Here is a 72089-nt window from a genome sequence, read left to right on the forward strand (position 1 = left end):
GATCAAGTGTCTTGTCCAGGATCACACAGGTAAGCAAGTAAAGAAACAGAGATTTTAATGCCCATACCTTCTAACTCTTTAATTCTGTCTTATTTCCTACGTACTACATGTCTAGCATACTACATATAGCAAATGGACATAGAAGCCTTGCCTGGTTGATAGCAGGGGTGGGCACTGATGTAGGCACTGCTTCTTCCCTTTCTATAATTGCTGGGGCAACCAGATTCCTACCTTGTTCAATTTTCATCAACACTTCTACTCCTTTCCAACAATTTCATCACTTACACTGTCAGCCTACCACAATTTCAGCTTATTTTAAACCTAAAAGCATAGAATTCTGGATAGAGCTGGAAGGCACTTTAAAGACTATTTTAAAGACTATTTAATATAACCCCTTCTTTTTTTTCACATGAATGAACTGTTAAAATCCATCCAAATCATTTTGCCTTAAGGTATTATCAATGGAATTCATTTAAAAAACACTTTTACATATAACAGGCAAAACTCTTTACTGACATTTCTGATTAATACGGTTATACAATGATACTCATGCAATAATGGAATAGGAAGGGACCAGAAGCTTTATTTGGTGCAATTCACTCCCTTCACAGATTAGGAAATTGATTTTGTAAATGAAATCAGTTACATTGGAAGTTGGATCAGAGCAGGACTGGCTTCTCTTCCCTCATTCTTTCTATTTCTTCAACAACCATGTCATATATATCTGTGATATACCAGATGTTGCATTCAATTCTAGGGGTATAAGTGAAAAAGAAGATAAGGTCCCTGAATTTTGTAGCCTTCCAGGCTACAAAGTTGTAGGTTTATTCTTTACGGTAGATAGTCAGATAATCATAGATCAAGACTTAGAAGGGATCTCAAAGTTTAACTGTCTATTTCAACAGTGTCCTTTTACAGTTGAAGAAACTGGGGGCACAGGAGGCTAGGACTCTTTTGGCAGTATCCTTTGTATTCATTTGTAATAATCATCATGTCTTTTGATGATTTCATGCTGAAGAAAGACAGCAGCTCTCTTTAAAGTTACTATTGGTTCAATAAATATCATTCATCAGCAGTGAATCTCCAACATTGCTATCCATGTCGTTATCTTAATGAAAAATTTTGATCATTAATAAATATCTCAAATGACAGCATCTGTGTATCCACATTGTTATTCCTTGAAGGACAAGCTACTGCTTCCTCTTTAGATTTCATTTCTTCCTTCACTCCAGATGTTTCGTTTTCCTTCTTCTTTTCTTCCTTCTATGAGTGCTATTCTTTCACTTGCCATCTTCCTAAAATAAGTCAGGATTCACCTCTGCATTATAAAAAAATAATTATTAATAACTAAATCTAACCTGGAAAAATTATATATATAATTGGATTTATGAAAAACTATATGTTTAGAGAAATTATAATTGGGCCGTAAGTCCTGCCACAGTCACCATTCAAATGTAAAAATATTTTATTAACTAGGGCTAATTTGGGGGGCTAATCTGACTGGGGTACTTAATCTAGGACTGTTGACTAACTGGCTATCTGACTGCTATTAACTTAGCATGGGCCGTTTATAAAGTTCCACCACACTGCTATACTCCCAAATTGGTAAACTAAAGATTAAGAAGGCTCTTAACTAAATAATCAAAGCAGAGTTTATTTATGAGATACTATTTAAAATTAAGAATACAGGGAAATAAAATGTACAACCTGACTGCTTTCCTGTGGTAGTTTTCTTTGGAACTTCTTGAATACAATAAGGGGCTTAGCCACCTCTTGCCTCAAGGTATTTTCACTTGCTCAGCTACTTTCACTAACTCTGCCTGTACCCTTTCACTTTGTAAATCCCCCTGCTTCTAACTTTCTTCTCCTTACTACCACCGCTGAACCCCTGTGTTTCTCTCTCACAGTCCTTCTGTCTGTCTGCTCCGTCAGTCTGCCCTTCGGCCTCTCTTTTCTCTGCTCCTAGTCCTTCTCGTCTTCTCCTGTGTCCTTGTAGCCCCGTCTCTGGTCCAATCCCTTAAGTCTAACTCCCAGGTCTATATATACCTTTTCTTCTCTCCACTCAAATCTTGGGGCTTCCTGCACCCCCACAGACCAAACTAATCCACCAGCCAGAGCTGCGGCTGGTGGTGGGGGGGTGCGCTCCAGCCTCACGGGATCTTTCGGATAGCTCCGCTCAGGTTGGAGGGCGCTGGGGGCATTTTTTCCCCCCAGCTGTCTGACCTGGCATCTTGTACAGCCCATGGGGCTTTTGGACTCAGCTGAAGCAGAGCGGGAGGGGCACCAGCCCCTCCCACACAGAAGAGACCCTGAGGGCCTAAGGCTTTCCAATCTCAGCCCAAAGGTAGGGTCCCCAAATCAAAATAAATTTCCACAGCATGTCTAGATCCCTTTTCTTCTTGATCACCAATATAAATTATTGCCTTCCCAAAACTTCCCTTGCATTGTTTGTTCTTTTATTTGTTTCATTGTTTTACCCACAATTAATATTTGGTTGTGCCCAGAGAACTTGGCATGTGAAGCATCCCTTGATTCTCTTTATCTTTTTTTCATGGAGGAATACTAACATATTTTGAGCATCAATAACAATCTCATGGCCATTATAAAAATATAAACATCAAACATTTCATTCAGGTTACCACAATTTTCATTCCATTCTCCAAACTTACCAAAAATGAGATTCCTGAGTCGTATTTCTTTCTAGTTGCCTCCTTCTATTACATTGCAAAAGATGTCAAAGTTCTTCTTGTTTTTTAAGTACCATTATAAAGTAACACTGTATAAAGTCATACCTAACTTTAATTACCTACTCCTACTAATCTTTTCAATTTATTTTACTTCCCTCGTTTTACCATTCCAAATATTTTTTCTCATTTTTGATACTTCCTCCTTTTTAATCTTCCTCTTCTTCTACTTCTGTACCTTCAAATCCCTCTCTTCTGTTTTTTATTCTCTTTTATTTTCCTTATCCTCTTCCTCCTCATACCCTTCTCAAAAGTTTTATCATATTTAATTATTTTCCTCCTTAATTGCTTCTTATGATACTTCTTTTAATACTGAGATCAACTTATCTTTCCATTCAAGCCTTTCACCTTCAGTTGGCCTTCACTATTTCAGATTCTACCAAATTGACTTCACAGTTTCTGTCAATTAAAGGTTTTTGTTTTTTTTTTTTCCATTCCCTGTACTTTAATCCACATGGTATGCACATCACTATTAGAAATGAGAGGCAGCAAGGACATCAAGGGAATAAATGGGTAAAAGGGCAAAAGAAGGTGGTCTATCAATACCGGATCTCAAACTGTACTATAAAGTAATAATTATCAAAACAATCTAGTACTGGCTAGAAAACAGAGAGGTAGATTAGTGAAATAGTTTACATAAAAATTACACTATAGTAAATGATTTTAGTACTTTAGTATATGAACAAAAACTCACTATTTGACAAAAATTGCTAGGAAAACTGGAAGACTGTATGGCAGAAATTAGGTATAGACCAATATCTCACACTGTATACTAAAATAAGTTCTAAATGGTTACATGATTTACACATAAAGGGTGATCCCATAAACAAATTAAAAGAGCATGGAATCATTTATCTGTCATATTTCAGGACAGAGGAAGAATTTAGGACTAAAGAAGATATAGAGAGCAATGAAAATGTAAAATAGATCATTTTGATTATATAAAATGCAAAAATTTTTTGCACAAACAAAACCAATGTAACCAAGATTACAAGGGAAGCAGAAAACTGGGAAAGAATTTTTGAAACAAATATCTCTGATAAAGGCCTCATTTATCAATTATATAGAAAACAGTCACATTTTTAAAAATATAAGTCATTCACCAATTAATAAATGATCAAAGGATATGAACAGGCAGTTTTCAGACAAGAAATCAAAGCTATTTATGGACATATGAAAAAATGCTCTATATAACTATTGATCAGAGAAATGCAAATTAAAACAACTCTGAGGTATCACCTCATATCTATCAGAATGGCAAATATAACAACAACAAAAAAGGAAAATATTGGATGTTGGAGTAGATGTGGGAAAATTGGTACACTACTCCACTCTTTGTGGAGTTGTGAACAGATACAACCATTCTGGAGACCAATTTGAAACTATGCTCAAAGGGCTATAAAACTCTGCATACCCTTTGATCCAGCAATACTAGTGCTAGATTTATATCCCCCAAAAATTCCTAAAAAGATAAAAAGACCTATTTGTACCAAAATATTTATAGTGGCTCTTTTTTTATGGTGGCTAAGAGTTGGAAATCAAAGGAGTGCCCATCAATTAGGAATGGCTAAACAAGCTGTTGTATATGATTGCAATGGAATATAATTGTGATATAAGAAATGACAAACAGAATGATTTCAGAATGGCCTGGAAAGACTTGTATGAACTGATGTATAGTGAAATGAGAAGGACCAGGAGAACATTTTTCACAGTGACAACAATTTTTTGATGAAGAACTGTGAATGACTTTACTATTCTCTGCAAGACAATGATATAAGAGTATGCCAAAGGACAAATGATGAATCATACTATCTACCTCCAAAGAAAGAACTGATATTGATTGAACACAGATGGAAACATGATATTTTTCACCCTTTCATTTTTTTCTTTTATTTTAGTTTTCTTATACAAAATGACTAATATGTTAATGTTTTGCATATTTGTACATGTATAACCTATATCTGGTTGCTTACAACTTCAGGGAGGGGGATGTGGGAGGTAGGGAAGGAGTAAGAAAATTGGGAACTCAAAACTTAAAATATTTCTTATTTTAAAAAATGACAGGCAGGGTCTCAATACGATATTGATTCTCAAAATTGATCTATGCAATGCTTATCCTTTTTATAAATCAGGAATAACATATTATATAATAGCATATCCTCTCTCCCACACCACTCCTCAGTACACACACATACCCACCAATGCCCTTATCAATTCTGTTCTTTCAGAACAATGTATTGTCCTTCCAGAGGCATAGGTCCTCCTACCATGTTTCAGGGATGGCTAATCATGTAAGTTTTGCTTCTTTGTCATAATATACATAATTTTCCTTATTTGATACTTATGTTTTGACCATTTATCTAGATATCTAAAGTTATTCATTTTCTATTTGGCTTTTTTTCTTTGATTTTGTATCTTGAACAATATTGGACATCTTTATATAATTTTTCTTTGTATTACCTTACTTTCTCTGGTATCTACGTAGGCAGGGTCCTCCCTCTTCTATTTTCTTTTTCACTTTTTAAATAGAAATGTATATTAGATTAGCAAAACTCCAGGCAAATATTTTCACTATTCCTCATTGAGAATATTCCACATATGATCAAGAGCTGGACACTTCTATATTTTAAGGCATGCCTTAAATTTCCAAATCTTATTAATATGATCATAGGATTATAGAGTTAAATATAGAAGGATCACCAAATTGATCTTTTTGATTGTTTTACAAATGAAGAAACTGGAGGACAGATATTTTTGGGCACCATATTCTAAACCAGCTCTTTTCTTCCAAATGTGGCTCTTGCGTCAAAAGTTATCTTAGATTGATAGTAGTGCTGAAAACAAAAGCTACATCTCTAAGGTATTTTGTTTATTTTCTAGTACTTAATAATTCTAAGCATAATATTTATGTGTTATATTAATGCCATTTATATATTCAATATAATAATTGAAATATTAGTTTTTTGTATAATTTAATATTTGACCCAAACATTATTAAGCCATTCATTTAACTCAATCTAGAGCTTAAATTTTTTGGTTATATTTCTTTTCTTAATTATAACATTTCTTGATTTAAGGTTTATGAATTGGTCCTAAAATCCAATTCAGATGGATCATCATTGACTGATAGTAATCAAGAGTATGTAAAGATTATCCCACAATGTCACATGCTCTAGCAAACTTTACCATTCCATAAAGATTTTGGATAGGAGCTCAGCAATGTAACACAGTTTTCATTTTGCCTGAGGCCCTGTTTCCTAAGTTCAGAAAGAACTATAACAAATTTGCCCATAGGGGATGATTTTTTAAAATCAATAGCAACTCTAAAAGATGGTCTGCTAAATTATAGAGGGGATTCTCACACTGATGAAATGTCATCTCCTTGAAGTAACAAAGCAAAAAACATAATATTTGAAATTTTTTACTTTTAAAATTTATCTATAAATTCTTTATGACTTAAAATGAATGTAATATTTATTGAATCCATTTTTCCCAAAATTCTTTCTTGTTTTTCTTTTTATGCTCTTCTAAATCACTATCTTCTGTTATGAATAATATTCTAAGGTTTGTTAGGTAGTTGATTTAGGGATGAGGGTCAATTTTCCATTATTTTCATGGAATTAGAGAATTGTAAAATTGAAAGAGACCTTAATGATTATCTAGTCAACTTATGCCTGAAATTAATTTCTCATTGTAACACCTCTAAAACAACGGCCCCATAACTTGAAAATATCCAAGGAAGAGGAATCTACCACTTCTTAAGGCAGACCATCCTAATTTTAGACAATTTGAATTGTTAGGAAGTTGGGGTTTTTTGTTTTATTTCAAGCCTGAATTTGTCTCTCTGTAATAGCACTGAATACTCACAATGCTACTCTTTGGGACCAAATAAAACAAGTCTAATCCCTCTTCTGTGTGACAATTCTTCACATATGCTTGACACCTATCATATGTTGCCTAAGATTTCTCTCCTCAAGGCAAAATATCCCCATTCCTTCAAAGATTCCTCATGTTACATACAGTGAATGCCCTTTGTCATACTTATTGCTTTCTCTGGATAGACTCAATATATGACATTATATTTTCAATTTATTTTGTATTATTTTCAAAATATATTTCATCTCATGTTGTTTCTTATGTGATTTAAAATATTATTGATTATATTTATATTTAATTTATTAAATCATCTTTATTTGTATTATTTCACTTTTATGGAAATGTATCTCAGTTAACTGAATTGGAGGTTTCTTCATGGTGTCCTATGGATTATTTCAATCTAAAACTGGTGCTTTGATTGGAGGAAATGAGTCTTAAAAATCTAATAAGTGTGTTGTATATCTTCTGATATATTTATTTCCTTTTTGGTTTGTTTCCTCATGTTTTCAAAAAATGCTTAGGCCATCTTTCCATCTCTGTCTTATAATTCACAACTGTGAACATTTAAACATTATTTTTATGCTGCTTCCTCAAATGATTCCCAAAGTATAATGTAGTTTTACCATCTTCTCTTATTACTTATTTAGGTATACCAATACTTGCTTTATTTCCTTCTTTATGTTTATTTTTTTCCTGTTATTATGGACAGTTGTGATAATGACATTTTGTTTTAGTAGTCATTATTGATATTGATTCATTCTTTTTTGTTTCCTTTTAAATGCCTCAATTTCATCCATGATACTTGTTTGTTGTATTGGACCTTTTCATTTGCTTTGTGACACATAGTATGACACATGACCAAAAAAAAACATAGTTTGTTTTCTGTCTCTGTCTGTCTGTCTCTATTCTTTTTGGGGGAATGGTGTTGATGTGCTGGGTTCTTTATTGAAATTTCACTTTGTTCTCTTGTAAGAAGTCTCTTACTATTAAATTTCTTCAAATGAGATCATGAGAGTAAAAGTACTTTTTTTCTTTTAAATACTTCAACATTGTACTGATCAATGAATGATATTATAGTAGTAATTATTAATTAAGGAGTTAATAAGAGGCTGTTTAGAATTGGGTAAACAGAAACATATAGCCCCTAAGTGTGTCAATACTAGGAAGTTCTTTTTTGAAAAGCAAAAGTATTTTTAGCAAAAATGTTTTGAATCTTAGAGTAGCATCACAATTACAAGAAAGGTGACTCTAGGAGAGATCTGTGGTTTGTAAGCAAATCCCCTACCTCAGTACAAGCAGAATCAGCATAAATGAGTGTCAATTCAGCTTGGTGGATAAAGATATCTGAGAGTACAGAAATTCATCTTTTAGATATATAATTTTGAAAGATGAGGGAGTATAAATATACTGTATATATGGGTATGGGTATGAACTTGAAGTGAAATGTTGATTTAAGAGCCACTTTTGAAAGATAATGGTGAGGGGCTGCTAGGTAGAACAGTGAATAAAGCACCAGCCCTGGATTCAGAAGGACCTGAGGTCAAATGCGGACTCAGACACTTGACACTTACTAGCTGTGTGATCCTGGGCACATCATTTACCCCTCACTGTCCCACAAAAAAACAAAACAAAACAAAACAAAAGGTAATGGTTTACAGGAGAACATTATACATATTAATATAGTAATCGCAATATTGTAATGATGATCAACTGTGAAAGACTTAGCTACTCTGATAAAGACAATGATCCAAGACAATTCCAAAGGATTAGTGAAGGAAAATTTTATCAATCTCTAGAAAGAGAATTAATAAATTCTGAGTGAAGATTGAGTATAGTGTTGGGTTTTTTTCCACTTTATTTTTCTTTCTTTGTTGGAACATGACTGATAAGTAAATATTGTTTGTATGACTTCACATGTATAATATATTGCTCATCTGAAAAGGGCAGGGAGGGGTGGGAGGAAGAGAGCTTAGAACTCAATTTAAAAAATTTAAAATTTTTAAAAAGTTTTTAAAAATGAATATTAATAACTTTAAAAATCCAATTAAGAGATTTAAGAAAATACATACAAATATATTTTAAAAGAAAATATTAATTTAAAAGTATAAATCTGAATGTATCAACCAAGGTGCCATAACTCACAATGATTAGCCATAAATGGCAGTTGTTAGAGGATTCTGTCCTAAAGCATAAGTTATTCAGAAAGGTATAAACAATGGGTACTATGCCTAATATGCTAAAAAGTCTTCATGGGCCTTTAAGTAGCCATTTGGGGGGAAGGAGAAATACAGCTGATAGGTACTTATCATAATCATTTAAATGGAAAAGTACTCACCTGTAGACTAATGTACTGGAACAGAGTTGAAAAATAATAAAGTGTGATGCATGCGTAAAAATAACTAAAAGCTTTTGGACTTATTATAAGACATCTACACCAATGACCAAAAGGGGGGAAATATCAGGAGATATACTATAGATATGCAGATATCAGAGTCTATATACACTATTATGGGTAAGTTTTGGAGGAAAAAATTTAAAGCCACTAAGCTGGGCAAGAGTCTTTTTTAAAGAGCAAGTCCAATTCTAAATTTTCCACAGATACTGTTTTTAAATTTTTTTGGGGGGGTGGGGCAATGAGGGTTAAGTGACTTGCCCAGGGTCACACAGCTAGTAAGTGTCAAGTGTCTGAGGCCTGATTTGAACTCAGGTCCTCCTGAATCCAAGGCTGGTGCTTTATCCACTGCACCACCTAGCTGCCCCCACAGATACTGTTTTAAGATACAAACAGGATAAAGCCATTTTATTTTTGTTTCTTCCACTATTTGTTACTCTTATGTGTTCCTGAGAGAAAAAAATGGCTTGGTAGATGTTTAAAGTTGCATCTATATTGTACTAGATTATAAGGTTATCCAGGAAACAGTTTCCTGGAATGCATAATTTACTCCAAGGGAGAATGGAAGGGGGAAAGGATTAGAATGCAAGAGACTGGAATTCTGTATTATAACTCTCCTCCTAACTGTCTGATTTTGAGGAAGGTCTTTCACTTCTCTGGTCTTTGTTTATCTGGTTTTTTTGTGTGTTTTTTGTTTTTTTTAATTAGGGTGTTGAGGTTTGCAGTCTCTTAACTTTTCAGATTCTTTAAAAGAAGGGAAGCAAAATTAGTAACAGTTTCCAATTCAGAATATAACTTCCAGGCTTTTGATGGGAACTTTAGATTCCATTTTTTGATAGTTTATGATGCTATCAGATTGCAAGTTTTAAATGGCTGCTTATTTCTGTGCTATAAATCTATTAGATTGGGCAGTGATGTTATCCTAAAGGTTATCAGCCCCTGCAGTGAAATATCTACATATGCCCATTCAAAGCCATTCAAAGTCAAAGTAAAACTGACAGTTTCCACTGGGATTTGAAATTAAGCTTTTAAAACATGAGATGCCCCAATAGAGTTTGTCAACCAGGGCAATTTCAAGAATAATCTGTCTCAGGGGTTAAGCAAAGACATAATGCTTTCAATTATTATTGAAATGACAGAAAAAGAGTGTGTTCTAAGACTAAAGGAAAAAAAAGAAAGAAAGAAAGATTAAGACTACAGAAACTAACAAGCAGGCATGAAAGAATCTCAATTGAGGCATTAGCTCTGGGGCTGATTTCCTTAAAGATAAAGATGCAGAGGGAACAGTGGTTACCACAACCATTTATTGGCTGAAAAATGCAACTACCAATTTCAGAAACATTGGGAAAGGATTTCTCAGGATCCAGATTCTGGAGAAGAACAGGAGCTACAAAGTGAGACTAAGTGGTAAAAGAGACACCATAATTCTAAATGTGCCATCTTTTTTTAAAGAAAATTCCAGAAAGTGGTTACTATAATTATTACAGAAAATAACTGCAGGGATTAGTTTGCAGATTGTGATATGGGACAAATTATATTTTTTAAAAATGTAAATGAAGGGAAGAATTCTTGACATGACTAGGTGATAGCAATGAAACATTATATAATCTAAAATATCATAAGTTACAATCATATTAAGTAATAATATAAAATAATAACATCTATACAAGATGTCCTCAAAGTCTTGGTGCCATCTTAAGATATAAAAGCTTAAAACATCAAAAGACTTTTGGGACACCCTATGTATCATTTTAAAGACATTATTTTACTTGATACTCACAATAACTAATGATGTACCATAGGTAAAATTATTTCCATTTCATAGATGAAGAAGCTGAGTTTCAGAAGGGTGCATCCAAAGGTGCATATAATCATGGAAAACACCAGAACTTGTCAAAGTCATATAGTGTCAGTGTCAGGGTCAGACCTAGATATTGCTCAATATTCTATCACTCTACCCATATCATTGCATTTTGAAGTATTCTAAGTCAAAATAAGATGATGAAAGATCTCTGGGACAGAAGAGAATACAACTGAATACCTTTAACAAAGATCCTAATTTTACTAGATGCTAAAATCATGATTGCTCTCCTCACATTGTTTAGGGACTAAAATGTAAAAGACAGGTTTACAAACAAGTGTCCAACAAATTAATACATGGTAACTCCTCAGTACCTACTGTCCCTCACTCACTCTGATTAGAAAAAATGGTGAGAGAACATCAAAGATCTTCCCAAGATCCTCCACCATTTAAAGAAGGTGTACAGAATACTCACCTCATCATTTTTATCCAGAAATAGGACTTTATCATGTCCCCATGTCAGTTAGCTCCCCCCCACACAAAGAATCTTTCCACCTTTTTATATGGTGTCTTCCCCTATTAGACTGTGAGGTCCCTGATAACAGACACTGTCCTTTGTCTTTCTTTGTATCCTCAGAGTTCAATAGTGCCTAGTACACATTAGGTACTTAACATATGCTTAGAGACTTTATTGACTACAGAAGTGCATATAAGGAATATGAACTAAGTATTACAACAGTTCAGAAGAAGTAAGCATTAATCTGATGGTATTTTATAAGTGCTTTACCACCCTTTGCATCTCTTGTCAGGATCTCAGCTTCATCCAGTATAAATGGAGTATACAATTTAAACTCTTAATTTAAATCCTCCAAAAATTATATGATCCTTTAATACTACAATTTAATGCTTTTGGAACTGGATATGTTTATGGTATAATGAAAACAACTGTGATCCTACCAAAAGACCAGAAGACTTGAAGATAAGAGACCTAAATGCATACTTACTTTGAAATTTATTTGCCACTCTTAAGTTATGTTTCTTTGGACTAATTCCTCAATCAAATTGAATGTTAGTTTTCCCATCTCTAAAATGACAATAGTGACATTCGCACTAGCAATCTCACAGAGTTGTGTTGACAATAAGGTGAGGTGAGGATGTACCATGTGCTTTATAAATTTTAAAGTATATTTAAATAATTGTCATTTCTATAGGTTTTAAATTTTACAAAGGACAACATATACAATGTGTGTACATATGTATGTACATATGTATATTTGTATGTGTGAATGTAGATAGAGATTGGATAAACACACACACACACACATATATATATATACACACACACACATATATATATATATGTGTGTGTGTGTGTGTGTGTGTGTGTGTGTGTATAGAGAGAGAGAGAGAGAGAGAGAAATGGAGAAAAAACAGAACTCTGATAAGCAACATGTTCTTTTTCCAGGATTCAAAAACAGAAGGCAGTACTAATGTTGGAGGAAAGTATAGCTCTGAACTAAAAGAGCAGCTCAAGGCAACTCTAAGCTTCCCAAGTTATCAAAGTGCTATCTGCTTTGGAAGGTGGGGGTCTGAAAGGTAAATGAGTTCATGCAGTGAGGTAAATGGAGCATGCTTTGTTATTTTCACACACTCACACAGATGTAAAGAAATATAAGGAGAGAAGAGAGGACAAAATTAAACCTGCTACCATCTGAGACTCTCTAAAGACACTGCGATAGGAAGTGGGATGGAATAGAGAAACATTTAAATTGCTTTGCTTCGCAGATAGCATCTCCAAACTCAGAACAAAAGGATCACCTACTGAGTTAACAGATACAGTCTCATAAAAGGAAACAGTTCTTCCAAAATAAAATAAGGTAATCGGTCTATTAAAGTCTAGTTTTCTGAAGACAGTTGATATCTTCAAACAACAACAACAAGAAGACAATTTGCATTTGTAATACTGACATTGGTTAAAAAAAAAAAAACTTTTTGAACTCCAACAGATTACAACTGGTATTTACCTCAACATTTTCACAATCTGTAGTTCAAGAAAAATATATATATATATATATATATATATATAAATATATACCATTACTTTTGACATAAAATTCTCTCCCATCCTTTCTTCATTTCTCTTCCTTCCACAGGAAAGTACTCTCTTTAAATACATAAATATCCTCAGTTTCTTCAACTACTCATCAATGAGCATGATATGAAAAATTTTAACCAATCTGGTTGCCTTCTTTTATGTACTTTTTAGTTTATGTGTCAATCATACAATGTGACATCTCCCCCCCCCCCCCCCGTGCCAATAACTTAATACTCCAGATGTGATCTCTTCAGAGCTAGGCATTATGCCTCTCCAGGGACAGTCAAAGGTAACTCTTTTTTTTTTTTATTAGCTATAATATCCCAGCAAAAAGTGGCACAGAATGCTACTCCTCTTCCAAAATCCATTGCTATGGGACTCTTCTTATTGGTTTAAATGAAGGCTCTGGCCTGAATGAGGGTGAGTTAGTGAGTTAGTGAGGGGGAGTCATTCATAACTTCTTTTCCCTCTACCCTTTCCAGTCTTCCGGTGTCCTTCCATGCCCATGAATACTCTGTAATCCAATGACACTGGCTTTCTTGACTTTCCTCACAAAAGATACTATTTTCAAACTCAGTGAATTTTCACTGGCTGTATCCTATAACTTCCTAATAAACTCCAGCTACTATCTTCCCCCGGCTTCCTTCAAGTCAAAAGCCTTTTCCTTAACCTTAGTACATTCCTTAATTATTAAACCTTATTATATTTTCTTTTTTGACTATCTCCAATTTAGCCTATATATTTTGTTTGTTCATAGTTGTTTGCATGTGGTCTCCCCTTTTAGCCCATGAGTTCCTTGAGAGGGGGCTGTTTGGTCTTTTTATTGTATCCCCATCACTTAGCCCATGCCTTGCACATAGCAGACAATTTTTAAATGTTTGTGGCTTTATTTGATGTGACTTTTGTAGGTCAGGAAGAGCAAAATATCAGAATTCAGGTAAAAACATCATTTTACCCCAAAATAAAAATAAGAAAATAATGTGATGTCAATTGTCTTCCAAATAAGAGTTTCCTAAATGATGAGAGCATATTCAAACATTTATATTTTCAATTTTCTTATTAATGTTAATGTGACACATAAATGCACTAGCAAACCTCCAACAGCTTTCATTGTGATAAATACTACCTTTCATGTTGGATGTCTTTAAACACAACTTTTCTTACATGTATTTCACATACTATAGAATGTTTTTCAACAGGGATCACCCTGCCTTCTTTTACTCTACTTTATTTTTCTTTTTTTTCCTTAATAATAACACCCATTTTAAATCCCTTATAAAATTACTAAGTGTTTTCCTTGCAACAACTTTGTGAGTTAGGTAGTTTGCATATGATACACATTATAAAGGTGCATAAACTAAGCCTCAGACAACTAAAGTGAAAAGGGCCATATAGCTTTTCAGTATCAGAACTCAATTTCAATCCAGGCATCCTGATTTAAAATCCAAGATTCTTCAATTGCCACTTTTTTTTTTTCTTTTCACTCAACTGTGGATTCTTTTGTTTTGTTTTGTTTTTTGTTTTTGTGGGGCAATGAGGGTTAAGTGACTTGCCCAGGGACATACAGCTAGTAAGTGTCAAGTGTCTGAGGCTGGATTTGAACTCAGGTCCTCCTGAATCCAATACCAGAGCTTTATCCACTGCGCCACTTAGCTGCCCCCTCAACTGTGGATTCTTAAATTAAGACATAAGTAGGTAAGGCATTCCCTGACCCAAGTTACCTGATTCTTTTTGTTATTCATTTCTTTTTCCCTTCAGAACACACACACAAACATACAAATAACATACACACATACACGTGCATACATGTATGCACACACGCTTACATGTACAAAGATACCTGAACAGTTTGCCTCTTTTTTCAAGTTAATTGCACAAATTGAAGCCATTTAAACTAAAAAAAGTCTTATGAAATATAAAATCAAAGGTTATATTCATTTTGTTGAGCACCTATCAAGTTTTAAATCAAAATGCATTTGTAAATTATGCACAGAAGAAAGTTTCGGTGTTAGAAAATTGGCAAAAAACATTTTAAAAAGTGAAGAATATATGCTATCCTTTAAAACAAAAGAAAAGAACAGGGTCCTTGCCTTGAAAAGGTAGCAGGGAATAAAAGTAGACATAGTTTTAAGTAGTGCCACTAAACCAGTAATTATAGACACTTCATTAATAGTGCTTTCAAAAGTTCTCTTCCTTTTTCCACCTTCTGCTTCTTTTATTCCCCTTTCTCTATTTCTCTTTCTTCTTCTCTCTCTGTCTGTTTGTCTTTCTCTGTCTCTCTCCCCTTCATCTTCTCTCTTCCTATATATCTTCTCCTATCATCTGCCTTCTGTGTACTTTATGTTTCCAGCCACATTTATCAGTGATTGTGAAGACCATTTGATATTATTGCTGTCGTTGCTGTTGCTGCTGCTGTTGTTATAAAGCTGATGTCTTTCCTCCAATTTTTTTCAAACCTCAAAAAGAAAATTCTCCTAAGTCAGCACTGGTTTTATTTGTTAAAAAAAAAAACACTGAAGTCCCTTTTAACATGAATAATTGTAACAGATCAAAAACTTGTAGTATTTCTAATAATGCATTTATATGAACCAGATACTAGAAGATCAGAATTGATTTTGTTTCACTAGATAGGTTTTGAAGTTGAATAGTCTGAAGAATTTGTTGAGAAATTTGTGGGTTAGGTGAGAAGAAAGTAAATAATATAAATGAATATGACTAAGGAATCCTGTCATTTAGCTCATGGATAGATAAAGTGGCCAAGAGGACACTGAGGCCAGTCATAATTATAGTCATATTGTGCGTGCTTCTTTTTAAACCTATATTGATTATCTATTCCTTCATTCCTTCTTTCTTTCTTTTTCTTGGTTTTTCTCTGTCTCTTTCTATGTTTCTCTCTCTTTCTCTCTCTCAAATCATGGGTAGTATGAACTAATGCATAAGCTTTCATAACCAAATCCCCTCCTTCCTTTCCAGTCTTCTTACACCTTAGTCCCTTACACTTATGGGCACATTTTATTCAACTAAGTGACTCTGGCCTCCTGGCTGCTCTGGATGTCTCTTTCCCATCTCTCCCTTCATCCCCTCCTTTCTTCTTCCTTTACCTCCCTCCCTTTTACTTTTTGTTGTGGCATATGTATGCTGATGTTCAGCATCAATTACCTAGTGTAACATACAGAATCAAAAGAACCAAAATAGCCTTCTTAAAAACAAGTCATTAAGGTTAAAATGCATAGAGAAAACTTTTGAAAGGTTGGAATTTGTGAACTTGAGGAGAATGCCTGGATTATTTTTTTTCACTGAAAACTGCACCTGTGCTGTTGTTTTTTTCCTCCTATTCATATAACAAGGGAATTAAATGTGTATCCTCTTTGTATTGTCTTGCTCTGAGATCAGCACTGACAAAAGAAGGAAGAATCTTACAGTGGCCATACTAGGCTCTATAATTCCTATTCTCCTCATGTACTGCCTCTCACTTACAAAGAAAAACAGTTCTTACATAAGAAGGGAGGCACGCTGGTAGCCTCTCCATGGGCAGCATTGCTAATGACTAGCATGTAGTTCAAATATCTTTTAAATACTAATAATTATTGTCATTCCTTCACAAGAGTGCTGTTCTAATGTCTCATAATACACAAGAGGTGAACCTGGACTCCCAAAAACAATGCTAGTCTTCCAAGCTTCAAACCTTCAAGTTCATGCCCGACATTGGACTATGTACCTGTAGTCTAAGTGTAGAGAAGGCTGAAATAAGAGATTACGAGGTAATGGATTATGTAAAATACCCAGATCTCTAAGAAACAACAACAAGAAATCTGAAAAGGGGTCAAGCAAAAATGACATGAAAATCATTAGATTTCCTTAGAAACATGAATTTTTAAAAATCAGACCTAAACACTTTATTTCAAGAAATCATAAATGAATGAAAACTATGCAGATCTATTAGAACCAGATAATAATGTAATGATAGAAAGAATCCACCAATAACTTCCTAAAAGGAACCCTGAATGTCATGGACAAAATCCTTAGAGTATATGTCAAAGAAAAAAATGCTACAAGCATATAGAAAGCAGCAATGCTCATGTTGAAGAATCACATAAAGAATCATCACAAAAGACATACCAGGTCCTACTGAAGTCACCACAATTCCACAAATGATCATGAAATAGAATATTCCAAAAGACAAAGGAAAAGTCTTATGACCAATATAATACCCTGAAAAACTAAATATAATTCTACAGATGTAAAAATAGAGTTTTAATGGAACTAAGGATGTTCAAGGATTTCTGATAAAGAATCCGGAGATTTGTAAAGAATTAATTGTTATTTGAGGTTTTTATGCCTCTGCATGCACTGGCCTGGGGCTCTACAAACCTCACGGTGCTCCACCCACTGGCTGTACCAGTTGCCATGGCGCTGGCACCTCACTTCATCACCACTCACCGATGCCTACATGGGCCTGGCAAAATTATAATGATTGGAAGCCTAATGAGGGCAGTCATGTGACTGTCAGAGAGGCCATCCCATTGGCTGGGGCTATGTGGGGTTTTTCTGGGATTGGGGGAGGAGAACTGGGCATTGTAGGTGGATGCTGGAATGACAGGTATTCTGCTGCATATTCTCAGCTGATTCCAGGCAGTGGTATCTTTTCAGATTGTATAATTTCCCTTTCCCCATTTTATTTCCTTTCCCTTGATCCTACTGATCCTCTTTGTGTTGTTTTTTTTTTTTTTTTATGTTCGTTCTTGTTAAAATAAATACTGTTTTATTTTGAGGGAGGCTGCCAGTCTCCTTCCTTGCCCCAATATTGCAGCGAGTCACTTAGCTAACACTCCCCAATTAAAAATTGGTCCCCACAGATTAGTAGGAACTTTGAAATACAAACATGAGTCCATAGGGAGAAAGAAAGGTAAATTCATTTGAGTAATTGGAAGGAGTTGTGTAATGATGTACTAACACTATAATGTGTGAAGGCAAGGAAAGGGAGGAACAGACAAGTATTCGTAAAGAATCTTAATCATTCAAAGAGTATTGAAAGTGTTAAATTAAGAGAAAAGGGGGTTCTAGGGTGGAGAGTAGGTTATGTTCTGAGGGTCTTAAGAAGGGGAAAGAGAAGTGTGTAAAAATACACCACTACAGAAAGGATAACAAAGACATGTAATTTGCTACTTATTATAATTGTGTGTGAGAAAAGAATATACAAAAAATAGAGACAGCTACATGTCACAGTGGATATATCTAGAGTCAGGAAGATGAGTTAAAAACCTGTCTCAGACACCTTACTAGTGGCAAAACCCTGGTCAAATTATTTAACGTTTATCTTCCTCAGATTTTTTCATCTGTAAAATGGGGATAATTGTAGAATAAAGTCAGAAAATGTTTATAAAATCCTTTGCAAAACTCAAAGGGCAATATAAAATATGACTAAGAAATACTAACTATTGGAGGAATAGAGATAAAGTGGGAATCAAATCTCACTGTAATCTGAAACAGAAAAGGGCAAGTTAAATGTCCCCCTTCCCCACACAGACACCAGTTTCATGTAGAAATATATAAGACTCAACAACATAAAAAGAATAGATAGGGAATGGGGAGGTATTATTAACAAAGAAGATAAAACTAGGAAGGCAATAGTCCCATGAAAGACAAATTTTCTTATCCTAAAGGGATTGGAAGATGAAGGGTAATGGAAAAGAATATCAACCAAAAAAGAATGCCTTGGAGTACCTCTTAAATAATAGGGGAATGGCTAAATGAATTGTACATGAATATATAATATTATTTCAAAATGGGAATAATGAATGTAGAAATTTCATTGAATCCTAGGTAGTATGAACTGATGTATTACCCTTCATAACCAAATCCCCTCCTTTCTTTCCAGTCTTCTTACACCTTACTCCCCTACACTTATGGACACATTATTCAAATAAGTGACACTGGCCTTCTGGCTGCCCCTTGAAAAAAACACTACATCTCTCAGCTCCAGGAATTTTGTCTGTCTGTCTCTCATTCCTGGAATGTTTTCCCTCTTCACCTCTGACTTCTGACCTTCCTGTCTTCTTTTACATCCCAATGAAAATTATATCTTTTATTGGAAGCCTTCCCAAACCCCTCTAAATTCAAGTGAATGCCTGCTATTAATTTCCTATTTATCCTAATTAATTTCATATTCACCCTGTACATATATTAACTTTTTACATATTTGTTTGTGTGTTTGCCCCATTTGATTTTAAGTTCTTTGAGGGCAGAGACTTTGCTTCTTTTTTGGTTCCTCCACCACTTAGTACTATAGCTGACACATAGTGAGCACTTAATTGAATATTGATTGATTGATTGATTGATGCAGAGTGAAGTCGAACCAGGAATATAATACATATAATAACAATAGCATTTTATTTATTTATTTATTTGTTGGGGGGGGGGTTCTGGTCTGGTATTATTAGAATTAAGGAGCTTAAGAACTTGATGAGGCTGCAATAGGAACGGATAAAATGTGGGTAACTCTAGGACAGTGGGGTTCTTCAGAGGAGGAGAGGAAAAAGAAAGAAAAATGGGATGAGAGGCAGGCTAGTGGTCTGGACTCCAAGGGGATAGGTGTACCACAGAGAGCTAACAGGAGATGGCTCAGAAAGAAGCTTCCCTGGGAAGTGTGATCGGCCATCAGGGCCCGGGTTAAGTTGTTCTTGGTGAAAACATCTCTACATTCCAGGAGCCCAAGCAGAGGAAGGAAGGCATGAACTTTTTGTAGAAGGCTTGGGGTCCCTCCTTCCAGAGCATGGTGAGGGCACAGTGGCCAGCACTGGCATACTGGCCCAAAGCCAGCCCCAAAGGCTGATGTGAAGTGGCATGGAAGATAATCAGTCATGAAGTGGGCCATCAGGAGGGCATCTTTGATGAGATCGTATGTCACCAGCTCAGCACAGTTGACGATAGCATTGTGGGCAACAGTGAGTGAAGTTCCTTTTCATAGGCCCTGAAGCCCCTCCTCTGGGCAATATTCTTATAGGCATCCAGTGTACCCTGATATCTCTGGCTTCTACCTGCATGAGCCTAGACCTGGAAACGTACCTTCACCACATCTGTGGGTTGGGCTATGGCCACTGCCAGTGTCCTTGTGGTACAGCCTGCCAGGAGGTGGCTCCCAATGCCTGCATGCACAGATCCCTTGGTGTAGAACTGCTTGACAGAGTCATAGAGGCCAATGCAGACAGAGGCAAAACTCATCTGGTGTTGCAACTCAGCCACCAGCCCATTGTACAGGCTGCCAGGGCCCTCAGTATTCACCATGGTCAGAATGGTGCCTATGACACCCCAATACTGGGCAGTGGCAGAGGAAGCTCAGATGGCCTCCTAGCTCTCTCCTTGAATCTGCAGCCAGACTTTGGCTTTGTCTAGGGGGAAGGTGATGAGGTCAGCAATGCAGGCAGCAGTGCCAGCCCCAAGGAACTTGACAGTGACTGTTGGCGGTACATTTAAATCCAACCATGATTCGATGCTGGTTTTCTGCTAATTCCTAGGAGAAATGGTAAGATGACCTCTGATGATTAAGATGAAATAGAGGAACTCTTTCAGAGGCCTGACAAGAAGGGTCTCACAATGATGGTACCCTGATCAAGCTCCTCTAAAGGTGTCCCACTCTTCTAAGTTGCTCACAGCAACCATGGCCAACTTCCCTTGATTTTCCATGGAAAGTTGCTGGGAAATTGAACACCTAATGATCATACTGTGTGCCCGGGATTGTAAAGGAAAAGAAGAGGAGGAGGTGGTGGAGGTGACTGGAAACACCAGGCCTGAGGCGGAGTCCAGATTCAGGGAACTGGAGGGGCTGCCTGGCTCTCCGTTGGGTCGCTAAAACATCACAGTCTTGGAACAGGGAGATGCAGGCTTCCAACAGCATTTTAAAGAAAACTAATTTTGAAATATTTAAAAACTCTGATCAGCATGCTTAGCAAACATGTCACCATGTCACTTACAATGTATGATGAAGCATTTTACCCACCTCCTAATAGAGAGGTAAAGCATACCAGGTACAGAGTTAAATATTTGCCAGCATGGTCACATTATGAATTTGCTTTACTTTACCATACCTATATGTTACAAAGATTATTAGTTAATGGGGGAAGAGGTAAAAAGATTAGTATGTTTTTTATAGCGTGTTTTTTTTTTAATTTATGTAAGAGAAACGAAGAATGTTTGGAAGGAGGCACATACCAGCAGTTATTGTATACATAATACATATGTAAGTAAAAAATTAGTTTTGAAGATAACATGTAAAATTTATAATGTGCTTTTTAAAAACAGTGTGAAATGGAGATTTATAGCTTCATGAAGAATCTTTTTGTGTTCTGCTGTGTGTATGAAAATATAATGTCATTTTGGTGTTTGTGTGTAGAATAATAAAGAGGCATTTTTAAGGAGATAGTTGGGATGCCATGGACATTGTGAACACCAAATAACATCACACACAAAGATAAATAAAATTGATTTAATTTTAACCAACAGAAAATTATTGGTTATGAATGCAGGAATCATTTTAATCATCTTTCTATGTAAATGAAACTATTGACTTTTTCGAACAAAATCAATGTTCTAATCAATTAAAGGAAGAATCCATGTGAAAAATATATATGGCACACAATATATGCAAATACAACAAAACCTTTTTAAACAAAATGCTAATATTCAAGAAAAAGGAACAAAATAAGATGCCTATGGCAGGAGAAATATATAACATTTCTCAATGGAGTTTACCCAGTGAAAATCAATTGGCACAAAAAAAGAGACCAAAAGAGGCTAAAAAGCTTCTTAGTCAGAAAACACTTGATCTTTTTGTGAGGCAGAGAATTGTGGTAACCAAGGGGAACATCTGTAAGAAGACATTCCTAATCCCCCTTAATTCTATTGCCTCCTCTCTTTTGATTATATCCAATTTATCCTGTAAGTATTTTGTTTGTACATAATTGTTTGCATGCTATATTCTCCATTAGACTGAAAGACCCTTGAGAAGGGGGTTTGTCTTTTGGTTTTGTTTGTATCCCTAGCAAATTATAGGCTGGTTGATTTACTGACTGAAGACTTATTTAGAATATAAGCTAATTTTTAAAAGTTTACTGAGGTAAATGGTGGAAAACTATGAGTATTTTTGTTTCATAAAATGGTCAGAAATAAGGGAAGGAAAAACAAGTTTAAAAAACAGTGAGAGATCCAGATAATCCCAATACATTTTTTCCTGTATTTTTAAAATTTTTTCTAACAGACAATTCACATAAAATCCTCCTTTAATTTAGTGTGATAACTTCCCATGATAAACTACTTAAAGAGAAGTTTTGGTCAAGAATGGAATGAAAAAAGACATCACTGCTGATTCACCAATTATGTTCAAAACAAACAAACAAACAAAAACATCTGCAAGGGATATTTTCTCAGTTTTGTCTTGTGGTAGGGTCTTTCCCATCTTCATGCAAATGCTGGAACTGCAATCTGTCAAGTGTCTGTCATTTTAGAGAATGGAAATACAGCTTCACATGATCTGTAGCCCCTGGATCAAACACTCTAAAGTCTGGAAATCCCAAATTGTAATTGCTCTATCAATGCCAGTGGTGCAGAATTTGCGGCAGTCTTGCTCATCCACTTCATAAATAGATACTTGAGTTATACCATTTTGGTGTAGTGTGCCTAGAGCAGTGTTGCACTCTCCAGTTGGGACTCTCTTGTCCATGTTGCAGAAGCATTCCATAACAGAAATATTGTGATTGATGCTCTGTTTTGGAATGCCTAATTTGGAGATGAAGGTCAAGGAATCACTATCATCATAATTAAACAGCATTGGGCAGCAGTCAAAGCCAGCAGCCACATTATTCTCTAAGATACACTCAGGAGTGGGAGGAACTTTGTTTTCATCTGTGAAGCCATCATGTTTTTGGAGGCATCAGCAACTGATACAGTACTATCATGACTGAGCCAAGCAAGGCAGTTTCCACTGGCAGAGAAACTAACCCCATGGACCCAACCACCACTTCCAGTACCACCAAACTTCTGACATCAGCTGACCAAAAGGCATCTTGGTACCCCATGGAGTGCTGGCTGGCTTTTCATCAACTTCTTTAATGTAGGCAGAAAAAAACTCTGCATTTAAAGTTACAAGATCCAGCAGCCAGCAAAACATTGTTGGGTTGCCTGTCCAAACTAAGGAGAGTAGAACAAATTGTCTTTTTTATGTGGTTGCTCATCCACCAGTCATTTTCACACTCAAACTAGCACATGGAAATCATTTGAGCTCCACTACCTACAGCAAATTTATTCTCCAGGGGAGACCATTTAACAAAGGTAGTTGCACAATTAATCCTCAGGATCTCCAGAGTTGGTTTCCAGATGCCATCTTTCTGACTTTAGACATAGGTATTACGATCTGCAACACAAGTTATAATTCGATCACTCTTGGGAACCCAGTCAATGCCTGTGATGTGTCCATTGTGTTCCTTCAATTCATGGGATTTTACCCATTGGTTTCCATTCTTCTTGTAAATGTGGACTTCATGATTATTAGGGCTAAGGGCAATCTGAGTGTGGTCTCTATTCCAAGCATGGCATTTGATTGGCTCTAGTAAAAACTGATGTATTTTTAGTGTTTTCAAAAGGGAAAAAAGTTGGGGTGGGGAGCATGAGAATGAGCCCCAGAATGGAGGATTCAGAGACACTGGTCAGTCCACGTGAATAAGCTCTGGTGGGTGGCAGGAGGAAAATGGAAGACAGGAGGGAGAGGCTGACAGGGATTGATCCCAAGAAATTTAAAGATTAAATTGAAGGCTAATAAAGAGACAAAAATTAGAAAATATCTTTAAAGATGGATGATAATGGAGCCATAACAGTTGGAGTATAATATCACAGTCTCTGATGTACTTACTACATGAGGAAGTAGAAATGGCAATAAAAAAATAGAAATAAGGAAAACGGTGCGTTAGACCAAGTATGATCAGAGAAGATCCAAACTGGAGCCAATGCATTTAGAGGATGACGTTTAAATTTATTAATGTATCTGAAAGAAAGAAGAGTTCCCAAATATTTAGAGAAATATAATAATTCATTATTACTAAAAACAAAGATAATTGAGGACATAGCAATAACTAATTTTGCCTAGAACACATTTCCATATGTGTCTGCATGCACACACACAAACACACACACATATACATTCTTCCCTCTTTGAACCAATTTAGGCGAGCATGAATTTCAAACATTAGGTATTCTCCCATTTTTTCCTCCACAATAAAAGTAAATATTCTTGAAAAATATGAGAAAGTAACAGATAACCTTTCCAAATTTTGTTATAAGAACATATTATAATATCAAATATTTTATTTCATCCTACATTATAATTTTATTCAACATTAACAGTCAAAAACATGAGCTGAAAGGTAAAGGACATATAAGTTCCATTTTGTTAATTATTTACCTGCTACAAACATTCACCCACACTTTTGATTAGGTAGAATAAAAAAAAACTGTCATGAAGGCTCTCCATTACTGAAGTATCTCCCATACATAGATGAAAGTCATGCAAAGTTCTTTGAGATATAAAACAATAGTAACAAATTAGTCTAAAAACTCTCAGTATCAAAAGGATAAGTATTTTCACCAAATGTAGTTATCATTGTAATGGAGGATGTCCTATCCAAAGGCCAAATTGAAAAGGAATTCATTATAGATGATAAGGTCCTCAAATTGGTGATGTTTTCATTTGGCATTGGAATGATTCCTTCAAGCTCCCAAAATGTGTTAAGTAACTTAAGTGAAATACATAATTATTAAAAAAAAAAAAGTTGAGTCTAAGTATCCAAACAAGAAAAATGTGGATGAAATATCTCTATCACATATAATATGTAATTAAAAGCAAAATTATGATACTTTCACATACATTTAATTTACAAATGCTGCTTACAGACATTAAGTTGAACTCAGCATTAATTAGGAGGAAGGAAAAATTCTAGATTTCCTTTGGGAAAGAGTGCAATGCTTTTAATGATCTTAAGTTTCTTCTTAAATCTCAGGTCCAATACTTTAGCATGTTCATTCTGTATATGGCCATTAAGATAGAGGATTAAATATTTTTCCAGTTACCTTCCTCTCTCTGTCTTTGTCTTTGTCTTTGTCTCTGTCCCTGCCTCTACCTATGGCATCTGTGCTCAGCTAGAAAACTAAGTAATTGAGGGTAAGATAACAGAACAACAGCTAGAATTACTATATTAGGCTTGATGTAAAGGGAATTTTCACCCATCTTCACTCAATGCTGTCTCCAATTAATTACCTGAGGGATATACTGAGGCTGATGATAAAGAAATTTATCAATGTGGAAGAAGGTTGAGACATCTAGCTCCATTCTTTAGGAAGAAATCAGAAAGGGAAGAAAAAGAGCTTATAAAGAAAAAAAAGACAAAGAAAAGTCATCAGGAAGAAAAAAACTCGATTAAAATTTAGAGCATAAGGAGAAAAATAGAGAGAAAATACTAAAACTAGAAGGTAACTCTAAAAATATCTAAGAGATCATGAACTAAAAAAAAGTCATGATATAAAAAAATTTTTAAAGTAGAAAAATGTAAACTGATTTGAAAAAGAGTTTGAGAGAGTATTTTTTTTTTGCTTCATATTAATTTTTATTATCTTTTCCAGCTATATAAAATATATTGGGTAGTTTGGCAGGGCACTGAATGAGTAAATTAATTTAGATATAATTATACTTTTTTATATTGTCTTGACCTAGTAGTGAACAATTAATATTTCTCCACTTATTTAGGTTTAAATTTCTTCAAAGAGTGATTTATAGTTAGATTCATATAATTTCTGGATGTATCTGGCTAGATATATTCCTAAATATTTTATAGCTTTTGTAATTATTTTGTGTTTAAAATTACTTTAAATTATTTTGTTAAATATTTCCCAATTACATGTAATTTTTTAAACAATTGTTTTTTAAATTTGAATTCCAAGTCCTTTATCTTCCTCACACACACACTGAGAAGGCAAATAATATATCAATTATACATGTAAAATCATGCAGAACATATAAGTCATATTTCCAAAAAAGGCAAGAAAAATAAAAAAGTAAGAATCTATGCTTAAATTTGCACTCAGAGTTCATCAGTTCCCTCTCAGGCGGTGGATAGCATTTTTTCATCATGAAATTCATGAAATTATCTTGGATTATTGTATTGATCTTAGTAGCCAAATCTTTCATAGTTGATCATCATTACAATATTGTCATTAATGTGCACAATTATGTCCTAGTTCTTCTCCCTTCAGTTTGTATCAGTTCATATAGGTTTTGCCATGCCTTTCTGAAAACACCCCCTTCATTATTTCTTTTTTTAAATATAAAATTATTTTGTTATTTTCCAGTTACATGTAGAGATAGTTTTCAACATTTGTTTTTGCTTTTGTTTTTTGTTTTTGCAAGGCAATAAGGGGTTAAGTGACTTGCCCAGGGTCACACAGCTAGTAAGTGTCAAGTGTCTGAGGCCAGATTTGTACTCCTGAATTTAGGGCTGGTGCTTTATGCACTGTGCCACCTAGCTGCCCCTCAACATTTGTTTTTATAAGATTTCTAGTTTCAAAATTTTCCCTCCCTCCTTTCTCTCTCTTTCTTCCCAAGACAGCAAGTAATCTGATATAGATTATATATGTACAATAACATTAAATATATTTCTGTATTCACATGTTATAAGAGAAGTATTAGAGCAAAAAATTAAAAACCTCAAAAAAGAAAAACAACAGCACCAAAAACAGAAGAAATAGTATTTAAGAATTATTGGACTACCTGAAAGCCATGATTAAAAGAAGAAACTAGATATTATACTTCAAGAAGTTGTCAAGGAATACTTCCACAATATCTTACATCCAGAGCATAAAATAAAAATTTAAATAATCCACAGGTAATGTCCTGAAATAGATTCCAAAGTGAAAAACTCCCAGGAATATTTTATTCAAAACCTGAAAGTTTCCATGTCAAAGAGAAAATACTCCAAGTACCCTGAAAACAACAACAACAATAATAACAACAACAAAATTCAAATGTCATTGAACCACAGTAAGGATCACACAAAATTTAACAGTTCCTACTTTAAAGAAGCAGAGGACTTGAAATAAGATATTCTGGAAGACAAAGAAGCTGGAATTATAACAAAGAGTAGCCTACCCAGCTAAACTGAGTATAATGCTTCAGGGGATAAAATGGATATTTGATGAAACAGAGGAATTTCAAGCACTGCTGATAAAAAGACTGTAACTAAATAGAAAATTCAACCTTTAAATACAGGACTAAAAACAAGTACAAAAAGTATAAAAAGATTAACATGAAATGGAAAACATAAACTATTTGAATACTTATATAGCAAAATGATACATGTAATCCCTACTACCTTTATCATTATTAATATATTTATAAACAGTTTTCATAAACAGAGGGCATAGTTATGAGATAATTATGTTGAGATCTCAAAAATGAACAGATGAGAAAAGAATACAGTAGAAGAAGGGGAAAGGGAGAGGCAGAATGAAAAAAAGTATATCAACATAAGAGAGGCACCCATGAAAGAGCTTTTATAATGGAGGTGAAATAAGAGGGTGTAAAACACTTGAATCTTACTCTCATATAAATTTGTTCAAAGGGTAGGGGAAAAGAAAAAGGGGGATGGTAAAAGGAAGGGCTGCTTAAGGGAGGGAGTATTCAAAAGCAGAAAAAACTATATTTTGATAAAAGATACCATGGACAATGAAACAATATTAAAAAAATTATAACAGGTTTCTTAGATGAAGGCATCTTTTCTTAAATATATAAAGAAGAGAGTCAAATTTATAAAAATAAGAGCCATTCTCCAATTGATAAATGGTCAAAGAATATGAACAGGCAATTTTCAGAATAAGAAATTAAAGTTCTCTATAATCACATAAAAAGGCTCTAAATCACAATTGAATAGAGAAATGGAAATTAAAACAACTCTGAGGTACCTTACACCTTTCAGAAATAACAAAGGCTGGAGGGGATGAGGGAAAATAAGTAAACTAATGAAGTGTTGGTGGAGTTGTGAACTGATCCAATGATTCTGGAGAACAATTTGGCAGCTGTGTCCAAAAGATTATAAAACTGTGCATATCCTTTGGCCCAGAAATACTATTACTAGGTCTGTACCCCCAATGAGATCAAAGAAAAAGGAAAGGAGTCTATATACACAAAATAGTTGTATCAGCTCTTTTGTGTTAGTAAAGAATTAGGAAGTGAAGAAATGTTCATCAAATCAGAAATGTTGGGACAAAGTGGGGCACATTATTGTAAGGGGATACTATTGTACTACAGAAGTGATGAGGATGTTGGTTTCAGAAAAATCATGTGGGAAGACATATGAACTGATAGAAAGTAAAGTCATCAGAACTAAAAGATCATTGTGCACAGTAACAGGAATAGCGTAATGATGGTCAGTTAGGAAAGACTTAGTGACTGATCAATACAATCATCTAAGACAATTCCAAAGGACTCCTATTCATATGACCCTAAACCCTTCCATCTCAAAATACAAACCAACTCACTCCTTTCCTAATGCTCTCTAGAATAGCATAGGCAAAAATCCTACTTTTATCTTAAATCTTTTCCACTACCATGTCTATCATCTCCTGGCAATCATCAATACCTTGCTCCCCTCTGATGACGTAGCCTCCCTGGCCATCCTTTCTGTTAATGGCTGAACTTTTGCTCATTCTCCTCAGCTCACTGGTCAAGGTGAGGATATTGGAATACTTCTTGGTGCCCACTGACACTTACAGGTTCCCCCTCTATCTTTATCACTGAGTACTAACATTTCCTCCTTTGAGGTCCATACAATCCACATCTTCCATCCAATCTAAATCCTGATAGCCAGTGTCTATAAACCTCTAGGACACTACCTTTCTTTCCTCAAAGCTTTCATTACCTGGCTCATAACATTTCCTTCCCAACATTTTTCTTATAGTAGTGTGTAATTTAAGATTCTAAATGTGGATTCTAATCTGTTCCCCCAGTTTTGGGGGAAACTGACTAAAATCACTGATAAAACGAGTTTAGGTTTTTAAGGGTTTATTGGAAAATAGAAAGAAAAAGATTGAGAACAGAATTCCAACAGCCTGGCATTCCTATCTTTCCTCAAATTTCCTGTGAAGTCCTCTGCCGCCGCCACCATCAAATCAGGAACCCAAAAAGCCCCAGAGCTCTCCGCGCAGGCTCCCTTTCCTCCTTCCTGTCTCCTCCGAGACCATAGGAGGCTCCTCAAGTTGATTGGCTGGTAGCCTTGATAGACAGCACCCATGAGCAAACGTCATTTCCTGACGCCAAGGAAAAGCCACAATGCCTCTGAGGCATTTTCCTCATGGTGGAACTTTCCTACAGCAAGTCTCCAGTAGGTGGCATCATTCCAATCATTACAGCAGTAGACTTCAACATACATATTGACATTCCATCAAACACCCTGCTAAGTTCCACTACCTCCTCACTTTCTATGAACTACTCTATATCAGCCTTGAATATACATTCTCCATGATAAGAATTCTGAAATCCTTTTATCTTACCATAATATATTGATTTTTCATATATCTCTCTGCATTCCTATTCCAAACCCTACTTTTCAATCACACTATGAATTCCAATCCATCGAACCTCCAAAGTATCTTCCAAAACATCACCCCCAACACTAGCTACTCTTTCTTTTTTTTTTTTCTGTGACCAGACTCTGGTGAACCAGTTTGAATTGTCTTCTTTCCTTGAGTCTCTGTCACCTTTATCATATTATCTAATTGCATCCTGTGAAGCCACAGCTTTGTATCACTCCCGTCATCCTCTGCCTCCATTCTTACTGTTACTACTGAATGCAGATGGCTAAAATCATACAACAATTCTAATTAGTTGCACTAAAACCTTATGTTATATAACTTCAAATAGATCCTCACTGGTGCTAGACAAATTTCATACATCTTCCTTTTCAGCTCACTATTCTACCATAAACATCAGCTCTTTGAAATATATATATATATATATATATATATATATATATATATATATATATATATATATATATATATATGTCAATTGGGGTTAAGTGACTTGCCCAGGGTCACACAGCTAGTAAGTGTTAAGAGTCTGAGGTCACATTTGAACTCAGGTCCTCCTGACTCCAGGGTCGGTGCTCTATCCACTGCGCCACCTAGTTGCCCCTCAAATATTTTTTCATCCTTCTTCAAACATTCCATGGTTCTGTCTCCCTTGCTCTAAGTTGAGAACTTTGCCTCATATTTTACTGAAAAATTGAATGTATCCATAAATATTTCCTTCCCTTCTCTTCCTCATGTCATATCACCCATATACCTTCTGTCACTGTTTTCTCTTTCACTTTTATTTCAAATGAAGAAGTGCCTTTACACCTTGACAAGGGAAACCCCTCCCCCTACACATGTTCCCATTCCTGTCTCCTCCTACGGATTGCCTTCTCTGTCAACTCCACTTTCTCAATTATCTTTAATATCTCCCTATCTACTGCCTCTTTCCTTACTGCCTACAAACATGCCCATGTCTCCCCCATTCTCAAAAAAACTCAATTGTATCTCATATTCCCTCTATCTTCCTATATCTCTTTTCTCTTTGGGGGCAAAACTCATAGAGAAGGTCATTTGCAATAGGATGTTTCTACTTTTTGTCCCCTCACTCTATTGTAAGCCTCTGATACTCTGGTTTTCAATATCATCATTCCATTGAAACTGATCTTTCCAAAGTCACCAATGATCTCCTATTTGTCAAATCCAATGACCTTTTCTCAGTCCTCATTCTCCTTCACCTTCTTCTTCTTGATATTATTTTCTTTCTAGCTTTTCATGACACTACTCTGTGCTGGTTCTCCTCCTGCCTATCTGACTGCTTCTTCTGAGTCTTCTTTGTTGTCTCTTCATCTAAATCATACCCTCCCATTTTCCTATGAGTTATCCTTGACTTCTCAATATCTCTTACTGCCCACATTTAAACTGTTGCTAAGTCTTCTTGACTTCTACTTCAAAATATCTCTCAGTATTCTCAGGGTAATTATAAATTACATAAAATGTCCTGAAGGAATTTTCTCCACAAGCCTAGTCCATATATAGATGTGTGTGTATACATATGTGTGTATGTATATGTTTATATATACATATATATATACATACATGCACACACACATATATAGGGGTGTATGTATCTGCGTATGTATCTATGCATCTATGTAATATGTGTGTATTGTGTATATGTAAATACAGGCACATATGTGTATATGTAAATATATGCATATATACATGTGTGCATGAACACATATTTAGAGATATATATTTAGTAAAAAAATGAATATATCTACTCTCCTGTGATGCTCCCACCACCCCCATACAGCTCCTCATCACCTCATGCCTGGACTATTTCAATAGCCAGATGGTTGGTCTGCCTGCCACAAGTCTCTTCAATGCGGCCATCAAAATGAATTTCCTAAAACATAAGACTGATCATATCAGTTCCATACTTGAAAAACACTAGTGGCTCATTGTTACCTCTAGAATCAAATACAAGATCCTTTCATATCCTACTCCCCCTATATTTCCAGTCTTTTTCTTCTTGTTCCCCACCCCCCCTGCAGGGCAGTAAGGGTTAAGTGACTTGCCCAGGGTTACTGTCCCATCTAGCTGCCCCCCCCAAGTGTTCTTATATTTCCCCACCCCACACACTCTTCAATCAAGTGACACCGGCCTTACACAAAACAGGGCATGCCTCAGATTAAGCTTTTTTTCTCCCTTTTTTTCTGGCTATTGTGATAAAATAATGGGATTTGGCAGATGCTCAGGTGGCCCACCTGAAGATTGATTTAGAATTGATTGAATTAGGTGAGACTGAGAAACTGAGAACCTACTTAAGAATGATTAAATCTAGACCACAAGGGGCTGACCCTGAGTAGGGTGTTGTTCTCAGAGGCTGCGGACTACGCCATCAACAGGAGATCACTCTCAATCAATCAGCCTGAAGGACCTCCCCATTTGGGGAGGGAGATAGGAAGTAGGAAGTTGAGGCTGGCTCCCTGGATCTCTCTCTTTTCATCTGGAATTTTGGTGTGGTGATGGCAGGGGCAGAACAGAGTAGAAAGATCTACTCCATGTATTCTCTATAGAAGCGTGGATAGGTGGCTTTCTCAACTTCTCTCTCTTCACTAACTTCTAATATACTTTAATAAATCCTTAGAAGCCTAAACTCTTGCTGAATTTATCAGTAATCTTAGCCAGTTTCCCTCCCCCAAACTGGGGTGAGGGGGCAGGTTAGGACTCCCATTAGACTTTAAGCATCGCACTATCCTCCATACCTGGAATGCTTTCTTGCTTATCTCTGGTTCCAATTTCCCTGGCATCTTTCAAGTCCCAACTAAAATGCTACCTTCTATAGGAAGCTTTTTCCAACCCTTCTTAATTCCAGCACCTTCCCTCTGTTAATCATTTCTTATTTATACTGTATATAGCTTTTTGAACATATCTGTATGCTTGTTTTCTTCCCTTCTGCTCACTAGATTGAAAGCTCCTTGAGGGCAGGATTTTGTCTTTCTTTATATCACTAGCCATTGGCATAGTGCATGCAACACAATAAAAGTGTAATAAGTGTGTGTTGACTATTATCTCCAGTTTCTCAAAAATTAAGTCAAAAATCTATATTTTCTAACTAGGCTAGCACTGGTGACAAAATAAAGGCCTCTTGCCCCATGTTCTTTGGCAAAGGGTTAAGCAAATATGTCAACACAAGTTAACCAACCACAGGATCAGCCCTGTTACTACCAACCCCATTACAGGAAAAATGGGACATATTTGCATATATTCATCCCTAAGAAGTCAGAATACATGTTCCTTGGGCTTACCTTTTTATATACCATATGCATACATAGAGACACATATATGTCCATCTATATTCATGCATCCATACATGTGTATTGGTAAATGTGTATATGCACACACACATATACATACATACATATGCAATAAATATACTGAGTGTCCACAAATATTATTGTAGTTTGGACCTTGAATAACTAAAAACTGCACTAAGATTTTTGAAACATCTTTGTTTTTTAAAAAGTCACAATTTACATTCATACACAATTATAGTGTATATACATATATACTATATATATATGTGTGTGTAGATATGACAGTATATGCATATATCTACAGAATATATTATATACTTTAAATGCACATAATTCATAAGTATAGGGGAAGCTAGGTGGCACAGTGGATAGAGCACTGGCCCTGGAATCAGGAGAACCTGAGTTCAAATCTGGCCTCAGACACAACACTTACTAGCTGTGTGACCCTAGGCAAGTCACATATCCCCAATTGCCTTACCCAAAAAATTAATAAAATAAATAATTCTTAGATATATATACATATTCATATTTAGACATACATGTATATGATTGCAAAGGTTCCTAAATATGTATAGCATATCTATAATTATAATAGATATCTACATTTTTATATCTCTAAAACATGATAAGTCCTGTGGACAAAATCCCTTTTCAATTATATCAGGGCATTTTCTGCAATTTATAATTTCCTAATAGCATTGAAAGGTAAAATTACTTGCTCAGATTCTCATAGACAAAAAATTACTTATAAATGTCAAAACAATACAACAATAATTTGAGGGCTTGTCTAATATTCTTTGCAAAATAAGATAACAAGAAAATCTTCATTCTCACCATACATATGCTCACAAACTTCAAGCTAATGTGGGAAAATTTTCCATGAACTATTTTTTTAGCAGTTTGTGTATATGCACTGGTATGGATAAAGCAGTTGGGATATAACTGTTTATTCATCAGATGGTGAAGGTGAGAATGCCTCTCCCACTTGTTCCACTTGTGTATCACAAAGTGGCATGTTATTGGGTCATAGGACTCACAGATTTAAAGTGTGAAGGCACGTCAGAGATCACAAAGTCCAAAATTCTCATTTTTCAGTGAAGGAAAGTGGGGCCCAGAAAGTATAAAATGAGCCAAAGTGTAAAATACAGATGAGAAACAGTTTTAGACATGATCAATTAATGACATGTTCAGAGTAAGTAAACTTTTTATTAATTCTTAATTTTCAATTTTTAAGACCATGTCTTTGATCAGAAGTGGAACTAAATTATTTGGTAAATAAACCGTAACTTTTCATGATACATTCAAAAAACTACTTTTGTATTTAAAAATAAATCTTCATAACTCATATTTCACTTTAAAGTTGATAAAGTCATCTACTAACAATCACACTGTGAGGTAAATATAATAGATGTCCTTACACTGATCTATTAATGAACAAAAGAAAAAGCAAACAATGACTTACCAAAGACTGCCTAACTAGTAAGTGGAAAAATTGGGATTCGAACATACATTTGCTAACGCCAAACTCAGCACTCTCAATATTGCACCCTACTAATCTTTTATCAGTAACTTTTTAAAAATTTTACACAAAGCCATGAATCTAAATATATTATTCTAATTACAAAGGCATAAAGCATGTCATATATAATTATCATTCCAAAATGTTACGCAGAGATTATCTGTCATAGGTCATTGGTTCTACAAAATATTTTATAAAGTTCTGATCATCTGAAAGGTATTCTTATTTTATAAACAAAGTGTATGGAGTCAAAAAGCTGAAATGGCTAATCAGCAAAATTTATAAAAAAATCCCTTGGAGAGGAAAGCTTATTTGTGTATCTTAATTATAAAAATACGGTTTCCTGTCAAAAAAGCATAAGGAAATGTTACTGATGTACTTACTGGCATGTCCTTTGGTCAGTAATATATTCAAAACCTCAATAATATTTAGCATGTCACCATTGAAAAAGCAATCTCATCTGCAAAATAAAATGTGTTTAATAACTGAATCTGTGGAAAGGAAAACTAGATTAGCAAAGCATGCATCTTCATTAATAAAGTATCCAAAGTAAACCAAATGACCTCTCATTATTGAACTATGTAAAGTCAATTGACCGACAGTGACATTTTTTTAAATGAATTCATTTTGGAAATCTCATGTTCAGATGGAAAAATTATATTGGAATTTTCAGTCTATTATAAACCAGGTGATAAAGCTTTCAACCCACCATACTGAATATTCAGTGGGGAAAATGATGTAGCAAATTGGGTGGATATTTGGATAATTCAGCAAGTGAGCAATTTCCCCTTTATTATGTACATTTAAGACTAAACCTAAGCTACAGACTTTTTCTATCTGCCTTCCTCATCCTCCCACCCTGCCAAATAAACCAGTTTTAGTGGAAAGGCATCTACAAATAAGATGTGCTTTGAGAAAAGAAATGGCACATATGAAAGTAGCTATGTAAATTTTTATTCCAAATACCTTGAAATAATTTCCATTTTCAAGTCACATTCTGAAAATAAAAGCTTTGTCAAAAGCAAATGTTTGTTCAAGAATTTAAGCAAATCACTAAAAAGTAATAAAAACCTGATACTTAATTATACTATTATGAAAATTGGATTTTTAAAAATCAAAACATTTTATACTGTAAGATATTACCTCTCTTCAGGACAGCTAGATGGCACAGTGGATAGAGCACCGGCCCTGGATGCAAGAGTACCTGAGTTCAAATCCGGCCTCAGACACTTGACACTTACTAGCTGTGTGACCCTGGGCAAGTCGCTTAACCCCAATTGCCTCACAAAAAAAAAAAAAAAAGATATTATCTCTCTTCCAGTAACAGAAAGAGGCCATATCTGAGTGCATAATGACTTTAAGTCAGTAAGAGCTTGAACTAAATCCTGTCTCAGAAACTTACTAGCTCTGTGATCCTAGGAAATTATCATTTAATCTCTCTGACAGTCTTTGTTTCCTCATCTTTTAAATGCGAATATAAATAGCATATCTCTCACAGGGCTACTATAAGGATCACATGAAATAACACATATAAAGAACTTTGCAAACCTAAAAATAGTGTATAATTTACAGCTATAATTAAATATTTTACTTTTCCTTGTCTATAGTCATAATAAAGATCTTCATGTTAAAAACAAGTTGAATTTACAAGCTAAAAACTATTATGAATATAAACTTGGATTGTGGGCTCAAAATATTAACTGAAGTGTTATCTGAAATAAATTGCACAAATTATTTAGTGGATGAGACATTGTCTTTTCAAAATTATTTTCTGCTAAATATTCATGCTTATTAGTCTGTCTTATTTCCAAACAATAAATACACATAGGAAAGGGAGTGAATGTGATATTGTAGATGAAATCCTGAATTTGGAATTATTAGGACTGAAGTTAATTCTTCAGTTCTCTTTCCCACACTTCTCATACCCAGTCAGTTAAAAAAATCTCATCAATTTTAGCTCCATCACATCTCACAGAACAATCCCCTTTTGAATCACACAACTGATTTCATGTTTATATGATTACATTTACCACCTCTTGCATGAACTCTTAAAAGTGACTCCTAATTGGTCTCCCTGTGTCTAGCCACTTATCCTCTGTAGTAAATCATTTACATAGCTCATAAATTAATATTCTAAAAATACATGTTGAACATGGTGGAGAGAAGCCAGCAAGTTGCCTGAGCTCTCCTTCAGTTCCCTCAAAAAGAACATTAAATCAAGCCTCTAAACGCATTTTAAAACTACAGAACCTACAAAAAGACAAAGAGACAAAATCTTCCAACCTGAGATAATTTAGAAGACTTCAGGAAAGGTCGGTCTCACTCTGGCAAAAGGGAGGCACCAGAGTGCAGCTCAACATGGATGGGGTCAAGGCAAGTTAGCAGGAAGCTCTAGGCCACAGCCAAGCCATGGAATCCTCTTGATCCTGGCTCCAAGCAGCCAGAGGGAAGCAGTTAAATAACATGGAGCCATAGTCAGAATCTCACAGGACCTGGTAGCTTCACAAGGATCACAAGGATTAGAATACAATATTCTGGAAGGTAAAGGAGCTTGGATTACCCAGCAAAACTGAGTATTCTTTTTCAGGGGAAAAGATGGACATTCAATGAAATATGGGACTTTCAAGGTTTCCTGATAAAAAGACCAGAACTGAAAATTTGATCTTAACATGTAAGAGTTAAGAGAAGTTTAAGAAGGAAAACAGGGGAAAAAGTTATTCAATAAGGTTAAACTGTTTACATCCCTACATGGGAAAATAATACTTATAACTCTTGAGAACTATCTCTATTTCGGTGGGCAGAAGGATTATACACAAAAGGTATAAATATAAATTGTCATTGATGTGAAGATATGAAGAAAATTAAGAGGTTAAAAATGAATTTATGGGGAGAAGAGGAAAGGGGAGGTGAAATGGGGTTAATTACATCATATAAAGGGGTGCAAAAACTATTACAATAGAGGGAAAGAAGGAGGGGTGAACATTGTTTCAACCTTTAATTAGATTCAAAGAGTCAACAGCATATACTTTCATTTTGATAAAGAAATTAAGCTTATTCTTTAGGTAAGTAAAAGTGTAAGGGGAAAAGGTGGGGCACTGATAAAAGGGAGGGCTGATTGGGGGAGGCAGGGGTAAAAAATAAAATATCAATGAGGACAAATAGGGTGAAGAGAAGGGGAAAAAAGGACAAAGGGGGTTAAATAGGATGAAGGGAAATAGAGAGTTAGTAATAATAACTGGGAATGGGAATGGGATTAACTCTGCCATAAAACAGAATTAAATAGCAGAGTGAATGAAAAAACAGAATCCTACAATATGTTGTTTACAAGAAACACATTAGAAGCAGAGAGTTACACACAGAGTAAAGGTAAAAAGTTGGAGCTGACTATATTATGCTTCAGCTGAAGTAAAAAAAAGCAGGGGTAGCAATCCTTATCTCAGACAAAGAAAAGGGAAAATAGATCTAATTAAAAGAAATAAGGAAGGAAACTACATCTTGCTAAAAGGTACTATATATAATGAAGTAATATCAATACTAAACAAGTGGCATAGCATCCAAATTCTTAGAGGAGAAGTTAAATGAGCTACAAGAGGAAACAGACAGCAAAACTCTACTAGTGGGGGATCTGAATCTTCCCCTCTCAGAATTAGATAAATCTAGCCACAAAATAAATAAGAAAAAGTTAAAGAGGTGAATAGAATATTAGAAAAGTTAGATATGATAGGGAAAATTGAATGGGGATAGAAAGGAACATACCTTTTTCTCAGCTGTACATGGCACATATTCAAAACATGACCATGTATTAAGGCACAAAAACCTCATGGTCAAAGGTAGAAAGGCAGAAATAATAAATGCATCCTTCTCAGATCATGATGCAATAAAAATTACATGTAATAAAGAGCCATGGAAAGGTAGACAGAAAATCAATTGGAAACTAAATAATCTCATTCTACAAAATGAGTGGGTCAAACAACAAATAATAGAAAAAATAAATAACTTCATACATGAGAATGACAATAATGAGACAACATGCCAAAACTTATACGATGCAGCCAAATCAGTGCTTAGGGTAAATTTTGTATCTCTAAGTGGTTACATGAAAAAAAGAGAAAGAGAAGATCAATGAATTGGGCAAGAAACTTAAAAAAGCTAGAAAAAGAACAAATTAAAAATTCCCCATTAAAATACTAAATTGGAAATCCTGAAAATCAAAGGAGAAATTAATAAAATTAAAAGCAATAAAACTATAGAAGTAATCAATAAATCCAAGCGCTGCTTTTATAAAAAAAAATAACACAGATGAACCTTTTTTAATTTGATTTAAAAAAAAGAAGAAAACCAAATTACCAGTATCAAAAATGAAAGGGGTAATGTCACCACTAATGAAGTGGAAATTAAATCAATAATTAGGAATTATTTTGCCCAACTGTATGCCAATAAATTTGACAATCAAAATGAAATGGATGTATATTTACAAAAATACAAATTTCCTAGGCTAACTGAAAAGGAAAAAAATTCTTAAATAAACCCATATTAGAAAACAAAATTGAACAAGCGATTAATGAACTCCTTAAGAAAAAATCTCCAGCGCCAGATTGGTTTACAAGTGAATTCTACCAAACATTGAAAGGACAATTAATTCCAATACTATACAAATTATTTGGCAAAATAGGTGAAAGTGTTCTACCAAGTTCCTTTTATGACACAAATACAGTGTTGATAGCAAAACCAGGCAGAGCCAAAACAGAGAAAGAAAATTGTAGAATGAATATTGTTGCAAAAATCTTAAATTAGATATTAGCAAGGAGATTATAGCAAGGGATCACCAGGATAAATACACTATGACCAGGTGGGATGTATACCAGAAATGCAGGGCTGGTTAAACATTAGGAAAACTATCAACATAATCAACCACATCAATAAGAAAACTAACTAAAATGATATGATTATCTCAATAGATGCAGAGAAAGCTTTAGACAAAATACAGGTCCCATTCCTAATAAAAACACAAGAGAGCGTAGGAAGAGGTGGAGCTTTCCTTAAAATAATAGGTAGTATCTACCTAAAACCATCAGCAAAGATTATATGTAATGGAAATAAGTTAGAGACCTTCCCAATAAGATCCTGGGTGAAACAGGGATGTCCATTATCACCTCTATTATTTAATATTGTACTAGAAATTTTAGCTTCAGCAATAATAAGAAAAATGAATTAAAATAATTAGAATAGGTAAGGAGGAAACAAAACTATCGCTCTTTGCAGATAATATGGTGGTATACTTAGAGAATCCTAGAGAATTAACTAAAACTTGCTTGAAGCAATTAACAACTTTAGCAAAGTTTCAGAATATAGAATAAATCCACATATATCATCAGCATTTCTATACATGACCAACAAATTCCAGCAGGGAGAAATAGAAAGAGAAATTCCATTTAAAATAACAGTAGAATATATAAAATACTTGGGAGTCTACTTGGCAAGATAAACCCAGAAACTCTATGAACATAATTACAAAACACTTTACACACAAATCAAATCTGACTGCCCCCTCCCCCAATCTGCCCTCCCTTCTATCACCCTCCATCACCTTCCTCTCCTACTTTCTTGCAGGGTAAAAGGGATTACTATACCCAATTGAATGTATATGCTATTCCCTCTGAGTCAATTCTGATGAGAGTAAAGTTTACTCATTCCCCAGCACTTCCCCCATTTTCCCTTCTATGATATAAGCTTTTTCTTGCTTCTTTTATGTGAGATACTTTACCCCATTCCACCTCTTCCTTTCCCTTTTACTCAATGCATTCCTCTCTAACCACTTAAATTAAAAGATATCATCCATTCATATTCAACTCACACTTTTGCCCTCTATCTAAATATACTCCATCCACCTGCCCTAATAATGAGAAAATTCTCATGAATTGCAAGCATCATCTTCCCTTGTAGGAATGTAAATAATATCCCTTATAATTTGTTTTTCCTGTTTACCTTTTTATCCTTCTCTAGAGTCTTGTATTTGAAAGTCAAAATTTCTATTTAGCTCAGGCCTTTTCATCAAGAATGTCTGAAAATCCTCTCTTTCATTGAATTCCCCCCACCCCCCACCTTTTTCCCCTGAATGATTATTCTCTGATTTGCTGGGTAGGGGATTCTTGGTTCTAATCCCAGTTCCTTTGCCCTCCAGAATATCATATCCCAAGTCCTCTGATGGTTTAATGTAGAAGCTGCTAAATCTTGTATTATCCTGACTATGGCTCCACAATACTTGAATTGTTTCTTTCTGGCTACTTGAAATACTTTTTTCTTTAATTGAGAGCTCTGGAATTTGTCCTTAATATTCCTGGAAGCTTTCAGTTTGGAATCTCTTTCAGAAGGGGATGAGTGGATTCTTTCAATTTCTCTTATACCTTCTAGATCTAGAATATCAGGGCAATTTAAAAAATAATTTATTGGAAGATGATTTCTAGGCTCTTTTTCTGATCATGGCTTTCATATTATCTTTCGTGGATCTATTTTTCAAGTCAGTCATTTTTCAAATGAGTTATTTCACATTGCCTTCTATTTGTTCATTGTTTTGTTTTCATTTATTGTTTATTGATTTCTCATAAAGTCATTAGCTTCCATTTGCTCAATCCTAATTTTTGAGGAATAATTTTCATCAAAAATCTTTTGTATCTCCTTTTCCATTTGGACAATTCAGTTTTCAAGGCATTCTTTTCCTCAATAGCTTTTTGTGTCTCTAAGCATTTGGCCTAGAATGTTGTTTTTCAAAGGCATTGTTTTATTCACTATGTCTTTTTGGTGTCTCCTTTACAAAGCTGTTGACTGGTTTGTGGGGTTTTTTTCTGATTTCTTGTATCACTCTCATTTCTATTTCCATTTTTTCTTCTACCTCTCTTACTTTTTTTCTATTTTGAGTGCTTCTAGGGCCTGAGTCCAATTAATATATTTCTTGGAAGCTTTGTATGTAGTAACTTTGACTTTGTTATCTTCTTCTGAGTGTGTATTTTGTTTTTCCTTGTCACCATAGAAACTTTCTCGGCTCAGCATTTTTTTCTGTTTATTCATTTTCCCAGCCTATTCCTTGACTTTTAACTCTTTGTTCAAGTGGGGCACAGCTTTCAGGGTGGAAGGCACACTGTCCCAAGCTTCAAGGGGTTTGTGCCCCTATTTTCAGAGATACTTCTAGGAATTTGTAAGTTTTTAGTTCTTCCAAGGTGGTATGATTTAAGGACAGGTATGTTTACTACTCTCCTGGCCTGTGCTGTGGTTTGCAAGGAACTCCATGTCTTCTTTTGTGCCATGGGACTATAAAAAGAATCCCACTCCACTGTGGCTGTAAGCTCTTTTGTGCTTGTGCTCCTCCCCTACCTGGGACTGCCACCTGAGACTGTATCCTGAATCTGACTATGGGAAAAACAACAGAGTCCTGCCTCAGTGCTGGCAAAGAGATACGTGTAAACTTCTACCCAATTGTTTGACCCCCTTATTGTCTGTGGGCTAAGTTCCAGAAGCAGTTTCTTCTGCTGCTGATTCAGAAGCTCCCAAAGCCTGCTCCTGGTTTGCTGTGGCTGTGGCTGGGTCTGTGCTGGGGCTGGGCTGAGTTGGTGTGGCCTGAGCTAGGCTGTTCTCCACTCTCACCCAGATGCAACAAAGTTTTCCTGTGAATCTTCTAAGTTGTTTTTGTCTGGAAAATAATTTTGCCCAGTCTTTTTGTGGGTTCTGCTGTTCCAGGAGTTGTCTTATGGCATTATATGAAGGTATTTTGAGGGGTCTTGGGGAAAGGTCAGGGAAGTCATTGCCATTCCTCTGATATTGTTGCTCTTCCTGCCCCCCACTTCCTTCAGCTCTGTCCTACTCACCTGCAGCCATTGCTAGTCAGATTATTTTCCATTTCCTCTGGATATGCCTTTTTTGTACACTTCTCTGGTATTGTTGGTTCTCCCATTAAACTGAACTTCTTTAGAGCAGGGAATTTTTTTTTTCTTTTTATCCCCAGTACCTGGTACATATCCCCAGTGCCTGGCACATATTAAGCACCTAAGAAATTCTTGTTTATGGAGTTTCTGAAAAATTACTTGCTAGGTGGCCATAGAAATATATATATACATATACATATATATTTATATATATTCTATGGCCACCTATATAATGTGTGTGTGTATGTGTGTGTATATATATGTATGTGTGTGTGTGTGTGTGTGTGTGTTCAAATTGACTAATCAGTTTTATCACCTCTGAATCTCTGGCCTTTTAGGAGTATAATGCTTTTTTTCTTCTTTCTCTTAGGTCTAATTGTTATAAGCAATTAGATTCTTGCTTTGTTCATTTTCACTAAATCCTATAATTGCATTGTATATTCTTTTCTCAATAAATACTTTTAGATTAGCCATTGATTTTTTTCATAATCAAACCACCTTTCATTTGAGCAGTATTATATATTTTTGCTGAAAGTATAACCTCTCTCAAATATCATATATATCTTCAATAATTATGTTCCAAGGACTTCTGATTCCACAGGTATGGGGACCCCCTTTAGTGACACAAATTAACCACCACTACCCCCCATAACTTAGCAAATGATCCTCCAAGGACCTCTCTTTACAGAAGAATTCATCCCTCTGCAGCCAATCTCCTTATGGGCCTCTCTAAATTGAACTAGGCTGCTTCTCAGGCAATAATGGCATGGCTGTTCAACCCCTTTAATCATACTCTTTCCATAGTGGCAGGGATTTACCAGTCTGTGGTGGCTTTTCTTCTATTAAGTAAAGGCTTTGAAACAGGGTTCTCCATAACATGAGAATAGCCCTTTCAGATTCACACAACATTTCATGAATAGTCTCTAATTTTATCCTCACAACCTACCTTGAGAGATAAGTGCTATTATTACATCCATTTTCCAGAAGAAGAATGTGAGTTTAAATGATTTCCCCTGAGTTACACAGTGTCCAAATCTGAATTTAAATTCAGGTCTTTTTGACTCCGGAATCAGTACTCTATACACTAACCTATGTAACTGCCACATGAGAAGACATTTAAGGGGAAATTAAGTTGACAACTAAGAGATAAGTCAGACATCTCTTAAATTAAGTGGATCAGAGATCTGAGATTTGTCCTATTACTTCAAGAGTTCATATACATTGGAAGAGTACTCTTACAAACAACTGGACATTAAGTCTACAATTATTTGACCTACTATTGATGTCACATTATCAGTGATGTGACTCTTGATATTTGAGGGTTCAGGGAGACAGCTAAATTTGGGGGGGGGGTTGGAGGTGATTTCACAGTCTGTTTTAAATGATATAAAAGTTTTCTCTGTGATATGATTTTTACATACCTCATTGGAAAATTAAGTACATAAATGTCTCCATTCGTATCTTGTAGGGTTTTTTATTCTGAATTTTTTTTTCTTTTAGAGGCAGAGTTATATGACACTGGCCTTGTTAAATACTCATCATTTTTGTATCATTTCCCATTTGTTCAGAAATAATAAAGATGTAATTTTTGAGAAACCAGTGAAATTCTGTTGACTGAAGGCTGGAAGGGGAGGGTAGAGGTAGCTCAAGGCAAAAAGTGAAGTCACTGACTTCTCAAATCCTACTGATACTCTAAGTCTCTTTAAATGAAAAGTAAAAAGCAAACTTCCTTATTGCCTCCCCCTGGCAGATAGCCCAATTCAGATAGTGAGAAAAATGCATTTTTAAGTTCAATGCTATTTAGCTTTTCAGCCAACCAGTTCCTTCAAAAGCATTTGAAGGTTCAGCACACATATTGAATTTTGGATCCCTCTGAAAATGGAGTGTGTGAAAATGAAGTCTGTTTCATTGTGATAAGATGCAGTTTGTGATTCCATAAGCAACATTACAGAGCCAGAGCCTTCACCTCCATAACTACCCTGTCTCAAGTCTAACATGATGTCATTCACCTGTTATCACAGATGCATTAAAGAAATTCTGCAATCAGCTAACTGATTACTGGGCTAAACCCACTTAAAGAACAAGTCAATTAAATGTCATTTAATCCTTCAGTATTCTGGGTATGAGTTCAGAATTACCTTGTATTCAAACTCATTATCTTCTAAGACTGTTATAGAAATTAGCAAGGTTCATGGGAATTAATTCACTTTCAAATAAATAGTGTTGATTCATAATTTGATCTGCATGAAGAACTTGAGTGAAGATCATCACTTTTCTATGAATTAGAGGATGAATCCTAGAATATTACTAGTGTAACAATTGGAATAACGCCACCTGCTGGATACTTACTGTAGAAGAGTTCTGCCCATGAAGCGAAGGTCTTTGAGGGCAAGACCAGGAGTCTGTTCTTTGGCATCAGGAAGTGACGCGGACTAGTGGGAGGAGGAAGGAAGAGACTGGCGCTCAGTCTCGTGCTCTTTCCTCTGGACTCTGGTGGAGAAGGGAGCTAGAAATATGCTCTCCCTTTAATAGATAGGAATCTAGGCCTTTCTCTCTCTTTACCAAATTCTTATTCTCCTTAATAAATGCTTAAAAGTCTAACTCTTGCTAAAGCTTATAATTTATTGGCGACCACTCATTAGATATTTTAGACAGACAAGCTAGAATTTTAGCCCTTAACAGATGGCTGACAGGAAAGCTGAACCTCACTTCTGATCTTTTGGTTGGGTAAGAAATTTCCCCTACCCTAACCCTTTAAATCCGAAGTACTGCTAAATTGCCAGGTGTTTTCCCTTTACATTTTTTTGAATGGACCTTTTAAACTCCCTAATTACCCTATTTTTGATTTTAGTCTGTTTAACCAGACAAATGGGAGATAAGATCATGTTAATGCTTTGGTTTGTGGATTTTCTATTTTTCTTTTTATTTTTGTTAGAAGAGCCAGCAATGTACTCCCACAAAGAAATATCTCCCCCTCTCCCAACCATGCTTTTTCAGAGAAACCTGAAGAGATTCCTGCAGCTTTTCCCAGTTCTAACACTAATTGTTGCTCTAATTTTGCATGCCTGGAGGCAATGACCCACCCTCTAGAAGCTTTTAATCCCCTAGCACCTGGAGGCAAAGTGGGGGAAGAGGAATCCAGGCCTGAGTTCAAAATCAAGTCTGATTCAAATTGCCCTGGTCCCTCCCCTCCTCTCCAGACCCCACCCTCTACTCCTCCCATGGCCAAGCCCATTGCTTCCCCTGCTAGGGAAGTCCAGAGATCTGATGCGCATGCTCAACTTTCTCTAACTACATTTGCAGCTTCAGGCTCAGCCCTTCCCCAGCCTGGATGTGCTTCTGAGACAACCTTAGAAAGCCCTTTAAATTCCACATATGCCCGTTTTGTTCATAATTTTGCTAACCTGCTTTTGTCTTTAATTAGTAATCTTATAAAGCATTTGTATGGTGAAAAGACTGACAGACAATATAGAGGGGTTGAAGAAGAAAAATTTAAGCTGAATAAGAATGACAATCACCATAGTTCAAGACTCCGCTTCTTTTGCCATGGAAGGGTATATATTGTACAGAAATGTAGAAGTAAGCAGCAAGGTATTGATATGAGTATTGGGGATTTTAGATACCGAAATCAGAAGTGTTCTGAATTCACTCAGAGTATTAATGTCAGTTCAGAGGTTACATAGGATTTCTATGCTATTACATCTACATTTTGAAATTAATGGTATGAGTTTATTTTCATAGAGATTTTCATGCTTTTGAGATTGTGTCTTATACTTAGTTTCTAAAACAAGGAGAATATTTGTAAAAGCTTTTTATAGTCATGTGATCAAGTTTATATTTTATAATACTCTTATTGATATTAAGTTCATATTCATTTAGATTTCCTTAGTTTGAATTTCATTGTCTTTTATTATTCCACGTGTATTTTCTTCTATTCATTCATCTATCTAATTTTGAAACATGGTTTTGATTTCATAATACAATGTTAATTCTAGGAGTATTGTGCTCCCATATTCTGAGTTATTTGTTTTTGTTATTTTTCTCAACTGATTATTTGATCAAACTCTTTAAAGCATTCCCCTAGCAAATTGTTTGCCATGGCAAGTGTAAATTGATTCTAGAAGTATTATTTTTGATAAGCATATTCAAAAAAAAAAAGAGGGGAACATTTGTAAACGTTGTCTTTGAGATTGTGTTGTGCTTTAACTTGTATTTAAATATGTTCAGATTTTTCAAAAAAGTAATTGTATACTAAGTTAAAAAAAGGGGTATTATTTGAAATTGTTGCATAATTATATATTATATTCTGAGTCAAGATGTATTCACATTTTTTGCAATCATTTATTATTCTCAATTTTAAATCCATATGAGACTTGGATTATGGGAACTTATCATTTAAGACATTAATTGCCTTTATTCTGAGTTATCAGATGCCAGTTGGCCAAGATGCCATCCAATCACAAGAGGAATACATGCAAGAGCAGACACTGAACTGTCACATGAGGGGAGACATGCATGAAGTCAAGGTATGGCCGAGGGAACGGCTTTTGACAAATGTTGAGGTTGGATTCTCTTGGTTTAATATTTTATTCTCTTTTTCCCCACAATATTGTACAGATGGCTGGAAGTATTCATCCCACCCATCTCACTTCTACACCTGGCTTCTATGCTCCCTCCTATATGCCTGATGCCATGGACATCTCAAATCCCATGCATCTGATTAAGTCTGACTCAGTTTCCTCCAATATGTTCGGTGGCATGGACATATATTCCATCCACCTATTTTAAACCTGGCATACTGCATGGGCAGTATATATTGCTCAAGTGTGGGAATGCTCATATCCCATCATTTCTCTGTTCTTTTATGGTAACCCCCATAATTATCTCAGGTGTCATGATAAATACAGTGTTGAATTTGGCCTTGATACCTGTTACCAATTATATTAGATTTTTAAATTTCTCATAATGGCATGAGGATAATTAGGTAGATGATGCAAAAAGTGATGAAACAAAGATAAAAATTATTTAAAAAAAATAATATCGCAGCAATTGTCTTCTGAATTACCCTCCATAAAGGGGGACTATAGTAATATTATAATTTTAAAGAATGTTTCAATTTTTGTTTTATTATATGTTTCATGTGTAACAACTAAGATTATGAATTCCCTTAGACATGTTTTTGAGAACTTTCATTGTTTGATTTGATTATTGACAAAGCTATTTTAAAGTTGTGTTAAGCTCAATTTTGTAGGAAATTTCCTGGCTGATTACCAGTATCCACACATCAACCCCTGAAAAGACTTCCATTCCACGACTACACCTAGAGAACATCTGAGAAAAGACTTTCAGAGACTTTAAATGAACAGTTTTGTTTTGTTTTTTTCTCTTTTCTTTTTCGGTTATAATATACACCATCTGTAATATGTACTCTCTGCAGAGGACCTCCCTTTGCAAGACCAATGTCAAAGCGTCGGTTCATGAGGACAAAAAATTGCCCCTCTGGACAAAACTTTCCTCTCTTCCTTTTCTATATTGTTGTTTACATATTATTAGTTAGCAATAGTTATTATATTCTTTTTACTGTTCCGTCAAGGAAACATTTTGTTTCTTGAGGAACAACAGGGGGGACTGTAATGATTGGAATAACGCCACCTGCTGGATACTTACTGTAGAAGAGTTCTGCCCATGAAGCGAAGGTCTTTGAGGGCAAGACCAGGAGTCTGTTCTTTGGCATCAGGAAGTGACGCGGACTAGTGGGAGGAGGAAGGAAGAGACTGGCGCTCAGTCTCGTGCTCTTTCCTCTGGACTCTGGTGGAGAAGGGAGCTAGAAATGTGCTCTCCCTTTAATAGATAGGAATCTAGGCCTTTCTCTCTCTTTACCAAATTCTTATTCTCCTTAATAAATGCTTAAAAGTCTAACTCTTGCTAAAGCTTATAATTTATTGGCGACCACTCATTAGATATTTTAGACAGACAAGCTAGAATTTTAGCCCTTAACACTAGAGACACATAGAGTTTAAGTGACTCAATTGTGGTCACACAGTTATGTGATGAAATAATGAGATTTAGCAGATACTCAAAGACCCACCTGGAGATTAGCTTCCACAAACAGCTTGCTAAGGTGTTCCTGATTAAAGCAGGCTCATGGAGGAAGACTTCAGGAAGAATCCAACCAGGCTAGAACTCTAGGCTAGACTGGAGCTAAAGCTTCTGATTTAAGGCGACCACAATTTAGATTTTAAACATCACAGTTATTAACTTTCAGAAGTGAGATTTGAACCTAGGTCTTTCTAAGTCAAGTCCAGAACAATATCTTTAATTCTATTTCACACATGAATTTGTAAAAACTCAAAGAAAATCCAAATCTTATTCAAAAAAATTGACTAAAGTGGTACATACTCCTCAGCCACGAAATAAGTTCAGAGTTAAGTAACATAAAGTTATGAAATAAAAGGAGGAAAGACATTGTAATGATTAGAATGATGCCACCTGCTGAAGAGCTACTGTGGGAAAGTTCTGTCATGAGGAGAAGGCTTTTGAGGGCAAGCCATGTGGTCAGTTCCTTGGCATCAGGAAGTGACATTTGCTCATGGGTACTGTCTATCAAAGCCACCAGCCAATCAACTTGAGGAGCCTCCCATTTCTTGGAGGAGGACACGAAGTAGGAAGCAGATGCTGGCGGAGGGGTTCGTCTTCTTTTGGTTCCTGACCTTGCCATGGTGGGTGGGATGATGGGGTGTCTTAGAAATAGTTAGATTTTTACCTTTCTCTCTGATCCTAATGCTCTTTAATAAATACTTAAACACTTAAATACTCTTGCTAAAGCTTTTAATTTGTTGGCCACCACTCATTAGATTTTAGATAGTATAGCTAGAATTTCAGCACCTTTACAACACGTATATAAGAACTAAAGAAAGCTTAATTGGAACAATGAAAGGAAAATCCATACTCAATGAAACTAGCCCTAAAAGTAGTTAATTGTGCATAATTAACTATGTATATCAGATGTACTTCATGCCAATAACTATATTAGAGATACTGTGTATTATACAAAAAAGAAAAGGCATAGCAAGTACCCAGAATAAATAATTGTGAAAAAATGTCAGCCTTATAAAGATATAATAAAGCCCTAAAAAGTCCTGCATGTTATGAATATCAAAATTAACCTGAATAAATGAATGCCCAACCACTAAAGATGCAAAATTGTAGATCACCATAAAAGCAGAATGGAGAGTCACATAGTGACATCATGTCAAAAAACATTTATCACTATGTGCTAGACACTGTGCTAAGAACTGGGCATACAAAAAGACAACACCACCCCCCAAATCCCCACTCTGACACACCAATATTTTCTCTTAAGGAGATCACAGTCTGATGGAAGGTTGGCATGACAATATATAAGCAACTATTTACCAAAAAAGATATATACAGGATGAATTGGAGATAATTTCAGAGAGAAGGCACCAAGGTTAGAGAGGACTTTGGAAAAGCATCTTATCAAAATAACACTTTAAATGAGACTTAAAGGAAGCCAGTGAATCAAGAAGCAGAGATGAGGAAAAGAAGAATTCAAGGCATAGAGAACAGGGAGAGAAAATGACTGCACTTGGGAGATCGGATATTTTTTTGAGGATAAGAATGGAAACCAGTGTCACTGGATTAGAGAGTATGTGAAAGTATGAGAAAGATTAATGGAAAGGTAGGGAGAATCAGGTAATCAAGGTCTTAGTGTCAAACACTGAAATTCATATTTTATCCTGGAAGTGATCACTAGAGTTTATTGAATAAGAAATGGAGAAAGAAGGAAGAAAGTAAGGAAGGAAGCAAGACCTTATTAAACACCTATTATGTGTCTGGCACTGTGATATGTGCTTTGTGAATATCATCTCATTTGATCCTCACAAACAACCTTAGGAGGTAGGTTCTATTATCATCTTTATTTTACAGCTAAGGAAAGTGAGGCAGATATAGGTTGTTATTTCCCTAAGATCACATATCTATTAAGTGTCTGATGACAGATTTGAACTCAGGCCTTCTGACTCATGACCCAGCATTCTATGCATGGCACCACCTTACTATCTATAAAAATAGGGTGGGGAGGTCTTTTGACATAGTCTAACTTGCTCTTTAGGACAAGCACTTTGGTATCTAAATGAATCATGAATGAATCATGAGAAGAGACTTAATATACGGAGAATAAGTAGCAAGGTATTACAGTAGTCCAAGTATCAGAAGATAAGGGCCAGTATTCATTATAGCCCATCTTCTCCAGCAGATTACCCCTTCTTTTTTTTGGTGGGGGGGAGGGCAATGAGGGTTAAGTGACTTGCCCAGGGTCACACAGCTAATAAGTGTCAAGTGTCTGAGGTCAGATTTGAACTCAGGTCCTCCTGAATTCAGAACTGACACTTTATCCACTGTGCCACCAAGCTGGCACACTTTTATCTTACTAATATTCAGCACCTCTCTATGTTTTGGCCAATTCCCTAATACCTACAATCATGTCCATGTGTAACTCATCTTCAAAAACAGTTCACGTGACCAATCCATTCCCATTAGACACGTCCTGTATCTTTTCCCTTTTGCGGTTTAATTCTCTGAAAAGGTCACCTATTATCATTGTCTACAATTCCTCTCCTCTCACTTTAATTTAAATGTCTTCAGTTTCACAACTGAATGAATCCATCAATTGAAACTACTCTCCAAATTTTCCTAGGATCTCTTAATTGCCACATATAATGGACTTTTTTTTTCATTTATCATAATCTTTCTCCTCTCTACAACTCTCAACACTCTTAACCACTCACCTCACCTTAAAACCCTCTTCTTACTTTTTTTTTTTTTTGTAAAAATGCTCTTCCTTCGTCCTTCTCCTACCTTTCATACCATTTCTTCTCAGTCTAGTTATCATGGATCTGTATCCAGGTCAATCCCACTATGTGTGTTACTACATAATGTTACTTGGTACTCTGATTAGCTCCTATGGATTCAATTATCATCTGCATATAGACGTTTCTTAGATCTATTTATCAAATCTGAACCTATCTCTTGACTTATAGTCTTGTATTTCCAGCTGCCTATTTAACAACCTGAAATGGATATCATGAAAATATCTTAAATTCAATATGTCCCAAATTTGACTCCTTATTTCCCCCCTCACCAATGATATCTTCCTAATTTTCTTATTCTTGTAAAGTATAACCCCATCTTTACATTACCCCAGGCTCACTATGTAGGAGCCATTTTTGACTCCTTACTTGCTCATTCCCCACATCCAATCTGTTGCCAAGTCTTGGTGATTCTACCTACCTTCATAAAATCTTTTAAATGCTCCTTTCTCTGTCACCACCCTTATTTAGACCCTCATTAATTCATGCCTGCATTACTGTAAAAGTGTTTTGACCTTTTTTGTATCATCTCTTTCCACTCCAGTCCATCCTCTACTCAGATATCAAATTAATCTTTGTAAAGTGCAGTCTCACTATGTCACACATTTTCAATAAACTACAGTGGTTCCATACCACCCAAAAGATCAAACATAAAATAAGTATATTTTTCAGTGGAGAAATTAGGATTAAGTGACTTGCCCAGGGTCACACAGCTAGTAAGTGTCAAGTCTCTGAGGCTGGATTTGAACTCAGGTCCTCCTGAATCTAGGGCCAGTATTTTATCCACTGTGCCACCTAGATGCCACCAAAATAAGTATCTTTCACTTTGTCCTACTTCTCTGCAATCCAATTATACCATCTTCCTTGCCCCAAAGAGGGTATAACATTTCTACATGATACTCCATCTCCTGACAATGGTCATTTTCACTGGCTGTCCCCCATGCCTGGGATTTTTACCTTCCTTATCTCCTGGATTACCTGGATTCCTTCAAGTGTCAGATAAAATCTCACCTACAAGAAGTCTTTCTTTATCTCTCTTCTATGTCATGTTTTATATTTATTTAAAAAATAAAGTCACTTAAGTTACACATTATAATTATAATTGCTTCACTTCCCTTATTCCACAAATTTTAAGTATTTTAAATTTGTGAATGATTATATATCAATTAGATTTCTCAATAAATCACAGATATGTACAACTAGCAAAATATAAAGGGTTTATTTTTAATTTTTTATGAAATAAAACTAGCATTTTTATAATGAGTACAATAAAACATGATTTTACATGAAAATTCAAATCTACTTTGCAAAATGTGTTATTCTTTAGCTCCTCCCCATCCTAGAGATGGCTACTATTACACATGCATATGAATGTAAAATTATTCTATACATACTTCTATCAGTGCTTTCTCTGGAAGCATATGGTGTCTTCCTTCATCTTCTTTATAGTTAATTTGAGTATTTATAAAAGACAAAATAACTTATTCATTCAAAATCATTCTTAAAACAATAATGCTGTTTCTATATACAACATTCTCTTGGCTTTGCTCATTTTGCTTTTCATTATTTCATGCAAGTCTTTCCATGTTTTTTCAGTGAACTTATCATTTCTCATAGCATGAAGTGGTTGCTTAATATATGTTTGTTCCCTGTCTGAACAACTGTACTAGGGCAGAGACTGTATCAGAGGAAAGAAGGGGGAGTTTATGAGAGATATTATTAAGATAGAATGGCCAGTACTTGACAACTAATTGGATATGGCTGTTCGAAAGCTTAGATAACTAGAAGCTCTATGGTGTCCTCCACAGAAGAAAGAGAGAATTTAGGAAAGTTCAATTTTGTACATGTTGAGTTCAAGATGAACACAAATCATTTGGCTCAAGATGTCTAAAATATTGGTAGAGTTGTGACACTATAAGTTATTTTTCCTGCTGGATAAGTATATTTGAGAATAATCAACATAGAGCTTTTAATTTAATCTATAGGAACAAATGGAATCACCAAGTGCAATAGTAAAGAGGAAGAAGAGAAAGTGGCCTAGGACAAGGCCATGTTGAAGAAGCTCAAAGAAATTAAGATTCCACAAAGAGACTGAGGGGGAATCATTCAGGTAGGAGTATAACCAGGAGAATACAATGGTACAAAAATATATAGTGAAAAGAAAAGATGAAGAAGAGAGAGACTAACAATTGTCAAAGAGAAAAATCAGGGAAAATAAGCATTCATAAATATCCAATAGACTACTACTAGGCAAATAAGAGACCATTGATAATTGGAGAGAAAAGGTTAAGTTGACTGATGAGGTCAGAAGTCACACTACAGGCAATTAAAAAAAAAGAAGTGGATGCACCAATTATAGATTGCTTTTTCTTGCAGGGAAATGAGGGTTAAGTGACTTTCCCAGGGTCACACAGCTAGTAAGTGTCAAGTGTCTGAGGCCGGATTTGAACTTAGGTCCTCCTGAATCCAGGGCTGGTGCTCTATCCACTGCTCCACCTAGCTGCCCCTATAGATTGCTTTCTTAAGGAGTTAACCCAGGAAAAGCATGAGAGATAAAAGATGATAGCTAGTGGGGACAAATGGATCAGTTTAAGATTTTTTGAAGATGGGAGAGATATAGACATTTGTGTAAGCAATAGAGAAGCAGACAATGTTCAGTGAGACATTGAAGATAATGAAATAGTACAGCAATCAGTTGGAAAAGACAGGAAAAAATCGGATAAGTTATCAATTGAAGTAGTTTGGCTATTAAAAAGCAAACAAACCAACCTATAGTATACTACTCATAATGAATTGTATGCAACAAATGATGAAAAGAAAGATATCTTCAGAGAGATGTATGACCTGAAAACGTGGTAGTTGTAATTCAGGCTTCACTCAGTTCCCTCTGGTGGCTCATGTTCCAAACTGTAACAAAATGTGACATTTATAAAAATCTAACAATCAACAAAAGTTTACTAAGCCAGATCATTTAAATAGATATTCAAAACAGATTTAGCATTGATTCATTTATGCACAGATTCGCTGCATCTTTTTTGTCCGTATCTATTCAACAGTCAGAAATACATGTGAATCTCCAGAAAAAAGAACTGTGGTATCTGAATGCAAATTGAACCATACTGTTTTTACTTTTTTGAGGTTTTTCATTTTTGTTCTGGTTATTCTTTTACAGTATGATTAATGCAGAAATATATGTAATATATTTGTACATATATAACCTATATCATTAAAAAACATATACAACATATATCAGATTGTTTTCTGTCTTGGGGAGTGGGGAGAGAGAAAAAATTTGCAACTCAAAATCTTATAAAAACAAATGTTGAAAACTACCTTTACATGTAACTGTAAAATAATAAAATACTTTTAATATTAAAAATACTAAATATGTGAGTTTTTTTAAAGAAATACTTGTGAATCAATTTCAAACTTTGCAGAAGTTTTGAGTTCCAAATTCTATTCTTTCATTCCTTCCTCCCCTCCTCCCTCATGGATGTAAATGGGGACAGGGAATAAAATATTATTTACTAATTAAATGAATTTGAATTCTAGAGGGTTTTCCAATCACTCAATATCTTCTTCCTGTTGAAAAATGAGAGCAAAAACTCCCTTCAGTCTTTTTAATAGACATTACTCCTCTTTCCCCAACCTTTCTCACTCCAACGATGTTCCATCTTTATAACTTTGCCCCATGCCCCACAACTTTAATTAATATTTTATTTTCCCCAATTACATATAAAGAAAATTAATATTCATTTTTTAAATTTTGAGTTCAAAATTCTCTCCTTTCCTCCTTTTACCTTCCCCTCCAATATGGCAAGCAGTTTGATACAGTTTAGACATGTGTAATCATGCAAAACATTTCTATATTAATCATATTATAAAAGAAGACACAGATGCCCCTGAAAAAATGTCATGAAAAAATAAAGTGAAAAATAGCATACTTTAATCTGCATTCAGACTTCCATCAGTTGTTTTTCCGGACGTAGATGTCATTTTTCATCATGATTCCTTTGGAATAGTCTTGGACCATTGTAGTGCTGAGAATAAATCATTTACAGTTGATCATGGTATTATATTTCTATTACTGTGTACAATGGTCTCCTAGTTCTGTTCCATAGTGGGCATCATTACTCTACCCCTGATCTTATTGAGAAGTTTCTAATTCATCCTCATTAGAGATAATGCTTACTGATGGTTTTAGGTAGATATCACTTATCATTTTAAGGAAAACTCCATTTATTCCCTTGCCATATAGTGTTTTTAATAGAATAGATTTTGTATCTTACCAGAAACATTTTCTGCATCTGTTAAGATAATAATATGATTTATATAAGTTTTGCTATACATATTGTCAACTATGCAGATAGTTTTCCTAATATTGAACCGTCTGCTTTTCTGGTATAAATCTGACCTGGTCTTAGTATATGATTCTTATGATATACTGCTATAACCTCCTTGTTAGCATTGATATTCATCAAGGAAATTGGTCTATGGTTCTGTTTTACCTTTTCCTGATTTAAAGAGTTCTTTGATGGCTAATTCAATTTATTTTTCTAAGATATGGTTATTTAAGTATTTTATTTTCTCTTCTGTAAATCTAGACAATTTATTTTTTGTAAATATTTATCCATTACACTTAGATTGTCAGATATAGTGACCTATAGTTAAGTAAAATAGGTGCTAATAATTGCCTTAATTTCTTCTTCTTTGGTAGTGATTTTATCCTTTTTATATTTAATATTAGATATTTGGTTTTCTTCTTCATTTTTATTAATCAAATTAACCAATGGCTTATCTATCTTATTGTTTTCCCCCCATGAAACCAGTCCCTACTGTTATTTATTACCTCAATATTTTTCTTACATTCAATTTATTAATCTCACCTTTGGTTTTCAAGAATAGCAATTTGTTGCTCAGTTGGAGATTTTTAACTTATTGTTTTTCTATTTTGTTGTTGTTATTGTTGTTGCATGACCAATTCAATGATCTGCTCTTTATTTCATTTCTGTAAGAATTTAAAGAAACAATTTTCTAGCTAATTATTACTTTGTCTATATTCCCCAAATTTTGGTATGTTGTGTCATTATTGTCAATCTTTCTAATGAAATTATTAATTGTTTCTATAGTGTGTTCATGCACCATTCATTCTTTAGGATCAGATTACTTAGTTTCCAATTAATTTTAAATATCTTTCCATGACCTTGAATTGAATGTAATTTTATTACATTGTGATCTGTAAGGGATGTATTTAATATTTCTGCCTTTAATTGTGAGGTACTTATTTAATATCTTAATATATGGTCAATTTTCATGTATGTTCCATGTACTCCTCGGGGTGGGGGTCAGGATATTCCTTTCTATTATCATTCATTTTTCTCTAGAGGTCTATCATATCTAACTTTATTTAGATTTATCTATTTCTGAGAGGTAAATTTGAGACCCCCCACTAATATAGTTTTACTATCTGTTTTCTCCTCTAAGTCATTTAACCTCTCACTTAAAAATCTAGATGCTCTTCAATTTGGTGTAGGTATGTTTACTGTTGATATTACGTCATTGTCTACAGTACCTTTTAGCAAGATGTAGTTTCCCTATGTATCTCTTTTAACTTGATCTTTTCGGTTGTACTTTGTTGGAGAACATGATTGTTCTGCTTTTTTTTTTTTCTTCCTGTGAAAAATAATAGATTTTGGTCCAGTCCCTTAACTTTAGTCTGTGTGTACCACTCTTCTTCAAGTATTTTTCTTATAAACAACATATTGTAGGATTATGATTTTTTTTCTTTCTTTTTTTTTTTTTTTGGTAAGGCAATAGGGGTTAAGTGACTTGCCCAGGGTCACACAGCCAGTAAGTGTTAAGTATCTCAGGCTGGATTTGAACTCAGGTACTCCTGAATCCAGGGCCAGTGCTCTATCCACTTTGCCATCTAGCTGCCCCTAGGATTATGATTTTTAATGTACTCTGCTATCCACTTCCATGTTGTGGGTTAGTTTATCCCATTCACATAAACAATTATGATTTTCTCCATCCAATTTTCCCTGTTTATCCTTCTCTCTCTTCTTTCAATCTGTCCCTCCTCACCAGTGTTTTGCTTCTGAACATCATCTACCCCAATTTGTCTCATTTTATCAGGCCCCCTTCTTTTATCACTTACCTTTTTGCTTCCCTATAGTATATACCCCACTGATTGTATCTGTTATTCCCTCTTTGAGCCAATTCTGATTAGAGTTCCTTATGTTCTTTTATTTTTCAATAATTATATTTCTTATATTGTAAAAGTAATACAATTTGCTTGGTACAGCAAAAGAAACAATATTATTAATTATAATATACCAAATAATATAATAATAAAACATATCACAATATAAATATAAATTCATATTACACTTCCACCCATGTACTCAATAGCTGCAGTGATGAATAGTCATAGATTTACAAAAACTTGGTACAGAGGGACAGCTAGGTGGAGCAGTAGATAGAGCACCAGCCCTGGAGTCAGGAGGACCTGAGTTCAAATCTGGCCTCAGACTCTTAAAACTTACTAGCTGTGTGATTTTGGGCAAGTCACTTAACCCCAATTGCCTCACCCACCCTAAAAAAAAAAAAAAAGAACTTGGTACAGGAACATATGGAGGTGGAAGATTCATGTGGGGAGAGAAACTCACAATACAAGACCTCAGACTTCAGCATTATTAATCTATAGAGGAAATCTGCATCAGATAAAGTTGCTACTCTGCTTACTGCTTAATTGGAGAATTTGATTTTACTCTAACATAACTTTGATAAGCTCTTTCAATTAACAATCCTTCCCCTAAATGTTGTTTTGGAAGGGTATGCAGTTAATCTCAACAGTTCCCATCTTTCTCTCTATTGTAATAGGTCTTTTTCACTGCTTTTCTATAAAATAATTTTGTTGTTGTTGTTTTTTTTTATATCACATCAAAGTCAACTTAAACCAGCATCCTTTCTCTATGTATACATCTTCTAAGTGCTTTGGTAGTGATAAAGTTCTTAAGAGTTACATATAACCTTATTAAATCATTTATTGTTTCTCTTTCCTATTTGCTTTTTTCTGGTTCCCTTGAGTCTTGTATTTGTAAATCAAATTTTCTGTTCAACTTTAGTCTTTTTGTTAGGAATGCTTAAAAGTCCTCTATTTCATTGAGTGTTAATTTTTTCCCCTGAAGAATTATGTTCAGTTTCCCTGGGTAGGTTGTAATCCTAGCTCTTTTGCCCTCCAAAATACCATATTCCGAGCCCTCTGATCCTCTACTGTAGAATTTTTTGTGTTATCCTGACTGTAGCTTTGCTCTATTTGAGTTCTTTTTCTTTGACTACTTGCAATATTTTTTTCCATAACCTGTGAGCTCTGGAATTTGGGTATAATATTCCTGGGAGTGCTCCTTTTGGAATCTCTTTCAAGAAGTGATTTATAGATTCTTTTCAATTCCATTTTACCCTCTGGTTCTAAGATATCAGGGCAGATTTCCTGTATACCTTCTTTTTTTTTTTTTTTTTTTTTTTTTGCGGGGCAATGGGGGTTAAGTGACTTGCCCAGGGTCACACAGCTAGTAAGTGTTAAGTGTCTGAGGCCAGGTATGAACTCAGGTCCTCCTGACTCCAGGGCCAGTGCTCTATCCACTGCACCACCTAGCCGCCCCCCTCCTGTATACCTTCTTAAAAGATGATGTTTAGGCACTTGCACTTTTTAAATTTCTTTTCCATATTTTTCTTGAACCTCTTTTATTTGATTTTTAATTTTTATGAGCTATTCTAGAATTTTCTTTTCATGTAGTCTAATGGTTTTTCAGCTAATAATTTTTTATTTAAAGTTTTGAGTTCCAAATTTTATTGCTCCTTCCTTTCCTCTCCTCCCCCTTCCTGAAGCAGTAAGCAATCAGATGTAAGTTATACATGTGAAGCTGTAAAACATTATCATGGTAGTTATTTTCTATAAGAAAACTTGAATAAAAGAAAAGGTAGTCCAATAATTTTTTAATGATTTCTCCTGGTTCTTTTTCCAGGTGTTGTTTATCTAGTTAAATAGTTTACATTTTCTTTATTTTTCATTCTTTCAATTTTTTTTTATTAATTGTTAATATCTCATGGAGTTTTTAACTTCTACTTGTCTAATTCTAATTTTTAATGATTATTTTGTTTTGCTTTGTTTTGTTTTGTTTGGGGAGAGCAATGGGGGTTAAGTGACTTGCCCAGGGTCACACAGCTAGTAAGTGTCAAGTGTCTAAGGCCGGATTTGAACTCAGGTACTCCTCAATCTAGGGCTGGTGCTTTATCCACTGCGCCACCTAGCCGCCCCCAATGAATTATTTTTTTCAGTGAAGTTTTGTATCTCCTTTTCTATTTGGCCAATTCTCCTTTTTATGAAGTTTTTTTTCTTCAGTGGAATTTTAAAAATAATAAACATTTTTTTATAGTTTTGAGTTCCAAACTTTATTACTCCTTCCATAACCTCCTCCCACCAAGATGGTAATGAATCATGTGCAATTATGTAAAACATTACCATATAAGTCATTTTGTATAAGAAAACTTGAATAAAGGAAAAAATGAAAGTAAGTGAAAAATAATATGCTTCAGTCTGGGTTCAATCAATATCAGTTCTTTCTTCACAAGTGGATAGTATGCTTTATCATTAGTACTTTGGGATTGGTCTGGATCATTGTATTGCTGAGAATAGTTAAGTCATTCACAATTCTCCATCAAACAATATTGTTGCCACAGTGCACAACTTTGTCTTGGTTCTGCTCAGTTCACTATACATCAATTCATACAAGTATTTTCAGACTTTTCTGAAATGATCCATTATAACACAATAATATTCCACCACAGTCATATACCACAGCTTTTTTAGGTATTCCTCAATCGATGGGCATTCCTTTGATTTCCAATTCTTAGTTACCATAAAAAAAAACAAAAAAGCTGAGATAAATATTTTTTGTACAAATAGGTCTTTTTCTCTTTTTTAGGATGTCTTTGGGATGTAAACCCAGCAGTGGTATTGCTGGATCAAAAGGTATGCACAGTTCTATAGCCCTTTGGCCATAGTTCCAAATTCCACTCCAGAATGGTTAGATCTTTTCACAACTCCACCAACCATGGATTACCACTTTTCCCACATTCCTTCCACCATCCAATATTTTCCTTTTTTGTTATATTTGCCATTCTGATAGGTGAGATGATAACTCAGCGTTGTTTTAGTTTGTAATTTACAATCAATAGTGATCTAGAGCATTTTTTCATATGATTATAGAAAGATTTGATTTCTTTGTCTGAAAACTGTCTGTCCATATCCTTTGACCATTTATCAACTTGGGAATTTTATATAATCAAAATTATCTATTTTACATTGTGTATTGTTCTCTGTATCTTCTTTGGTCCTAAATTCTTCCTCTGACCATAAATCTGACAGATACATGATTCCATGCACTTGAATTTGTTTATGTTATCATTCTTTATATTTAAATCATGTACCCATTTTGACCTTATTTCAATATAAAGTGTGAGATGTTGGTCTATACCTAGTTTCTATCATACTGTTTTCCAGTTTTCCCAGCAATTTTTGTCAAATAATGAGGTTTTTGTTCCAAAAGTTTGGATCTTTGGGCTTATATACTAGATTACTATAGTCATTTGTGATACTGTAATTGTACCTATTCTCTTCCACTGATACACATCTCTATTTCTTAGTCAGTACCACATTGTTTGGATAGTTACTGCTTTATAATACAATTTGAGGTCTGGTACTACTAGACAACCTTCTTACTTTTTTTTTTTCATTAATTCCTATGATATCCTTGAGGTTTTTTTAGATGAATTTTGCTATTATCTTTTCTAGATGTATGAAATTTTTTGATAGTTTGATTGGTATAGTACTAAATAAACAAATTTACTTAGGTAGGATTGTCATTTTTGTTAGATTGGCTTTGCCTATCCAAGAACAACTAATATATTTTTCCGGGGCAGCTAGATGGTGCAGTGGTAAAGCGCCGGCCTTGGATTCAGGAGTACCTGGGTTCAAATCCAGCCTCAGATACTTGACACTTACAAGTCACTTAACCCTCGTTGCCCTGCCAAATATATATATATATATATATATATATATATATATATATATATATATATAATTTCCAATTGTTTAGATCTGACTTTATTTCTTTATTTGTGTTAAAAGTGCTTTATATTTCTGGTCATATAGTTTCAGTAGATTTGTGTACTTCTTTTTCTATTTTTTGTGTGCTTCTTTTACCAAGCTGTTGACTCTATTTTTTTCATGATTCTCTTAAATTGTTCTAATTTTTTTTCCTGATTTTTCTCCTACCTCTTTTATTTGATTTTTTAAGTTTTTTGAGCTCTTCCAGAATTTATTTTTTTATTTTTTGACATGAGACCAATTCACATTTATCTTTGAGGGTTCACATGTAGGCATTTTAACACGTTTGTTCTTTTCTGAATTTGTGTTTTGATCTTTCCTGTCACCACAGTAAAGTTTGTGTGTGTGTGTGTGTGTGTGTGTGTGTGTGTGTGTGTGTTTTGGGGGGCATTTTTTGCTCATTTTCCTAGCTTATTTCAAGACTTTTAAAAGTTGAGCTCTGCTCCTGGGATGGAATGGGCAATATCTCAAGCTCCTTTCACCAGGGGTCACTGGCTTGCTGCACCAGAGACTCAAGAACTCACAGTTGGCTAGTTATGCTGCTAGACCATTATGTTAAGAATGCCAAGCTTCATAGCTACCCTGATATGCAGCTAGCTTGCTGTGCCATGTCCTTGCCACTGACCTGCACAGGCCTCAGGATCTTCTACTGGCTTGTTGTGGTACATGCTCACTGCATGGTGTTCTTTTCCCCAAGCGAGACAAACCTTTCCTGCCAACCTTTGAGGTTATCTTGGGATAGAAAAATGTTTCCTAATATATTTTTTTGGTTCTGTTACTCCAGAATTCATTTTGAGGCATTATCTTATTTTGGAGGTCAATTTGGAAGAGTTCAGGTGAGTGCCTGCCTTTTTCTGCAATCTTGGCTCTGCCCTCCTCATTCTCGTCATTAAACTAAAACCAGTAAAGCTGAAGGAATTAGTTGAAGAAGCTGTTCTGATATTCCCTAAGGGAAAGTTGCTCTAGGGTTAAAGAAACATTCTCCATACTGTCAACAAGTACACTATCAATGTTTCTTCTAATACAAATTAAAAAATAGGTAGCTGGCAGGCATAGCACTAAAGAAGGAGGCCTGGCACTTCTGTGTGGAAATGTGTTTCCAAGGAAAATGAAAAAAAGTATTGTAGATGTTGGAAAAGGGAAATCCTTTATTCTTGGAACATATGGAGATAAAATCTGAAATGGTTTTATTTTTTCTACTTTGGGATAAATATGACACACATCAATACAATACATGTAATAATATATTATATAATATATGAAAATAAATGAATATAAAACAGATTTAGTATATCCTGGCTTTTTAATAGTACTCAGTGGAAAACTGTTATATGGAAGTTTATATACATACATACATACATATGAATGATTATAATAGTAAAAGTTCAGATATTATTCTTCATTAAGAAAAAAAAAGAATGAAAGAAGGGAGTGTCGATTTACCTCTTCAAAAGAAAGAAGCTGGGGCAGCTAGGTGGTGCAGTGGATAAAGTGCCGGCCCTCCTGGAATCAGGAGTACCTGAGTTCAAACCTGGCCTCAGATCTTTGACACTTACTAGCTGTGTGACCCTGGGCAAGTCAATTAACCCCCATTGCCCTGCAAAAAAAAAAAAAAAAAACGATTATAGAGGAAGCTCAGGCAAAGCAAGAAGGAAACCATATGCAAGTGATAGGAAATGGTTGACATTGATTTATGAGTATTATTTAAGCTTAAGGTTCCATAAAATAGTTTAATGCATCCCTTTTTTTATATATGAGTGCTTCACTTATATAGGAAGTAGATATCTTTAGGCTGAATTAAACTCGTAAAATGATTTTAAAAATTAGTTTATTGCATGTTTAGAAAGATAAAAGAAAGGAAAAAATAAATTTATATAAATTATTTTGAAAGGAATATGTATTGTAGGCAAGAGAGATTTCTGACATCTTTGTGCCAAACATGGTCAGTTTTACAGCTCTTAGGTAAAGATTTTCCATTCTTATGTATTATAGCTCATATCCATTTGCCTATTATATGAATATAAAATATCTTGTTAAGAGAAACTAAGCATTTGCTGTATGTTAATGGAAAGGAAGAGAAAAAATGTTCTTTATACAAATAAGTTCAAATGCCATTTAATTTTTACATATGTTAAATGAATAATATATTTAAAATACTGAAAAAAAATTTCTCTAAAATATCATAATTTATGGAGTGTCTTTTACTCCTCACTGATCATCCATAAGCACCTGGGGCATAGAGTATAAAGGAATAACATTGGAGTTAGAATAGTTTGAATCAAATTCCTGACAAATATTGGCTATATGACCCTGGACAAATCATTGTCCCAGTTTCAGAATTTCTCTATCCCAGTTATTTCTCTAAGACTATAAATCACAAATGAGTTGCTGAGAAGCAGTGTGCCATAAAGAGAAAGAAACTGAACTTATTCTAGGAATGACCTTGTTCAAATACTGCCTCAGATTCTAACTGGATATATAACTCTGGGCAAATATTTAAATTTTATATCCAGTGGGCAGAGCCAAGGTGGTTGAGAGAAGCCAGGAAGTTGCCTGAGCTCTCCTGAGCTTTCCTCAGAAAAAACATTAAATTAAGCCTCTAAATGGATTCTGGAATGACAGAACCTACAAAAAGACAGAGACACAATCTTCGAACTTGAAATAATTTAGAAGACTTCAGGAAAGTTCTGTCTCACTTGGGCAAAAGGGAAGTACAGCACAGCTCAGTGCAGTGTGGAGGGGGTCTGGGCAAATTAGCAGGAGACTCTTGGCCACAGTAAAGATTACTTTCACATCATAAAGTATCCCAAATCCACTTTCCTTTCCAAAAGGAAAAGCGCTGGAGCAAACTTTAAGATATACTTTTAAAGTATTCCCATAAGGAATAGCTCATGAAGTTATATTGTTTTATGGCACACTTTGAGGAGGCTAGATCTGATTTTTTAAAATCAAGTATTTATCTTGTATCAGCTATTCTAACTCACATCATTTTAATGTAAGAGGTCTACCTTCAAATATAAATTAAGAAAACAGACAAACTGGATCAGTTCACCTCATTTAAAGCCAAGTAACTCAACAATCTTAGTTAAATCCCCAAGGCGGTCTAAATTCTCCCAAGAGGGATTTAGCAGTTGGTATCACTTGAAAGTCATCCCCTCACATTCTAGCAAAATATTATAAATTTTTAAAAAATATCAACAGTTCAGTACAATTTACCTTACATAAGCAAAATCCTGAAAAAACCTTCTTAATTAGCATTTCCATATTGTATCCACCTTTTAAAGGGCAAAATACTTAATAATAGAAAGATAGTAAGCATTTATTAGGCACCTTCTGTGAGCAGGGCATTGTGCTAAGTTCCAGGGACACAAAAAAGCCAAAAGATAGTCCTTGCTCTCAGAGAGCTCAGTTTAATGGGAGAGAGAACATGAAAACCACTACATACAAACAAACTACATGCAGGGGAAAAAAAACCTTTGGAATAAATCAATAGACATAATGCACTAGGATTAAGGGCGATCAAGGAAAACTTTTTGTAAAAAATGGGATCTTAGCTGAAAGTTGAAAATATCCAGGAGGCAAAAATGAGAAGGAAGAGTATTCCAGGGAATGAGAACAGCCAGAGAAAATTCCCAGAGTGCAATTAAGGGACCTGGATAGCCTCAGATATAGGTAACTAAATTTAACATTAACATAAAAATCAAAATTTGGTTGATTTCACATTATCCTATAAAGTATACTTTTTGGTAATTTAAATCAGCAGGTTTTTGAAGCAGGTAGATGTAAAGATTTCTTATATAGCTTTTTAGTGATGAAAGGGGCAGGCAAATATTTTTATCTAAATAAGGAATTAAATCAATAGGTAAACATGTATGGAATTATTTCCTTAAAAATATTGCCAAAATTTTATTACTTTGATTTAATTTTTGGATTTAAATTTAAAATTATACCATTATGATTTTAAAAGACTACTACTTAAAAAGAATAAAAAGGACTGGTTAATTTTTTTTAAATAAATGTTTAAATATTTGTGTAAAGAAACAGTTTTAAGATGAGTTTTGAATGGTTTGGTGCAGAATATGAATTGTGGTATAAGTACAAATGCTAAAATTACATTTTAAAGGAGGTAGAGTGTGGCCTCAATTGTATGTGCATAGGGGGATGACTTAAAAGTATAAAGACATTTTATTTATCCAAAATGATACTAAGAATAAAATGAAACAAATTCAAGGACATAGAATGACAAGGAGGTCCATTTTGAAAATTTAGAAATTCAGGGCTTTATGATTGACTAAGGCACTAGCATACAACTGTTTTAATATTAGAGGGTAAAACTAATATAATATGTTATCATATAAGTTTTTTGATATTGATGGATAATTAAATAAGAACTGCAATTTCATAGAGAAAATGTGGTGAGGTCTTATCTCATAAATTAATGGTAAATCACTTTGTACCAGAAGACTTTGGTTTAAGCCATTGAAATAGAATGAGATAGAACTCAATGCTGAGGCCAAAGCAATTAAAGAATTGTAGGAAAGAAAAACTCAGTAGGGAGACCAAAAGCATTTTCCTCAGAACTGTTTGAAGAAACCAGAAGCATAGACAGTCAACTAACAAAAATTCTTTATCTGCTAGTTTCTTATTGAATGTAGTTCAAGCTACTGACCTTCAGTCCCATTTCTACCTGCAACCTTGTACCCCACAGCTCAAGAGAGGTGACGCTTTTCAGAAGGGCCTGTTCTTTGCTGTCCTTTCTTCTTTGAGAGGGAAAAATGAAAAGGGAAAGACAGATTCTACAGATACCTTATGGTAAAGGAAGAGATGTTGAGATATAATTGGATGCCACAGAATCTTGGTGAGTTAAAAAATGGCTAAGCTGGTTTGTCTTGAGCAAAGAATCAACTTAAGATCTTTTGCTATAAGCTCTTTTCTTATTAAATGATCTTATTTCCTGGTGGGTGAACAGCTGGCTAAACTGGTTTGTATTGCTTAGAAAGAGCTAATATGATGAGCTTTGGTGTCTTCTTTCTTAAAGGGAAGTATAAGTCAATTTAATAGTATAGCACTTTTCCATGCTATATTAAGGGTGGGTGATTATAAGTTGTTAGAGGTTATAAATGCTGTATCAGTGTGATAATAGAAGAGAAGATTTATACAGCTGGAGAATGAGGAGAGTATGCAGGCAAGCAATTAGATTAGGGGATGAATATGGTACATATGTTTCTAAATGGATCAGTAGCATTTATTCTTGCAGTAGAGTGTGGTACATTAGCCTGAGCGTATGAAGTTTCCTTCCTTTGTGTGCTTCCCTGCCAAATTTTTTAAGTGTGTACCCTGTTTCTCCTACAGGTAATATCCCTATAGATATCAATGATACAATTTCTCATTAGCAGTAGAGTATAAAAGAGGTTTAAATGTAGATTGTCATTTATTTGTTATGCCTGCATTTATTTAATATGAATATCAATTATTATTATTTATATTAAATTAGTTTTATTAAAATTTTAAATAAATGGATATATTTAAGATCTAAAAATGTTGTTATTATGAGTGGTTGATTTGAATAAAAACCAGAAAGGTCCAGGTAGGGACTCAAGTATAAAATGGTAAACAATGAGAGTATATTTCCCTCTCAATATATTTATCTTTAGAAATTTGAGAGTAAATAAAGTATAGAGACATATTAGTTCTCAGAGATCACTCTCACAAATGGGTGAAGGCATGACTGACAGGCCTCTCGTGCCCTCAGGTGCGACTGTTAATAGGGTAATTATAATTAGCCTTTTTATCAAGAATGCCTGAAAGTCCTCTCTTTCATTGAATTCCCATTTTCCACCTGAAGGATTATATTCACTTTTGCTGGGTTGGTGATTCTTGGTTGTAATCCCAGTTCCTTTGCCCTCCAGAATATCATATCCCAAGCCTTCTGATGCTTTAATGTAGAAGCTGCTAAATCTTGTATTATCCTGACTGTGGCTCCACGATACTTGAATTGTTTCTGGCTACTTGAAATGTGTTCTCCTTGACCTGAGAGCTCTGGAATTTGGCTAAAATATTCCTGGGAGATTTTATTTTGTGATCTCTTTCAGGAGGTGATGAGTGGTTCTTTCAATATCTATTTTACCTTCTGGTTCTAGAATATCAGGGCAATTTCTCCTGACAATTTCTTGAAAGATGATGTCTAAGTTCTTGTTTATATCATAGTTTTCAGGTAGTCCAATAATTTCCAAATTATTTCTCCTGGATCTATTTTTTAATCCAGTCATTTTTCAAATGAGATATTTCACATTGACTTCTATTTTTTCATTCTTTCTGTTTTGCTTTACTGTTTCTTGATTTCTAATAAAATCATTAGCTTCCATTTGCTCAATCCTATTATTTGTGAGGCAATTGGGGTTAAGTGACTTCCTTAGGGTCACACAGCTAGTAAGTGTTAAGTGTCTGAGGCCGGGTTTGAACTCAGGTCCTCCTGACTCCAGGGCCAGTGCTCTATCCACTACACCACCTAACTGCCCCTCAATCCTAATTTTTCAGGAGTAATTTTCTTCAGAGAGTTTTTGTACCCCCTTTTCCATTTGGCCAATTTGGCTTTTCAAGGTATTCCTTTTCCTCATTGGCTTTTTGTAACTCTATTAAGATTTGGCCTGGTATATCTTTAACCTGTTATTTTCTTCAGTGTTTTTGTGTATCTCCTTTACCAAGCTGTTGACTTTTTTTGTGTGATTTTCTTGTATCACTCTCATTTCTCTTTTCATTTTTTCCTCTATCTCTCCTATTTTATTTTCACGGTCCTTTTTGAACCCTTCTATGGCCTGAAACCAATTAATATTTTTCTTGGAAGCTCTGTATGTAGTATCTGACTTTGTTATCTTCTTCTGAGTGTATATTTTGATCTTCCTTGTCACCATAGAAACTTTCTAAGGTCAGCAATTTTTCTGTTTGCTCATTTTCCCAGCCTATTTCTTGACTTTTAACTCTTTGTTCAAGTGGGGCACCGCTTCCAGGATGTAGGGGATTCTGTGCCAAGCTTAGGGTGTTGTGCAGCTGTTTTCAGAGATACTTTTAGGAGTTTGTGAGCTTTTAGTTCTTCCAAGGTGGTATGATTTAAGCACAGGTATGTGTACTACTCTCCTGGCCTGTGCTCTGGTCTGCAATCAGCCATAGGCCTGCTTTTCTGCCCTGGAACCATGAACAAAGTTCAGCTCCACTGTGGCTGCAAGCTCTTGTGTGTCTATGCTTCTCTCCCACCTGGAATCATCACCAAAGACTGTGACCTGGATCCAAGTATGCACAAAACAACAAAGTCCTGCCTATGTGCTAGCAAAGAAATCCCTGTAATCAACTTCTGGTCAATTTTTTTACATCCTTACCATCTAAGGGCTAAGTTCCAGAAACAGTTGCTGCCTCTGGTGATTCAGAGGCTCCCTAGGACTGCTCCTGGTTTTCTGTAGCTTGGGCTGGGTTTTCACTGGCGAGGCCTGTGTTGGGCTGTTCTCCACTCTCATGCAGGTACAACAGACATTTCCTGCCAACCTTCTAAGTTGTCTTTGGCTGGAAAATTATTTCACCCTGTATTTCTGTGGGTTCTGCTGCAATAACAATTGTCTTATAGCATTATCTGAAGGGATTTTAAGGGGCCTTGAGTAGAGCTTAGGCAAGTCACTTCCTTTCCTCCACCATTTGAGTTCTACCCCCCCCCTTTACCCAGCCACATTTCCTTATTATCAACTTATAGCCCAAGCACCTTTCCCTACTATGTGATACAATAATTCTTATGAGCTTTTAGTCTACTGGGACCTAAGCCAGCCAGAAACATCCAGGTCCTGTTCAATCAGGAAAATATTGACTTTTATAACATTTCTGTTAAAAATGACATCCTTTCTGGGGGCAGCTAGGTGGCACAGTGGATAGAGCACCAACCTTGGATTCAGGGGGACCTGAGTTAAAATCCAGTTTCAGACACCTGACACTTACTAGATATGTGACCCTGAGCAAGTTACTTAACCCTCATTGCTCCACCAAAAAAAAATATATCTTTTCAAGGAAGGAATAGTTTAACTCTCATATCTATGGAGAGGAGAGCAACTTATGACCAAACAAGAGATAGAGAATATTATGAAATGCAAAATGCATGATTTTGATTACATTAAATTAAAACGTTTTTGCACAAACAGAAGCAATGTAGCCAAGTTTAGAAGGAAAGGAGAAATCTGGGAAACAATTTTTATAGCCGGGGTTTCTGATAAAAGCCTCATTTCTAAATTATATAGGGAACTAAATCAAATGTATAAGAATGCAAGTCATTCCCCAATTGATTAATGGTCAAAGGATATGAACAGGCAGTTTTCAGGTAAAGAAACCAAAGCTAACTATTGCCATATAAAAATGCTCTGAGTTACTATTGATTAGCAAATTAAAACAACTCTAAGGTACCAACTCACACCTATAAGATTGGCTAATATGAAAAAAGGAAAATAGTATATGTTGGAGAAGCTGTGGAAAAATTGGTGGAAGTGTGAACTTATCCAACCATTCTGCAGAGCAATTTTGAACTAAGCCCAAAGGGCTAAGGGACTCTTCATACTCTTTGACTCAGTAATACCACTACTTAGGTCTGTATCCCAAAGCAATCATAGGAAAGGGAAAAGGACCCATATGTACAAAAATATTTATAGCAGTTCTCTTTGTGGTGGCAAAGAATTGGAAATCATGGGAATGTCCATCAATTGGCAAATGGCTGAACAAGTTGTGGTATATCAATGTAATGGAATACTATTGTGCTGTAAGAAATGATGAGCATGCAAATTTCAGAAAAACCTGGAAAGACTTACATGAAATGATGCTGAGTAAGATGAGCAGAACCAGGAGAACATTGTACACAGTATCAACAACATTGTATATTGATCAACTGTGATAGATTTGACTCTTCTCAGCAATACAATGGTCCAAGATAGTTCCAAAAGATTCATGATGAAAATGCTCTCCAAATCCAGAAAAGAAAAATATAAGAACTGTGGAAACTACTTGCAGATTGAACCATACTATTTCTATTTTTGCTGTTGTTGTTGTCGTCATTGTTTTCCTTTTTTGAGGTTTTTCCTTTGTGCTCTGATATTTTCACAGCATGACTAAGGCAGAAATATGTTTAATATAATTGTACATATATAACCTATATCAGATTGCTTTCTGTCTTGGGGAGTGGGGAGGTGAGGGAGGGAGGGAGAAAAATATGCAAAAATCTTATGAAAACAAATGTTGAAAACTATCTTTACATGTAACTGGAAAATAATAAAATACTTTTATGATAAAAATGGCTTCCTTTCCCTGTAAGTTATTTGGCTTACAGTACTATTTTAAAATGTTCAGATCCAATTTGAAATGCTATAGAAATAAGGTATAAAAAACACATTAAAATGTAATGCCAGAAATTTAAACCATAGTCACTAAACTTTCAGCTATTGCTAAACAAGTCCAAGATATAATAAACAAAGACAATTAAAGATGACCAACAAAAGAGATAATAAATTATTAACAACAATTTGGATTTCACTGTGATAAGAAGTAAACTTAATACACCAACAAGTTATAGATGACCAGAGAGAGGGAGAGAATAAGTTTTCTTAAAGTATTCAAAATGTGAGAAGAATGTAAAATCAGAGGTTTGTTTTTTGTCTTTTGCTTTGTTTGGGGGGGGGATTAGCATGGATCAAGTAAAATATGTTTTTTCCTTTCCTAATTAAAAGGAATCCAAAGGGAAAATCTATCTGCAATAAAGTCTAATAAAGTCGGAGCTTTTCATGATAGAATACTGTATGAAGAGAAATTGAATCATTTCTTGAAGGACTGGCAAAATATCCCACCTTACCTGTTACACATAATTAATCTAGTTATTACCCTCTGTACACTTCAGGAATTCTGTTATTCTCAGTCCCTTCTACTGGAAAATCTTTTGATAAGTCAAGATGTATACAGAAAACACTGAATTCAGGGTAAACTATAGTAAGATAGATATGCAAAAGGTTTCTTAATACCTTCTGCAGGGTTGGAAGTCAGACTATCACAGATTTAACATCTGGGGAATGAGCAGATTGGACTAGATAATCTCAAAAGTCCTTTCTTGTGCTTATATTCTGATTATTTTAGTTTTAAATTTTTTCTCTTTGTCCACCTTCCCTAGCATATTGACTTCTTTGATACCTTTCCCATAACTGTTTTTCATTGTTGCCTTACTAAGATTTTGGCTTCTAGCAACTCTGGGATTTGTGGCTTTCTCCTAGATTTCCCCCATAGCTAGTATTCCCCATTCCTCATGGGCACTTTTTGAAACCCTTAGATTCCTTCAAGTCTCAATTTGAATCCCTAAAGGAGGTCTTCCTTTAATATCCCAGTAAATGCATTCTCTCTACATGTAATTTTGTATTTACTATCTGTACATTTTGTATATATGTATATATACAAAGTATTATAGAATGTTATATATTTATACAACTATATATTATTATAATCAGATATTAAGATAGACATATACAACACATAATGTATAGTATTATATATTTCACATGCAAACAACTTACAAATAATACTTTTTTAAAAGTCACACATCTATCCATGTATTTTTTTTCTTTTCATTTTGAGGCTAAGACCCAGTAGGTAATATAGAGGAAGGCATATTTCAATAAACAGATGTATATATCTTTTTCTTTACCATTATTACAAAGTGTCTCTCTTGCTCTCTTCTTTCCCCTAGTTTTCA

The 72089-nt window shown here is 34.9% G+C and overlaps 2 pseudogenes; both read right to left on the reverse strand.

Moving 5' to 3' along the window:
* Positions 1–19359: 19359 nt before the first annotated feature.
* Positions 19360–20567, reverse strand: LOC122739206 (annotated as a pseudogene).
* A 1858-nt stretch (positions 20568–22425) lies between these two features.
* LOC122739207 lies at positions 22426–28649 on the reverse strand (annotated as a pseudogene).
* Between the last annotated feature and the right edge of the window lie 43440 nt (positions 28650–72089).

The sequence above is a fragment of the Dromiciops gliroides genome, chromosome 2, assembly GCF_019393635.1.
Source record: "Dromiciops gliroides isolate mDroGli1 chromosome 2, mDroGli1.pri, whole genome shotgun sequence".
Lineage (NCBI taxonomy): Eukaryota > Metazoa > Chordata > Mammalia > Microbiotheria > Microbiotheriidae > Dromiciops > Dromiciops gliroides.